The sequence below is a fragment of the Cyanistes caeruleus genome, chromosome 3 (genome assembly GCF_971803275.1).
Source record: "Cyanistes caeruleus chromosome 3, bCyaCae1.hap1.1, whole genome shotgun sequence".
Taxonomy (NCBI): domain Eukaryota; kingdom Metazoa; phylum Chordata; class Aves; order Passeriformes; family Paridae; genus Cyanistes; species Cyanistes caeruleus.
In genome coordinates, this window is record NC_141703.1 from 84716516 (window position 1) to 84777883 (window position 61368).

General features: G+C 44.5%; 2 long non-coding RNA genes across 4 annotated transcripts; one reads left to right on the forward strand and one right to left on the reverse strand.

Moving 5' to 3' along the window:
* Nucleotides 1-10387: 10387 nt before the first annotated feature.
* Nucleotides 10388-59296, reverse strand: LOC111926534 (uncharacterized). Of its 3 annotated transcripts, XR_015284889.1 has the most exons (8): nucleotides 59057-59296; nucleotides 58724-58884; nucleotides 54305-54439; nucleotides 50069-50271; nucleotides 28856-28963; nucleotides 15981-16043; nucleotides 13646-13736; nucleotides 10388-10622 (listed from the first exon to the last, which is right to left on the reverse strand). It is a non-coding gene; the product is annotated as an uncharacterized LOC111926534 (long non-coding RNA). The 3 variants fall into 3 exon arrangements; XR_002863043.2 differs by lacking the exons at nucleotides 50069-50271; nucleotides 54305-54439; nucleotides 58724-58884; nucleotides 59057-59296 and adding an exon at nucleotides 29357-29393; XR_002863042.2 differs by lacking the exons at nucleotides 50069-50271; nucleotides 54305-54439; nucleotides 58724-58884; nucleotides 59057-59296 and adding an exon at nucleotides 29260-29348.
* LOC147654295 (uncharacterized) lies at nucleotides 29459-29930 on the forward strand. Its single transcript, XR_015283970.1, has 3 exons — nucleotides 29459-29509; nucleotides 29601-29704; nucleotides 29793-29930. It is a non-coding gene; the product is annotated as an uncharacterized LOC147654295 (long non-coding RNA).
* Nucleotides 59297-61368: the final 2072 nt, after the last annotated feature.

Here is a 61368-nt window from a genome sequence, read left to right on the forward strand (position 1 = left end):
AAAAGAACCTTGGATATCATCCAGTTCCAACTCCCTGCCATGGGCAGGGACAACTTCCACTAGACCAGGTTGCGCAAAGCCCCATCCAGCCTGGCCTTGAACACTGCCAGGGATGGGGCATCCACAGCTTCTCTGGGCAGCCTGTGCCAGTGCCTCATCATTTTCACAGGAAAGAATTTCTTCCTAATACCTAATCTGCTCTCTCTGTTTGAAGCCATTCCCCTTTGTCCTGTCACTCCATACCTTTTTCCAAAGTCCCACTCCAGCTCTCTTGGAGCCCCTCAGGCACTAGAAGGGTCTCTGAGGACTTCCCAGAGTCTTATCCAGGCTGAACATTCCCAGCTCTCTCAGCCTGTCTCTGTAGCAGAGGTGCTCCAACCCTTGAGTGTCTTAGCAGCCTCCTCTGGGCTTGCTCCAACAGCTCAGCATCTTTCCTGTGTTGGGGCCCCAGAGCTGGATGCAGTGGGATCCCAGTGGGATCTGGTTAGGGCAGAGCAGGGGGGCAGAATCTCCTCCCTCGCCCTGCTGCCCACACTGCTGGTGATGCAGGCCAGGACATGTTGGGCTTTCTGACCTGTGAGTGCACACTGGTGGGTCATGCTGAGCTTCTTGTCCATGGATACACTCAAGTCCTCCTTCCCAGGATTAGTCTCAATCCATTCTCTGCCCAGCCTGTGTTTGGGATTGCCACAGCTGAATTTCATGGGGTTCACACAGGCCCACTATTGAGGCTTGTCAAGGTCCATCTGGATGGTATTTCTTCCCTCCAGCATGTCAACAATTGCTCTAGATGCTGTTTCAGAGGCCTGTTCAAAGGCATGGCAGACAATCTCCTGGGGAAAATGTCCCTGTGATTTAAATCTCAAGTGCTTTAAGGTTTGATTTTGAGAAGTCGTTTTCTTTCTTGACTCCCAAAAAGAAGCCCTCATCAAAAGGAGTTCCCCATCAAAATACAGAGGTGTAACTTCACTTACTTTCAACTCTGGTCTCGTTTTAGTGTAAAGGGTGGTGAGAAGGATCCTGACCAAATCTCACAGCTCAGAGGAGAAAATCCAGTGCTCTGGAGCAGAGAGGCTGCATCTCTCAACGAGAGCAGTAAGGAGCAACAGCTCAAGTCTTCAGTAGCTGGAGCTGGTACTGAAACATGCTCCATTTGAAGGGACAACAGTGATGGGTCCTGCTTGGTGTGGCATACAAACATGAGCAGTGCCATGAGGACTCTGCAGCTGAAAAACATCCTGTGTACTCAGCCCACGGGGAGAGGAGCAAGACTAATTAGGCATCACGAGAAATGTCACGTTTGTTTCCTCTGAGATCTTTATTTTATTTTTTTCCCTTTCAACTGAAGATTGGCACTTGGAAAAATCATTAAGCAGTGGTGACCGGAGGGAATCATGCAGCTCATCATATCTTTGTCATCACAGCTATTGATCAGAGCCACAGTGAAAATGGGCCAACAACGCTAAACAACGCCAGGCGAGAGCTGATGAGATGAAGGTCATTAAGAGCCCGGTGCTTGATTCAGGTTTAGAAGACACAGATGACTGGGAGCAGTCCCTGAGACACCATTTGGCTGTAACTTAGGAACAGTGAGGGATTTCTGTAATATATCTGTAGTTGCTTTATTGAGCGTAGGGACCGGCATGAAATTCTGCTCAGTCTATTATACAGACAGTGTAACCAGAATAAATCAAAATTGTTCAAAAAAATAACAATCTAATAAAGTACTTTTTCAGCTGTGACTTGTAAGTGTCACTGTGATGGATGGCAGCGTAATCCATTATGCAAAGACAAGGCTCTTAACATGAAATTTTAGAATTCAATTTTACGATTTACAGAGAGGGCCCCCCTCGTATTTACGGCACAGCAGTCTGTTTTGATTCAATCCCGGCGTAATTGAAACCAGGGCCAGGGATCATGGTTAGTCCTATGGCTGCCTTTTAAAAGGGGAGGAGGAATGACTGCCTATGACATTAATAATGGAGCTAAGCAGATCACTTTGCTTGTTAAATCTTACTCACTTTATCTCCTCGCCCTGGTGGCACTGCCAAACCTGGTCAATATGAACACTGTGCCTCCATGCCAGGGATGCATTTGATGGGGTAAAATCTGGCTGCCATGTGGCCAGCAGCATCCTCCATCCCATGGTGAGCATGGCCTGGGGCACTTTTGCTCCTGTTGCTACAGTCCTCCACAAGACAGGCTAGTTTTTCAGTACCTCTTTTTATTATAATCACTCATTTTATTATGATCACTAAATAGTCCCCTGTTACACCAAAGAATTTTCATGAGTTTTATAAAAATTAAAAAAACCACACTGCTTTCTTATGTTTGCTTTTTTTTGATTCTTATATTTGTTTGTGTGTTTTGGGTGGTTTTGGTTTTTTTAAATCTCTTAAATATATTTAAATAAAATTACTTGCGACTGTAGAGCAGACTTCAAACAGACACCACGGGGCATGGAGGGCCCTGTCCAGGACCCCCCTTCTTCCTCCTGGATGAAGGGCCATGGCATGTCCTGGAAACCATTTCCTGTGGCAGTTTTCCATCCTCTGCCACCCCAGCCAAAAGCAACCTGGCCCACCCAAGGGAAACCTTTTGTGTTTCTTTCCTACTCTCCTTTAATTACCATAAACCTTTGTGTTCCTGACCAAGTGTTACATAGCTCAGCTGTTAACTCCCATTCCAGAGATCAATGCTTTCTGGGGAGCATAGAAAACCACAAATGAAACTTAACTAAAAATATATACATATATATATAATTTTTTTTTTCCTTAGAGATGGAAACTGTTCAAGAAAACAATAAAACTTTTAAAAATGAAAAATAAAGTGTTTGGACAGTTTGCAGATGTTATTGAAGTAACCAATCAAAGAATCACACTTTTCTATTAAAAAGAAAAATGTTTATTTTGTGAGAGGACTTCTAATGCAGCTCCAGCCGAAAAGAGGACTTTGTATCAAAGCTGCATCTGTAAGCCCAGCACTGAAGACTCTTGTCATTACCCTGTGTAATAATTTTCCTGAAGTCTGGAACTAATTTTTTGAGAAATTTTTTTTCTCGATACTTTGTGTTTCTAATACTGTATTCTTGACTGTGTAAATACAACCAGGCTGTAAATAACTGCAGATGTAGATACCTTCTAGGAAAAAAAAAAAAAAAAGCAAACAGACAGAAATGACCATGTGTAGCCTTCAGTGACAAATAAAAGAATATTTTGTGTTTAAATAGTGTTTTGGGGGTTTTTTTTCTGTGAAAGTGTTGGAATTCTTCATCCCAGCTGTTTGGTCTTTACATGGGAAATGGACCTGGCAAAAGAGCTGGCCCAAATGTCTCCCCCGCTCCTCAAATGCACTGAAGGCGCATTTCCCAGCTGTACATAGGGTATGGGATTGCAAGTGCCCAGTGCTCTGCCAATCCAGGAGGCGATGCTTGGGATTCAGAGCCTCTTTGAGACACTGAGGGAGCCCCCATTCCAGTAGAAAGGTAACTAAGAAGCCATGCTATGAACTCAAAATAATGCTTAACAACTCAAGATGGCATTAGGTTTAGTGATATGTCCAGCAGAAGCCAGTGCATCTGATCCTCATTTATGCAGAGGGAGAAGAGAAGCTGCTGCAGCACATTCCACAATGACCCAGGAAAACCCTCATGTGATCCTTGATACCACCTGGTCCACCCCACTGGCAGCTTGTTCTGATGCTTCAGGAAAAAATGCAGAATAACTTCAGAAAACAGGGGCTGGAAAGATGTGTGCTCAGAAAATGTGTGTTGAGGGAGGTATTCTTGTGTGATCCTTGGGGACAACCTAATGGGAAGATGAAGCATAGGACTGCGTAGTGATCACTGGAGGAGGAGCCAAGAGTTGCTATCCAGCCTTACTGCCTCAGCATCATTCTCCTCTCCAAAACCAGATGAAATTTGGTCTTCTAGAGTAAAGCTTAGTTCTGTGTGGGATCCCTCCCCTCTGGAGGTGGATGGCTGTGAGAGGGGAAATAAACAGCATCTCTCTTTCTCCCTTGACACCAGGCAGAACCACAGGAACCAGCTGCATGCATGCATGTCTTGAGTGAGGTGAGAGGGGAGTCCAGCTGCTGGTGGATATTGATGCCTGCAAGGTTTCCCTAAGGTTTCTACCCTCACATGGCCATTCCTTGTGGGATGTTTTCTTTTCCACCAATGTGACTTTTCTTTCAGGGCCCTGTTCCACAGCCTTCATTACCCAACAACCAGATCTAGTGCAGCTCCTTGAGCCATCCTGCAAAGCAAATGCTCCCTTGACACCAACCAAGTCCCCTCTCTGTTCTTCCTGTGCTATGCTGAGCAGGATGGACTCCTGCAGCCTCATGGCACAAAGTCCATTTTCCAGCTGCTGGATAGTTTTCATTTTTCCATCCTCTGGCATGCTTCTTCAGCAGGACAGCTTCACTTACCTTGTGCACAAGGCAGGGTCTCGCTCCTATGTGAGAATCTATGGAGATTTTTATCTCCAAGAAAGGTGTTGGAGGTTGTCTTCTTTTTTGCCCTAGAAGGTGGCTACTGAGATAATTACACAGTAATCCTGATGTCCTCCCAAGCCCCTGGCTTTTCACAGGTCTGGTCTGGTCTCTTTTCTCCAAATGAGATGCCTTAGTTTGCATCAGGCTGTTACTCATGTGCCTTTTCCTGAGCTGTTCTTAGCCAGGGAATTCAGATCCCCCTGCCACGGTGACCAGCCACCCTCGGTACCTGCCATCCCTCACTTCCTGTGCCACTTGCAGTTTATCATCGAAAAAGAACCAGCCTTAAATCATTGATAATTGTATTGAAATGCACTGCACCAAGGACTAATCCCCAAGAGTAGCCAAGGAAACAGCAACATTTCAAGTTGTGGGCGAACCAAGTTAGCCTCTGCCTCATGTGGCTGATCCAGATAAGCCCAATATTTTAATCAAAATATTGCAGTAGTAAATCAAGTGCTTTTGGGAGGGCCATCCTGCCATGGCAGTCCAATAGGCCAGGGCAGACTTATCACATCATGTCTTTAATAGGGGCCATAGCCTGAGGACTGGCTTATCTTTCAGAACACTACAAGGAGACTCTCCTTGATTTTAAGGTGGGAGCACAGAACAGAATTGTCCTTCATTCCCACGGGAAAGCAAGTATAGCCTCAACCATGGACCACATCTCATATATAGTTGAAAAGTACTAAAACCGAAGAATGGTGATTATATTTGTCTGGGAGAAGTGAGCACAGGTAGAACACAAACAATGTGCCTTCAGGTGGGTCATCCCTCCAGGAGTAAGTGCTCCAGCCTTGTGACCCTTCTAAGGGCCAAAATGGTGCAGCTGGCTGGTGCAGCACATCACATCACATCTCACAGCTCGCCTGAGCAGGGATCCCTCCAGGGCTGTTTAGCCCTGCAGGTGTGTGTTGTGAGATGGTGCATGTGCCCCTGCACCGATAAAACAGCGTGGGCAGGTAAATCCCGGCTGCAGCAGCCTGCCTTCCCTCCCCTGCACAGCATGGGCAGGGCACTGCTGCAGCCCCAGCCTGGGCAAAGTCCAGGGCTGCAATCCAATGCTCCCAATGCCTTTGGCTCCTCCACAAAGGTGTAGGCTACAGATACAGCTGAGCTGCTGCTGAGAGCAGGGACAGAGACTTCTGCAAAAAGCAATTTGGTTTAAAAAATCACCTGGTCATTAATCCATCCCTTTGAAACAACTGAGCTCAGTCTTTGTCAAATCATGGCAGTTCTGGTTTGAAACAGTCATTTTTAGGTGGTGACCCTTTGCAGAGAATTTTCCAGGGCAAAAGAGCTCCTTTGAATGCAGCCTGCTGAAACAATGACAGTCCAGGCAAGGGAACCTCATGAATTATTGTGAGTTGGATGCTTTAAAAGCATTTCTTATGTTCTGTCTAAAAAACTGCTCCAACCACCAACCCACTACATAAACCACAAAATTCAACACCTCCTTCTCTTCCACCATAGTGTTTGCAAAAGCTTGCCTACACCCAGCCAGCACATCCTTGTCAGGATTTACTCAGAAGGAGAAGGAGAAGGATGTGAAGGAATATAGGAACAGGGTAAGCACTGCATCCTTACTGCTAACAGCACAGCATGCTCGGGCCTAAAACCAGCTCATCTCCCCCTCTCTGAATTAAATGAAATAGAACCACAGGCAAAACACAGCTCTAAGCTTGGACTTCAACCTGATGCACCACTCAGTCTGCCTGAGCATCTCCAAGCCTCTCTCTCAAGAAACAATGGAGTTTTTTAACCCAAAGCTCAGAAAACATTTTTTTCACCCCAGGGTTTCTCAGGCAGGAGTCAGTGTGCAGCTAATTACAGCGACTTTGCTCAGCAGAGCCACGCTACCAGTGAGATGCTGCAAACCAGCGAGAATGTGAGATGGCTTTGATTTCTGCCTCCAAGAGCAGGAGATGAGAGGGATATGTTAACTCATTGCTGTGCTGTTATTTACTATCCAGAAGACACTCATGTCCTCCAGGAGCTGTATGCAACCAGACCTCATCATAGAATCACAGAATCTTTTAGGCTGGAAAAACCCTGTAAGACCATTGAGTCCAACCATTAGCTGCCAAGTCCACCACTAAACCATGCCCCCAAGTGCCACACTTTCACATCTTTTGAATCCTTTCAGGGATGGTGACTCCACCACTTCCCTGGGCAGCTGGTTCCATTGCCTGACAAGCCTTTTGATGAAGAATTTTTGGTGAACTTCCTTGCAGCAGTGACAGTTTTGGGCCATTTCTGGTGGTGGCTCAAAAAAAGGAGCCATCAGCCAGCCAGCAGCAGCAGCAAGGAGGGGAGTTCCAGAAACAAAGTGGATAAGGAGGAGCACAAAGAAAAATCCAGTGTTGCACTGGGCACATGTAGAATATTACCTGAAGAATCTCATCATGCCTGGGTTTTGGTCCAGGAGGCTGAAATGGCAGCTGTAAGAGGTTAGAGTGTTCTACCTGTCATTTTGGACATGTGCTGCACTTGATTTAGAGCTCTCTTCAGTACATTCTTGCTTGGGTCAGCTCTGTGTGGGGGCAAAGAGCTGTGCCAAGAGGATTCTGTGGATGGCATTGCTCTGCCTCTCCTCCAGACCCTCCCCAGTGCTCACTTGCCTCTGGATGTTATGCCAAAAAAACCCACCTCCAGCATTTGATAAGGCAGCACCAAGGGAGGTGTCCTGCGTGCCCATGGCCTTGGGAAGCTCAGGGTTTCACACCTACACAGCACACAGGCACACCAAGGTGTGCTGTGCACAGCCTGCAGCTGAAACAGAGCTGTACATTCCCACAGAAATATCTGTGCATATAGAAATAAGTGTGGCTTTTCCAGAGAAGCAGCCTCAAGATGGATTTTCACATATTTATATGCATTTAGAAGATTCTCCCTCCCTTCCTGTGCTCCCCCCCATTGTCACAAAGTCACACTCCCATCCCTGCTCTACTCCCTGCAGGTGCACTTTGAGCAAGCAAAGCACCGTGTGATTGCTCTGTGCCCTACATCCCCAGGTCTTGTCATCTGGCAGCTTTTCTAAACACGGCTTTCTTCCTCTCAGCAATTCTGTGGGGACCTTGAGAAGTGACTGCAGCAAACATGCCCTGGCACTTCAAAGTTGGAGGGCTGACGACTCTCGAAATGCACTTTTCTACTTGTCTCTTTTTTTTTTTTTTGCCTCTATATTCCCCTCACACGTCTAACAACACCATCTGTGCTGGCACAAGCCCTGGCTCTGGCCTTGAACCTGTGCAAGAGAGTGATCTGGGTCCAAGGATGTTTTCAATATTTTCTATGATCAAGCAGGGAAGGGCAGAGACCTCTATGAAAACCCTTGGGAAGACATAAAAAGCAGTCCTGTTTCAACACCTCAACATAAAAATACTCAGAGATGGCCAAATTCCTCCCCCTAAATTTAGTTTTCTATCGCAAACACGTAGAAGAACCCACTGCCACACGCTCCTGTACAACCAACAAAGAACAAGTGATTGAGGTCTTAGGTGAGCTGGTTGTGTCTTCTGGCCATGCCCCTGTCCAAGAAACCAGCATCCTCAGGAAAGTGGATGAACCGGCTCTACAGCAAAATAAAGTCAGTGGAACTTGATGGAGAAAACCCAACCCAACATTTTGAACTCGGGCTTTTCATCTTTTATTTTCCACTCCTGGAATAAGAAATGTAAATTCTCCCCAGCATCCTAGCAGGAAACATGCTGTGAGGAACTCAGCTCCTAAACCAGCCAACAGGATGAAATTACAAAGCCAAAAATATCTTTCATAAAGGTCCTCATTCAGGAATGGGCTGAAGTACTCATTTCAGCTGGGACTGGAATGAGCATCACAGCCCCACTTGTCCTTGCTCAGGCACTTGTATCACAACTTCTTCCTTTTCCTTTTCTCCAGCTCTGGCTGCTGCCTGCCTCCTTCCCTCATCCCAGTGTCTGTGACCTTCAGTGCCGCATTAAAAAAAAATAAAACCTCGTTTTACACCCGTCTGTGGGTTTCTCAGAGACAGGAGCCCACAAAACAGCGTGCCCACCCCACATTTAGAAATGTTTCTTTTCTCTCCTTACAAGACCTCCTTCCTTGTGTGTTCAGACCCCATTGCTGCTTGTGCTCCCTTTGTTTGCAGTGGATTTATGCCTCTCTAGGCACTCAGAGGCCTGGAGTCCAGCTGTGCCAGCGGTGGCCTCACAGTCACAACCAGCACCTGACTCCGCCACAGCAGCTGCACCTGAAACGCCCTCAGGAAGGCTGGCTTGCACACAGCCTGTGCTGCTTTTATTCAGCTCCTCTGCCAGCTGCCATCCAAATCCCCGGACTGATGAAATGTTAATGGCTGGTAATTCCCAAGGTTTACAGCAGAGGAAAGAGGCTGGACCAGGCACCTCCCGTGTCTACGCTGATGAGCTGAATTTCAGCCTCCTGCTTGCAGACCTTTCCTGGTGCAGTTGCTGCTCTACTGAAAGAGGAGAAGAAAAGAGGCCAAGCAGAACTGGAAGGGACAGTTTGGACTCTTTGGCTGAACAATGGTAAAAAGCTCAAAAAAACCATTCAGCTCTCAACAGAATGAGATGGGGATGTTTTAAAAATTTTTATTCTTTTACCACAAGCCAATCTTTGTAATAAAAAGGCTGATATACAATGAGGATTTCTTTAAATAGCACTTAAACGTGTAAAAACACTCATTTCCATTAATCCATAAAGGCAAAAGTCATGTTTTGATATTCCTGGAGTTTTCCTGGAAATTCTTCCTGAATCTATTCAGACATAACTCAAACTCACAAAGCTTGTCCTACACGTCACTTTGACAAACGTGTTCGTGCTGCAAACATCGTGGTTGTTACCTGTCAGTTTGTGTGTAAGGGGATAAAATAAGAGGTTTAGAGCAATCATTTCCCCTTTAACATCTTCTTCTCTTAAAAGAAAATCTGGAGGTGTTTGTCAGCCTAAATTTTGATATTTTCTCTGCCAATGGATCAAACTACCCTGATAGTAAAAAGGAAATAAAATCAAAATATATGACATCTTTGGATAAATCTCCTTTCTTGAAAATAATTTAAATATAAAAAAATAACATAGCTGAAGCCTGTAGAAAATGCCCAGTACTCCAATTATTTGAGATAAATTCTACATAGCCCATTTTTTTTTTTTTTTTTTATAATATGAGTTTCTTTTGACATGATCTATGCATTTCCAGCTGCTGGAAAGGAGAAAAAAAAAAATCATTCCCAAGGCCATTCAAGATAAGCCATAGTTTCCTATCTCTTTTGACTGAAAATACCAATGAAACTTCTTCCAGTTATTCCCCATCTTCCTCTGGTCTCTTCTTATTAGTCTTATCATTTTAGAGCCTCCTTTGATATATAACCCCTTTATGTTGTGCAATGATAAATCAAAATAAAGTGCACCACTGAGTGATTTTATTGTTATTAAAAGGTCAGCGGTAAGAGGGTCGCATCCTATCACATATCCTAGAGAATTAATGGGAGGTGCATTAAAAAAAAAGGAGGCACTGTGCTTCTTGAATATGTTTAAAAGCTACAGCATCCCCACAGCTGGGCTTTGTGGTGGATCTTGCCACACAGTGTGGCCCAGGCTGCAAAGGCTGCAAGAAGCACGTCCCTGTCCTTTGCAGGGGGCTGCAAATGTCATCCCTGGCTAATGAGAACACTGAATTAGTGCCGAGGTCTCTCGTGTAGAAGGTGATGTTTCCCCGGCACCTTTCAAGAGATCAGGGCCCGTCAGGCACCACCAGACCCTGCATTATCCCCACCACAGCCCCCTGCTGCCCTGCCTTGCTGCCTTGGCAGGAAGGGTGGTTTGGGGACATTAAAACCTTCTTCAGGGGGTTTATCACCCCCTCTCTCACACAGCAATGACCCCTGGAAGATTCATTTACTTAGCATTTATTAAGGACCTGTCAATACGCTCTTCCGGAAAGTGATTTAAAATACATCACCGTGCCTTTTCCCATCACTTGCATCAATGCAACAGTCTGATCCTGCTAGAGCTTAGCATGATGCCCAGGGGAACATCCCCCAGAGCATCAGATTTTATTCCTCTCTGTATTTCAGGAGCAGCAATCTGAGCGCTGCCAGGTCAGGGTGGAAGGTGTCCAGCAGCAGCTGAAGACAAAAAAAAAAGACAAGGTAAGAAAATGCACAAGAGGCAACACAGAAGGGAATATGGAAAATGTGTGGTTCCTGACTACCTAAGAAAAAAGCTGATGAAACACTCCCTCATAGAGGGGAAAATAAAGGGTTTATTTATTTTATTATAAAATATTTGGCAAAATAAAGGGTTGGATTTCCCCTCCCTCAAGTTGCAACTTGCTCATTTTGGGGAAAAAAAAAAAAAAGAGCAAAGACAAATTAAGCTGTTCATGATTGTACATTTTCAGGTTTTTACACAGCTCCTTTAAAAAAAAAAAAAAAAAAAAAAAACAAAAACATCCTCTTGTTTGGATGGAAGAACTCACCAGAAATCAATAACCAGACACAAACACTGACAGAATTAACTCTGAAGCACAGGCAGCAACAGGCAAGTCAAAACCCCCAAATCCCTGTGTGCACTGGGGAGCGTGGCACAGGCTCAGACCTCCTGTCCTACCTATCTGGGCAGCAAGAGGTCATCAACCACCCTTACCTCTCCCCTTGCTGTTCCCGATTTCTGGAGCAAACCAGCTGCCAGATGTGCAGACACCCTGCAGATCTCCTGCCCAGGACCGGCCCCCAGAAACCGCCCCATTTTCAGTGACTTTTCCTCATTCTGGTGTGCTCTGCCACCAGACGTGGTGCACAGAGCTCCAGGAGCTCAGCTGTGTGCAGAGAGGTCCACGCTGGCCTGGGAAGGGCGGGGATGTCAGGTGCGAGCAAAGCAAGCAGAGGAAGGAGGAATTACCGGGGAGGTGGCAGATGCCTCGTCCCCACCGGCCCTGAGTTAACAAAGCACAACAGAAACACATCACACGGTGTTTGCTCAAAAATGGCTGGGGTGAGCTATTAACACTTCATTAATACGTGATGAAAGGCAAATTTAGAGAGCTCCCCGAAGTGACTGAGAACTCCGAGAGGCCCATAAATGTAATGATAATGTAATGTAAATAAGGCTTCGGAATACAAAGGTTGGGAATTAGTGTGTGATCTAACAAAAGCAGCTGGATATTACCAGAAATGCATTCCCCCATCTTCCCTCCACCTTCCCCAGTTCCGTGCAAAAGGTGATACTGGAACATTATAAATTGCAAGAACAAAACTTTACATCTTCTGGGAAAAAAATAAAAAAAAAAAATAAAAAAAATGAGGAGCCGAAGTGGAAAAAATACAGGTTTATATAGATACATCAAAATCTCCCACATTTGCCTTTAGTGGGTTTTTCCCTTTCCCCTCCTCCCCACCTCCACCCTGCCCTGCTCCCTGGTTATTTCTGTAGAAAATGCAGGGACAGAAAGCACAGCAGTATGCAGAGGACATAGTCCTAGCATTTCAAAAATTGGAATTGATGTGTTTCTTCGGACTATTTTGAAACAGTATCAGTCCTTATCTCACTAAATATTTTACAGCTGTGCCACCTGAAATCCCTAGAGGAGTGCCTGTGTTGCTCATTAACTCAGACAGAATTAGCTTGGGTGATATCGTCTGACTTTGGCCAATGACACCAAACACATTTTAGGCAGAGAGTGGATAGGAAGAAGTCCATTAACATTAGTATCTTTCTAACCATTAAAGAGGCCATTAGTGTTTGTGCTTATTTTTAGGATATTCAAAAAGGACTGAGTGAATCCACTCTCAGTCCCATAAATCCACCTCTGCCCATTTTTAGGTATTTATTTTGTGTCAGGATTTTGTTCCAGCCTTGAGGTCGCTGTGCCACCAGCCATCCAGGAGAACAGATAGATTTTCATGCAGACTTGAAACCAAAGCTGTCAGCGATCCTTTTCAGGCCTGTCACATGTAGTAGAAGCAGCTTCTCCTCCAACACAAGTGATCAAAGGAGGTGTCCACCCTGTCCACCATTAGGCTCCAAAGCATTGCCATCCATCCCACTAATTGTGATAGTCTCCCATTACAGTGAATCCAGAGCAATAGGGCTGGGATCCATCTCATCCCAAGACAGATGGCTACATTAGGGCAGGTGCTTCCCACTCTGGAATTCACTGTTTCTCTTTGCTGGCTATGAAGGAGGTGAAGCTGAGCTCAGATGGTGGCTGCTTTTTGGCTGCCATGAGTCTCTCCCTCACCGACATCTCCTTGGCCATTATCCCACCCAAGAAAACAGACTGGGAATGTGGCCTGGGAAGAAGCCTGCATGGAAAGGAAAAGCTTGAAATATTCTTCAGCAGTAAATCTATTCCCTAAAAACAGTTTTTTAGCAAGTAGATGGGAGAGATTTTCTTGGAGGCTCTGTGAAGAGTCAAGGAAGCATGGAAAGTTACGTGTCTTTGGGGGGAAGAGAAATTCCTGGCTTTCCAAGGGGATATTAATGACTACCAGATGGTTATGAGGCTAGGAAAAACAGACAGTTCAAGGATGCCATAAAATAGGACTCCTGCATCAGGCTACCCACTGCATTAAAGTATGAGGTATTCCTCCTTTTGTGAATGGAATCCACCAGCACTGATCTGTTCAGGCCAAGACAAGCAGGTTTACATCCCTGCCCCAGCCAAGCCCCCAGCTGCTACTCATGTGAGCCTTCACTGATCAGGTCAGTGAGCCCATTGCTCCCACCACCACATTCCTGGAAGCAATTTTTCACAGAACTGTAATGTGAAGTATGTTTTTCATCACTTCTGGCCCTTTACACTCTTATTCCACATCCCTCTGTGTGTTGGCTAATGTGAGAATGGTAGATTCTCACAACATTTGCCTGTTTCCAAACCTGGGATGAAAGTCTGGGGATTTTTTCATCTTTCCATGAGCCAGTTTGGTTAGCCTTATTATTGCTATTGGCACACAGATCAACAGTCATCAATAGCCAAATGCATAGCATTTGCCACGGCTTCTCTGGGTGGCAGGTCCTAACAACAACAGCCTGCTACTTATTAACTCAAATACATCCAGTTTTATATCAATTGACAGATGTCTGGTTATTTGGCACAAAAGCAGGAATTGAATTCCCAAGTACATGTTATTCAAAAAAATCTAGTTACCTTCACAAAAAATGCAAATGTCTACTTCTTCCATGATGAAGAGCAGCTCTTCACATCCCTGGCTGAATTAAAGCAATTTATTTCCCTGTCTCTGAGGGGAAAAGGAAAAAAGAAAAGGTCCAGAATCACGTCCAAAGCTTAGCAAGGCCAATTGCTGACTAGCAAACATCTGTCCTGTACCCATGCAAACCCCACCAGGGAAGTGCAGGCTTCCCAAGTTCTGGGAAGGAGGACAGCAGCGCTGCTGGGTTCCCGGCTGGAAGCAATCCATGCTGTACACATGGCTTGGACGCAGAGAGCTGCAGGAATGCCACTGCAGTTTAACGCCAACCAGCGGCTCATGTTTTCATCCATTTTCTCTGCACACACTGCAGGGTTTATAAATCTCCACTTTGTATCCAGAATGTTCCTGGGAAACAGATTGCTTATGACAAGTATTTCTTTTTCATTTTTTTTTTTATTTTTTTTTAAATATAAGGTGGTTTGTTTTTGGGTTTTTTTTTAATACAACATGCTTCCATTGTGTTATATATTGCAGAAGACAAATTTCCCAGCTGGTAATTTCCAATCAATTATAACACTGTCGTGAGACCCTGTATTTTTATATCATACCATATATCTGAAATACATTGGAAAATATAAAATTATATGAAACTGATAATAAATATGTCTCAACAGACAGACACACGCATGAGAAAAATTTCTGATTTTCTTCTCTGCCATATTAAGTCTTTATGTATTCTCCACGTATCACTCTCCAAGGCTTTTGCTGGGAGTTTACCACTAGGAAACCCGCAAAAGTGAACAGCCTGTGCTGAACAGCAGCCATTTAATTGCAGAAGCCGTTCTCTCTTAGCCTCAGAAAATCTCAGCCTTTCTTCATGTAACGAGCCATAAAAAATCCCTTCCATGTCCATTACTTGACACAATCCATGACAGAGCAATAGACCCAACCAACCCTGCTTAGAGGGGCAGCAGGTGGAAGAATTGGAGCACCAGACAGCACTGGCAGCTGGGGTGAGTTAACCATGCCCTCGCAGATGGGATTTGTGACCCACTGGTGAGCCTGCAGTCAAAGTTATATGTCTTCTGATGGCTATCTCGGCCTGGAAAACTGGCATCTTTAGAAGCCCATATCTACCAGCTCTTAGAAACCCATTGCAAGCAGAACTTGCTACACAGGAGACATCCCCAGTGAGGAACAGAAGAGAAAGGGAGAGGCGTTTTGCTGAGAGCTGTTTGTAGCACACGTAGGTGCCAAGTCATGTAGCATCCCTCTCCCCTATGCTCCCCTAGCCCCTCCCTGACATTAAGGAATACAGCCTCAAGGTAAGAGAAATCTCAGTATTCTCATGGGAAACTGGAACACTGAGAGCTCAAATAACTGGCCAAGATCATGTAGAAAACACATGTCAGAACACGTCAACTGAAAAGTAAATTCTTGCAGTTTCACACTGGCTATAAAGCCTTCCCCCCCCTTTAAAATAAGAGGGTCAAATGAGAGATTAGGACCCCTCCTCATGTCCCTGGGAGAAGCAACACAGTCCCAGGGTATATCACTGCATCTTCAGTTCAAAGGGGCACTTGCCTGTAGCAGAAATGGTTTGGATACAGAAGGGGGTGACTCTGTATACCAGACCCACCAAAGGGATCCTCCCCACTGCTTCAGGATGTTGTTTACTGTGTGAAATGGCCACAGTCAGGTATTGCCAACAAAAGAGCATCACAGAAACGTGTCCCAGCAATTGGACTCAACAGTAACTACGAACCTGGGGGGTGCTCCCCACTGCCAGTCAGGACACTGCCCCACAGGTGGGAACCAGGGGGTTCCACAGACCGAGCTTTGCTCTTAACCATGTTGTTCCCATTGGAAAAGGCACCAGGATAGCTGGAAACAAGCCCTGTGTGACCCACCACAGAGTCAAGCAGCTGCCCAGGACCAATGGAGCTGCATTCACAGCAGAGTACACTGGTCTCACCATGGGGTAACAGCTGCTGACCAACATCTTGTTTCTTCCACATGCTGCCCCCACAACTCTGAAAATGTCCTAGATGCATTTTCTTTCATCCACTTTTCCCCACTTTTTTTTCTTTTTTTTTTGGTGGTGGGGATGCTGCAAAGCATTCACAGGAGGCACCACCAGTCTCTGCTTGGTGTGGGAAATATTTCCAGATGCTCTTGAGAGCACCTTTGATTCACAGCATGCTTTTTGTTACAGCTGAACAGGGAGAAAAGCATCTCCCTTCCATGAGGGTTTTTGTGGCATGGAAAAACAATTCGGAATCCAGGGCTGGGAGAAAATCTAGCAGAGTTCACCGTTTTCTTGGATTTTACCCTGTTCCAGATGCTCAAATTCCTCTTCCATCAGTTGTCACTGCCTATTCTTCTCCTGTTACTCTAGGGGGAAAAAAAATAACATTTAAGTATGAAGCCCCAAAGAGACACTGTTGTGTGTGGCTTGTTTTAGTTCAAACCTGAAAGCCCCAAAACAGAAGGTGGGAGGTTTTATAATCACGTATGATGTATTTAGTAACAAACTCTTTTTACAGATAGAAGAAGGCAGAAAGTTCTTCCTGTCACTGGAAAGTTTTAGGGGTCTTCATGTGAGCAATCTGACATGTGTCAAACAGGACCACAGCACATCTTTTAGATGCCAGAGGACCACACCAAGTCAGGTGCCCAAAAATAGAAATTTTCCAAATAAGTTCAGAAAATCATGGCTACAGTTTCTGGTGCTTTATTTGACTTGACAGTGAGGAGGCCCTCAAACTGTGTGAGTAAGCATTTCATGTCAAGAAGGTGAGATTCTAGGGATGCAGAAGCAATTTGGGGTGGCTTTTCCTAAAGCAGCCGAATTTTGCTCCCATTTTATGGAACTGGCTCAGGGCTCAGGGAGGATTTCCAGCAGCCACTGACTCTGGGAAGGTGCAGGAGCAGAAGGTGCCTTTGAGCACCACAGCATGCATGGGACACCACACCCTATCAGCAGCTTGTGGTCACATTAAGGAATACAGAGCCAGGTTTTCCCTATAATTGGCTTTCTGATTTACATGTCAAACCCTGCACATGCAATCCAAGCTAACTTGGGTAAGGTTGCATGGGTGGTTTGCCCTCTTTTTTGGTACAGCAGATATCACATGGGTCAGGACATGCACTGGAAGGTGCCATTGGCACCTGCAGGATTAACCATGGCAGCCTGGATTTGCTCCCTGTAGCCCACAATGTGGCACAGGCACAGATGGCATGAACTTGTTTAAGGAGCAGCAGCTTAGGACCAGTGAGGTTCAGAGGAGACGGCGTGCTTGCAAAATTCTTATTCTCCAGTCTGTGACGTGCCAGCATTTCCCTCCAGTTCCTGCCTCTGCACTCACACTGCCAAGTGGCCATGATAACTTGATGTTTGGACAAAAATAATAGTTTCCTAATCTTGGAGCAGAATTAAACACACCATAAAGATGTCAGCAAAAGGTTTTAACCCACATCCACATAAAAGCCAGTACTGCTTACGAATACCTAGCAAGCCTTCATGGCTGGAGATGGCAGGGTCACAGCTGCTTCCATGAAAACTCAGTGCTGTAGCTGCTCATTGCCTGGAAAAAGGCCTCCACATACTCTTTCTACTTAGTGCATTAACCACAAAGTTGACCCACTGTGTGTCCCTGAACAGGGATATCTAGAGCACCCACAGGAACCTGGAGATGGCTCATCATAACTTCCCATACTACTTAGACTCCAACCACTTTAGGATTTTCCAAAAAATGCCATCATTAATCATGTGCTTTTACTGTAATGCAGTTAAAAATGAAAGTATGTTCCTATAAGACATTATTGTTTGCAACTAAAGCACACATTATGGTTGTAATTAGCACACAGAGAAAAAATCTGGTCTATGACAAGTGCAGGTGATCATGGTAATAATACCTGCACAGATGCAGTCCCTGGAACATAGCCCAGTCTCAACTCCATTGGTAATAAACCAAGGCAACTTAATGAATTTGATTGAATTTGTTCTATGTAACAGAAAAAGAAAAAAAAAAATGCCCCAAGGGATATTTTTAAACATATGTGCATGTGTATGTGCATTTCAGATGGCTTGATAAATCCACAGCTATCTGGATTTGGAAGTAATCTTACCCGGTCTGTAGCCAACATGCTGGAAAAATTACTTTATGGGCAACAAGAATAATTCTTCTTAGCCATAAATCAAAGCTTTTCAGGAGGGAAAGATGCATCATGGAATTTTTTTGATTCCTCTTCCCAGAAGGTCTTACATTCAAGGCCACATTAAAAGACATTTTCAAATGAAAACTGAAAATAGTTTCAGAAAATAAGACAGCAGAAAGCACATGGGGCTTGGTTTAATGCTAAGGCAATATAGGCTGAAGGAGAATATTACCAGCAGTGATTCATCTGATGCAAGAGACTTTGCTTTCAAAAATAAAGCTGCACGACAGAAGGGTCAAAATTTTACCTGGGATTTAGGATTATGTTATCTGCAGTTCTGCAACATGGTGGCAGAGAGAAAAGTCTCCCTGATAGTGCTGATAGCGGGAATTGGAGACTGAGGATTAAGCAGCGGCACAGATAGCAACCAGCTTTCTTCTGTTAGCCTTTCATACTTTGCAAAAAAATTAGAAAAGGATGCCTGCCCACGTGAGGCAGACATAAGCTCTGTGCCCTGTTGTTGAGGCTCTGGGAAGGAGACAGATAACTACCGGAAAAAGTTGCATTATTATTTAAACCAGGGGTGAAGGAATGTCTGAGACCTTCCAAGAGGGCTGTGGTTTGGAGGAAAGTTTCCAAAACTCAGGAAGCACAGATGTGAAAAGGAGGGTTGAGCCCTGCTCCAAGCCTCTCAAACCAAGGGCACTCTTCAGCAGCTCCTGTTGCAAGCCAAGGCTTGCAGCTGTGCTGGGGACGTGGCTGAGGTGAACAGACTCCTGGCTATTGGTATGCCCTCCTCCAGCTGCTCACTCCTGCTCTCCTTCTGGGACAGTGGAGCTGCTCAGCATCCATGTGTTCAACCAAGGCTGCTGATAGCCCAGAGTCTTGTGGCAAAGCCAAATGGGTGGCAGCTGCTCCAGTTTAGGAACAGGCCCTCGTATCACTCAAACATTTCTGTGCCTGCAGTGTAATTTCCTTTATGCACCAGAGCCATCAGATATAAACAGAGGATCCCTCTGGGGATCCACGGGATTGAAATCTGCTGTGAATCAGACTGTTTTCCAGGCATTTGTCCATGGTGCAGAGGGAGTGCAAAGGAAAGGCTCCACTCCCCATTTTGGCACCATTCAGCCCAAACAGCTCTTTCAAACTCAGAAGATATGCAGATCAGACAAACAATGGAAGGAATTTTTTTAAGAAACAGTATTAAAAATAAAAAATAAAAATTCACTTGGCCTTGCACAACCAGTAAAGACAGTGCTGGAAGCCAGCAGTACAAGAAGCACTACCCTGCTTTGAATGTGAGGGGTTCGACAGGTGACTGCCGCTCCCTTCCAACCTCAACTACTCCAAGAATAAGGGTCAGAACAATGCTTTGAATTTTCTAAGGCTCCTTTCACCAATAAACCAGCCTCACACTTCTTTCCAAATGCTAAACTGCACCACACCCCATCAAGACCATTTTTGTGCATTTTAACGACTGTGGAAGAGCTTAAGGCTGTGCTGGGTTGAAAAAACAGATCCAAATCTCACAAGTGAGTGACACAGGCCCAGCAGAAGAGCCCAGATCTTGCAACACCCAAACTAATGCCATAACCTCGCTTATTAAAGGCTGCTCCCTCCCCAGCTGCAATCCCAGGCACAACTCTGCGCTGCGGGTGCATGTGCTCCTCACTCGCTAAGATTTGCTCTTCCCACAGCCAGGCAAAAAATCCCAGCCAGACCCCGTGATGGGAGACAGATGCAGAGCCACTCCCAACATCCTGCTCTGCCTCACGCACTGTCTACCACATCACCACCTAAATTGGTTCCAGCATCATCCTCGCCACTGATGAGGTGCAAAGCAGACGAAACGCAGCCAGATCTCGCTGTGCCAGCTGGAAGAGGTGAGCTTTGGTTGTACAGCAATAGACTCAACTCAAACGGGCGCCATCAGACAGATCTAGTGCCAGAAGTTCTAAATACCTCTTTACATCACAGGAATCACTTGCACCTTGAATTTGTCCTCGGTGCCGCACAACATTACCCACTAACGTTACAGAAGCAGATAGGAATGTCCAGGTTGAGCAAGAAACTGCTTGAACAGGTGCCAACACATCCCAGACTAATTGGGTAAGAAAGCCAACGTCCATCCACCCTGTTTGCTGCATTCCAGGTCTAAATTCATCCCCCATTTATTTGCTCCGCTGCACCAGGGCCAACATGAAGGTGTGTTCTGGCCATCAGAGCCAAAAAAATTATTAGATTGGGTCATGCATTCAAAAAGAGAAGCTGAAGAAAGAAGGCTGGGGGACTCCTACAGAATGGCAACAGGAGGTGCATTGTGACAGGTGTGAGTTGGAGCACAGGGCTGGCATTGGCTCCTGGATTAGTGGTGGGATCGCACAGAGGCAGCCTGTAAAGCTTTGCTCTGGGGAAGAACATCACATGAAGAGAGTAGATAGGAAACAGGGATGGGAGACAGCAGGGAACCTGATAGGAAGATTTTGGCTGCTTGCAACAGGATTGCAGTGCAGAAGAGAGGCTGGGCTTGGGCCAGAGCTTCTCAGCAACCTTTGGTCCCTGAGGCAAATGTGGTTGACAACCTCCCTGGTTTAGCTGTGCAACAGGGTACTGTTAGATTAATGGCTGGACTCAATGAGCTTAGGGATTTTTTCCAACTTTAATGATGCTGTGATTCTGTCACTGAATTTCCTAATTCTTCTGGCACTGAGCTGCAACAAGAGGAAGCTGAGCTGCAGGAAAACACCACAGGCTAGCACGTGCTCAGCACCAGCAGGAGTCAGAAGTGGCTTAGTGCAGTGGTGGACTCTGCAAGTCCAGTCCTGGGCACAGGACCTTATGGGAGAGCCTCTCTCATGTTGAGACCAGCCAACAGGAATCTGAAGGCAGAAAGTACAGCAGCTGCACTGGACTGGACAACTGGATGAAGTTGGATGAGGTTTTCCAAAAGGAGATGGTAGAGCAGAGCTCACAGGACATGATTCCAGTGCTGTTTGTAAGGAGTTGGCCCCTTGTGCAGAGGCTGGGTTTCTGTTCCTGTCCCATGCTGCCACGTGTCTTCTCCAAACTAGGCACTGTACATCATCTGCTCAAGCATCAGCTTCCTCAGCTGCTGCCCCTCTGGATCCAGCTGTGCCCTCTGAAATTGGGCTTGGCTGACCAAGGCTGTGCAGAGGCAGAAAGGGGTTCACAAACAGTGAAGTGCACACGTCAGTTCTGGTATGCTCAGGAACGGGACAATAGCGTGAGTGAGCGTGCACTGCACCAAGAGCCAGCGTGTACCTCTGGACTGTTTCTCCTGTGCCATTCTCATGGCCAGTCACCCAGTGCTGCACTGAAAACCATAAAGTCTTACCTCTGGCTTAGCTGGGAGCCAATGCAGAACAAAACAAATACCCACGTGCCTACTTATTTATTGTGTTCTCTGACTTCCTGAACGCCTCCCCTTCTTCTCCCAAGCAATAATGCAAGGTACAAATTATCTACCATCCCCTGGCAGCTATTGATTCACGATGCTATCAACAAACAGAATGACACATACGTCTTATTCAATGAGCAAACGCTCACCCATGATAGCACTGACAGCAAGAAGACCCAGATAAATTCCATGAATAACAAAAAATTCATGAGTACTAGAGAATTATTAAGAGTTCTAAAGTACATGGAGTACATAAAGCACTAAAGAAGACATACAGATTCTTCCTATACATCCTTAAACCGAATTGCTGAGGAACAAGGTATTTTCTCTGTAAATTACTTGCTGTTCTAAGTCATGAATAAAGAAAAAAAGAAATCTGCTGTTTGAAAGCAATAATGGACCAGTTCTTTCCTCTGACATGTCCCCAGATGAAGTCCTCCAGAGCATCAGCAGAGCAGTTCTGCTGCTAAGCAACAGGCAGATGCCCAGGCAGCTGATCATTTTACCAAATAGACAAGTGCCAAAGATAAAACATGGGCAAAAGCAGCAGTAGCTTTCTTCTCCCCACTTTTTCTTCCCACCCCCAGCAACTTCATTCAGATTTGACAATCAGCACGTGTTGTTTCAGATTTTCATCCACTTCTCCAGACAAATGGAAACAGATACCCAAGGTATTCAGACTTGTGCCACTGACACCTAGACCTAAAGAGAGCTTCTTTACTTGCCAGGAATGAGATGTGCAGTTGCACACCAAGATCCAAAATTAGAGGGCAGCCTTGGACAGCTTCCCTGGTATGCTCCAAGGAGGCATCTGTGTCTTCATGTCGGGTTAGATTTCTCTTCCCTTGGCAGGTGACTTTTCCTACGCTCAGATAGTCTGGTGTGTGAAGGCAGAGTGGACTGTGGTGAGACAGCACCAAGATGAGTTGGCAGAGATTGTGCATTCCCACGTGCCCTGTGTGTCCCTGTGCAGCCAGCTCGCCAGCCAAGGAAGAAGGCTTTAATCCAGGAGATAAAGCATGGCCATAATCTATACAAGTCCAGAAACATGAGCTGCATGACTGAATTTTCTTACAGCAGCTTTAATCCAGGGCTTTTCCTCTACGTAGTGCACAAGTGCAACTTTGTGGAGCGTGGTACAAAATCAATATTCACCCAGAGCTGTATCACAGAAAACTCACATTCCATGAATATAAAATGTCTGTGAGGAGTTTAAAACATTCCTAGAGTATAAAATCAGGTATAGGGCTAAGCATCCAGAGCTTCCTTCAGTACTTTTGGAAAACAGGATCTTTCCAGACTCTTTTTGGAAGTGAAGGTGCAAGCCAGAGCATATCTCCTTGTGTAATTCAGAGAAAAGCCCACCCTCTGGGAAATCAGTTCAAATAAATGGGTAATCTAGAGGTCCAAGGCTGATTCCTTTGTAACAGCTCAACAAATCTCCCCACTTCTTCTGTTGCTTGGTTTGAAGACTCATTGCAATGCAAAAGAACTCCATTTTTCTGAGGCCAGCAAATATTTTTAACAACTTTAGAATCCACCTGAAACACAAAAGCTGGCTTCTCTCTGTTTTCTTCAAGTTCGACAAAAATCCTTTTGCCTGATGGCTTAAACAAATGCTCAGGTATAGTGTAAAATAAATGCCACACAGAATCCTTCATTATCTTGTTGCCCAAAGAGTTTGGGACTACCTTAGTAGAGCCTTCTTAAACATAGAAATGGTACAGATAGATTACTGTCAGACAGAATGTACATGAGAGAAAAGGTGAAGACCTTCTAAGGGCCTCAAACAGAATTCCCATTGAAATAGCAAACCAGGCAATGTCATTGCATGCTGGTTTTCAGCATTATGCTATACCCAACACATGGTTGGTTTGGTGACTGTCACCACTTGAGGAGAAGAAAATACATCACAGATTTTTGGTCATGTGGCCTTAATTTGTATGAGATGGAAGTTCATTATCACATATAAAAGAAAACATCAAGATGTTGAAATACTTTTGTCCTGATCTCAGAGCTCCTACACTCAACAAGGAAAGAGAAAACTCTACATTTACTATCCACCTCTAAACAATTAAGGAGCTCAATGCAACCATCAAACACCTTCTGAATCAGGACAGAAATTGTCCCCTAATCATAGGGCTCATCACATTCCCAACTTTGCACCCTCTTCTTTTGCTAAAGAAAGAAGTGTCAATTCTTGAGAATGAAGGCATGGGAATAATGCTCCCATCTCGGACTGTGATAACTCACATAAAAAGCCTGAAGAAACAGTTAATTAAATTTTGGCATAACTGAAGTCACAGCCAGTAGTGAGAAGATTTGAATTTTGTCATTTAAAGAATCTGACAGGAAGGCCATTAGGTCCTCAAATGAGTCAGTTTCAGACCTCAAACAACTCAAATCTGTATCGAGCTTCCTGCCTGACAGCACAGGTCTGGAAAAAGTGCCACTTGCTGGTGAAATTTCTCTTTGTTCAAATTTATTAGCATAAATGAACAGCATTCCATAGGGCTACTCAGACACACTGTTGATATCTTTGCTTTCAGCAGCACTTTCTTCTTTCTTTGAAAAAAACACTATACTTGATCCCCTCAGCTCAAGGCTTCTGGCTAGGAACGCTTTCTCCACAGTACATGGGTTATTTTCTTCCTATTAGGTCTCTGTTTCACCTACCCCAAAATATTACTGAGATTTTCTAACTGGGATTTGCAAAACTTCCTGGTGAACATGCCCTGGATTCTCTCCTCCTGTTTAACTGCTTAGCTCCTACAGTCTGTATTTTTTTATTTTCCTGGAGGTAAGTATGATGTAATCTCTGCCAAGCTCTCACAGCTTTTCAGAAAGCAGCACTGAAAGCCTTGAAACTCCCAGAATCTCCTTTGTAAGCTCATACCATTGCAGAGTCCATGTCTTAAATGTAAGTGGGACATGGCGGAATCTAATTATGCAAAATCTTGCTATCCTGAGCTGAAATTTTGCCTGAATGAGGGACCTGATGTTATTCAAAAAATGGTCAATCAGCCTGGAAAAATGCCCCTCAATTTCTGAATCTGCAATTTCCCATCCTTACCAAACCCACCACCACCTTGCCCACGAGATGTACGCAGAGGACCAGAGGGTGCTTAGAAATCACATCTCCTGCTGAGCCACTGGGAAACAAAGACGACAGAGAAAGAGCAAAGTAAAGGACCCATGCTCTTCATGTGCCATCAAAAGCCTTTCATTTCCCAGGGTAGGAAACCTTCCCCATCTGCAATGCTGCAGAAAAGAAAGCAGCTGAGAAGGTGTCAAGCTGCAGTGTGGAAATCAGGGGCGAGAAGAGGTTTTGCTTTGCAGAGGAATGGCTACATCTCAGCTAGAGACCCGAGCATGTAATCCATGACCTTGTCTTGGATACTCTGCAGTTACCCAGAGGAACAAAGCTATGGAGAAGTCACAAAACATTCAGAAATTCCTGGGCATTGGTATGAGGGAAAGTAAAGGAAATGGGAGTTTATTTTCACTGCAAGAGGCAGGGGGGAGGCAGCGATCTAGTTGCCAACTTTGGAAATCATGGAAAGCCTTGAAATTCCTCCTAACAAACCTCTGCACATTAGGAAAACATGGCAGTGTAGAAGTGTGCAATGTGAATGCTGGCATTGCTTTCCCTGGAAGGAGAATAAACATATGGACCATATTACCAGGGAGATCTAAGAATAGGGGGAAAAAAATAAAAATAAAAAGAAGGTATGAACGAGATCAAGAGGGAATAAGTGAAAAAAACCCCAATCGTGGTGGGCCACCAGCAGTTCTCTTTCTCCCTTCTTCAGGGATAGGTTACACAGCCATACATAAATGTTTTGCTCAGCCTTTTAAAGGCATTTCAAAGCTTTTCTGCCCAGCTTGAATTTTAAGCACGATTTGCAACAGTGCTTCCCCCACGTGCATCCGAGGGAAGAAATCTCTTGCCAGTGGATTTTGTGCCTAGTGCCAGATGAAAAGAGCAGCTCTTTGCAGACTAAGGCTGGAGCTGTCCAGAAGAAGATCTGAAGACCAGGTTAGACCCTGTTGACTCTGACTTAGCATTGAAAATTTGGCTCAAGAGATGAAAGGGTAGCCAGCTCTTTAGATGTTTGCTTCACAGAGGAGAGCACCATCCAACACAACACACAGGGTTACAGACAGCTCTCTGGGAACCAAGCAATCAAGAAAAGCTTTTTCTGGATCAAGACACCCAGGAATCTGGAGAGCAGGGAAGAGATGAAAAGTAGCTGGTGGAAAAATATTTTCTGAGGAGCCTGGGTCTACAGCAGAGTCTGTCTTGGAAGTTCTGGCACCATCAACTACAAAACTTCATTCAAGAGGGATCCCCTGAAAGAAGAAGAACTGGGGCCAGTGTCATGGGATGCATGCAAAATGCATCTCTCCAGCAGCAGCAGTGCCTGCTGCGGGGACTGAGCCCGAGTTGCTGCAGGTTGGCTCTTCTCCAGAAACCAGCTGGCCAATTCAGAGCCTGCTAACAGCCTGCTGACATGGGAATAAGAAACTAATGAGGCTTTAACTCCTGTATGACTGCAGGCCAGGGTTTGGCTCAGAGCATAGCTTGGAGCCTGGCCAGGCTACATGGGAAATTGTCACCCACGTTCAGAGGAGGAGGAGGATGAGGGTGGCAGTGACCGTGTGCCAGGATGACACTGCTCTGATGCTCTGGCATGGTGGCACTGCCCTGTTTAACAGGGCCCCATCACCAGCTCCAGGCATGGGCACCAGTATCACCCCCTTGAGAACCTTTTTACTGTGCCTGCATTAAAGCTGCAAGAGCAGCAGTGACATTTCCTATGTTTGCTCTTCATTTCTTTCTGGTTGTCCCAATTTACAGCATAGCAATGAAGTATGAAAGCGACAAAGGAAAAGCAACTACCATAGAGAGACCAGAAAAGTCCAACTTTTTCTCCACAGAAAGCAAAGCAAAATTTTGCTCATGAAGCAGCTCTTGGGTTTTTCTGCTGAGTGCAAAGAAAGAACTGGTGCAGTGTGACTGTTATGTGCTGTATCTTTACCATCAATCACGTTTTAATGAGAGTAAATTGAAATTCCAGGCACACATTAATAATGAATGGATGAATTAACTCTGAGGAACCCTCTGATGATGCTTTCATCGGGCTGTGATGTCTATAGGCTAACATCACATTAGGTTACTTTCTGTACATTTATAGGGAAAAGTTTGAACTAAAACATTTGCTCCGAGGCCCAGATCTGCAAAGGGACTTATGTGCCTGCATTTTGGTTTAACTGGAATTTTGGAAGTCACAAAATATGGTGACTCACACGAGCCACACATAGGCACCCAGGCATTTCAGCATTCAGAGGGACCAGAGTCATTGGAACAGGATGCCCAGGGCACTGGTGAAGTTACCATCCCTGAAGGTATTCAAAAGGCATGAAAATGTGGTGCTTAGGGACATGGTCCTGGCTTTTCTGGGTTAATGGTTGGACTCACTCATCATGGAGTCTTTTCCAGCCTAAGCAATTCTACAATTCCATGATTGCCATAAATGTTCCTGCAATGCCTCAATTTTCACCCCCAATTCTCAACAGGCACATTGCCCCTCAGGTCACACTGTTCCATTGGTAGCTATCAGACTTGAAATAGCATCCCAAAACTTTTGTCTGAAATCTCAGAAAGGCCTGTTACAGCCCAGCTGGTGAGGGAAGTCCCAGCTCAAAATCCAGAACAGATGCTCTGTCACCTTTACAGGACAGATGGATTCAGTGTTCACTTGGGTAGCAGAAGAGTTTGATCTTCAAAGAAAGCAACTCAAGGGCTCTAATGTCTCCCTCCTGTTGTGAATGATGCCAGGCTCCAGTAAGTCAGAGCAGACATCAGGAGCTTTGTTGTCAGGATAAAATGCCTAAAACCCATCAGCTGCATTGCCTGGAAGTGCAACCCACCATTAACATCACTTAAAAATCCAGTTTATCAAACCTTGGCTTCTCACTCTGGAAATTCCCAGCTCATTTCCCACCTTGGCAGCCAAAAAAGTGGCTGCTATAGCTGGTATAATCAGTTTGGTTGGATCTGCAAGTACCACAGCATAGGATGTTTACTCTGTTTGGCCAGGGGATGCTTGTTCATTTGAGGATTTTAGAAATACCTTCCTTTGCAAAGCCTGGGACACATTTTCTGTTTAAGTGCTGGGATTTTCCAGTGCAAAGTTTTTAAAGAGGTCTGTTACATAGAAAATAAGAGATTTTATGTAATCTTGGAGCTGGATGGCTTTGGTGGACTTGGGTCACATTTTAATTCCTAAAGAGCTGCTTGGCCAAGGCAACCAAAAACCATCCACTACACCCAAGTAGTTTACTTGAATACTCCTTTCTCCCAGTGTCTGTTGATGACACTGAGAAATTAATGTTATTGGGGGCTGAGGCAGGAGTAGGTTCTGATCTTTCTCAGCAGTGTTGGACCTCCATGTCTCCACCAGCCCCAGACACCATTGCAGAGTATCTCCTCTCTCTCAATGACAACATGACCGCTTCATGCTTCATTGCAGAGGAGGCTTTACAGAGGGGTCTCTGCACTTTGCCACTGCTCCTTGGTGAGGTGCTCTGCAGAGCTGAGGTCCCTCCCCCGTACCCTCACCCTATCCCCTCTCAGCAAGATTCTGTCTGGAGACATCCCCCCTCCAGATGTATTTCTGATCAATACAAGGCTCCAAACCCACACATCCACCCTTCAGAGCACCTCCAGAACCAGAGGCACGTAACACCCAATTTCTTACACCATGCTGCCGACTCTCTTCAGCACTCTCTAGTTTTATGGGCAAAACCCTCCTTATGCTGGACAGACCAGTCACAGCATGTGGATCAGAAACAGCTCTTTCCTCCAACTCACAGCACAGCTGGAAGAAGAAGAGACCAGACTACTTCTCCATCTTATTTTCCCTTTATCATAAGCTTATCTTTTGGGTCCCTTCACCCCCATCCCAATATCTGCAATCCCTTCCTCCCCACCATATGGCTTTTTTCCAGCAGCCTGCCGACATGCCTCCTGAACTTATTTATAGCATGGCTTCAGCCACCTCACACGTTAACCTGTTCCATATGTTTATTCTCCTTTGAGTAAAAAGGGGCTCCGCCAGCTCTCCTTCATCCCTGTGGCCTTTTATTTTCAGGTGGTGGCCCCAGCTGCTCAGCCCCTCACATGAGAGCTGGTTCTTTGCTCCAGTGAACAAAAGAGCAGCTCAGGAAGGGTCCGGGGTGATGACAGACATGCCAGCTCTGGACCAGCCCTAACAAAGACAGATACCCAGCAGAAGGCTGGCACACCCTCCACAAACTGCACAGCCACTGTTACATTCCAATAGGGTGGAAGTGGACTAGGTCACCTGTATCCAGAGGGATAGAGACTGTAAAACAGCACTCACCAAGGATTCATCCTTGGATTTTCCTTCACTGAATTCCCAGCACTGTTTGCAAACTCTGTTCTTAACTTTTCTCATCATCTGTTGGCTCATCCCTGTGGCTACTATGATCCAACCTCCCAAGCTGCTTTGAAGCCACTGCTCATTTCTGGTGCCCCACAGCTGGCCAGTGCCCCCAGCACACTTTCTGCCACCCCAAATCTCAGGGACCAGCTTACCAAAAGCAGTCAGGTTTGGGTGGCACTTCCTGCAGCTCCAAGCGCCTTAACCTTCAGATCCATCCAAAGTGAAACACGAGCAACACCCAGGCACCACCACTCAAATGCCTGGAAGAAAATTATGCAATGAGCTGAGCCACTGCTTTAAGGGAGATATTTTCCATGATGTGGGTGATAAAACATTGGCATAGATCCCCAAGAGATGTGGTGGACACCCCGTGCCTGGAAGTGTTCAACACTGGGCTGGACAGGGCTTTGAGAAGCCTGATCTAATGGAAGCTGTCCCTGCTCATTGCAGGGCAGTTGGGCAAGTTGACCTTTAAAGGCCTTTTCCAGCCCAAACCATTCTATGATTAGCCTAGCTCCCCATCTCACTTAACTTGCTAAGAGAGTTGGTTGCTCACATTTATCCCTCAGAGCTGGAGTGGCTGTGTGACAGGTGTAATTTGCACACAGGGCCCCATAAAAGAGCCACTGTAGTGGCACATCTGCCCTTCTCACCTTGTCTGCCAGCCCAGCTGCAGCCAGCCAGAGCTCTGCTCTGCAGAGCAGCCCCCAACGTGTCATAAATGTGTGGAATAATGGCTTTCCTGGGGGACCATCAGAGATTGCAGCCGGCAGTGAGAGCCTAAGGGGCAACACCAGACACAATAGGTCCATGTTCAGCATCAGGGCAGTTTTAGAGCTGCTAAAAGCAAGCTGAAACAGCAATGGATCTCTCCTTACTGACTCTCTTTCTTAGCAGCTTTTTCCAGGGCTCTGCATGGAGCACTCTGGTTTTCCTCCTCCTGACTTGCAAGGAACATGTTGGTGGAACTCCTTGGCATTTGCATTCCTCATGCCCTAAAGGTAGCCTGTTGTAAACCCCACATCTCATAGCCAGATTCTCCCCCCTGACTGCTCCAGCAGCTGCTCTCTCTTTTTTTTACTGTGACAGCTTATGATCCTTTCAATGGACAACAGTGAAACACCCTGTGTTTTTTCAGCCTCATAGCATCCCTTCCCCATCGATTGCAGAGACCTTGAGAGCACACTGTGACCAATACCCTACTCTTCTCATTTTACAAAGAGAAATGTTTTCAGTAGTAAACTCCCTAAACTTGGTGTTTCTTATGTAAAATGAATGAAAAAACAAACTTCCCCCCCCCCAAAAAAAAAAACCCAAAAAAACAAGAAAAAAAATTATAAAAGTAATTTTTGGCAACCAGAAAGGATCAAAAGAGGGTTATGTTTCCCCTGCTTTCTTCTTTGCTCCTTTTTTCAGGTCAGCTTTAGACAGAAAAAAACACAGGTTGACAGTGATATCTCCAAGGCAATTTAAGGGTTCCCCCTAGGAAGCAGCAGGAGTCTCATTATTTTATATTCTCCCGGACAGAATACTAAATTTGGGGAAAAGCCTGCCCCAGCCATAGCAATAAGAAAAGAAACTTTCCAAATTGCTCTCCAGAGCCCTCGGATTCCTGTTTCATTACCTCGGCACGAGCAGTCCCAGGTGTCCTTTCTTAATCCCTGTTGATCAACAGGGGCAAGGCTCGGCACGTCTCTGGCCAAAGGCTCATTCAATATTATGAGCAAGCTTTCATATGAGCACGGGGAAGGGAAAAATACACACTCTGCAAATTCATTTCACCTTTTCTGCTGTAAAACATGCTGGATTTTAATGATTTCTATGTACCAGAAACCTTGGATTACCTTTAAAGCCTTTAGCTGTAATTTTGTTTAGTTTTTTTCCACTATGCAACAAATAAAACAAAAAAAAAACCAAAATAAACAAACAAAAAACCCCAACCAAATAAAAAACACAAACAAACAAAACAAAAAAAAAATCCACAAAAACACAACCCTGCTTAAGACCAAACATAGACAGGATTGCCAAATCTCATTTCTCTGGAAAACTGCCGTGCCGGCAAGGGCAGAAGGAGATCGTTCAGATACAAAGAGGTGGTGGTGGGGAATCAGTTCCAAATACATCTGCAGATAAATATTTTACGCCCTTTGCGAATAGCTGGGTGGGCTCAGGCGAGCGTACAAGAACCCAGCGTTGTGTGAGGCTGCCACCTCCTGGAGTGGGCAGCCCTGACGCCAGGGCATCCTCCAGAGAATGCGCTGGATTCGGTATTTTAACCCAGAAATAATCACTTCGCAGGGAACGTGAACTGATGTCACCATCTGCAGCTTTACAGTGAGTGGGGAGGTTTGCTAAGAAGTTGGTTTGGAGTTTAAACATGCGGGTGGATGTGCCTGTTAGCACCTGAAAAAGTGGTACAGAGAGCTGGGGAGGCAGCATTTTATCGGGAAAGCCACATATTTCCCCATTTATTGCAGCTCCTGTTCTTTTATTGCAACGATGTTTCCTCCTGTTCTGGCTCCACCAGCCCACAATCAGTGACATCTGCTGTGTCCCATCTCCTGGAACCACCCGATGGCACTGCAGAGGTGGACACAGAGTCTGATGGATTTTGCTGGGTGAGCAGTGGTCTGTGAGAGGGGAGAGATGTGAGAGCTGCCCCACCACCCACTGTGACTGCACAGCTCATGGCATCTTCTGGGGGCTCATACCCCATCTACATGCATGAGAACAGCTCTGTGTGTGAGCAGGGATCGACTGCAATTATTGTTTATGGGGATGGGACAGGTCTGGGTGCTCTTGACATGGTCTTGGTCAATGGACAAGTTTTGGGTCTGGGGATGGTGGTGTTACCCTTGGCAGAGGGCAGGCTGGATGCTGATGGGTTCTAGGAGCATAATGGTATTGGTTTACTGCAGGAGAAAAAGTCCCCTGCTCTGCACAAGAACAAATATTAAAGGGAAGCAGCACAAGCTCAAAACCAGAAGAGGAAGGTTTTCTCAAGTAGACTCCCTCCTGTTTGTCACAGCACGTTGCCTTACCACACACTGGACACAAAGGTGGCAAAAGCCTATGTCAGGACATAAAAGCAACCAGATACCTTAATGCTAAAGCTAGAAAAACTCACAGGCCCCAGGTGTCCTAATAAAGTGGGGAAAAGCCCAAGTTCCTCACTCATAGGCTGATGGCTGATGCCAGGCTCTCTTGCACAGAGAGAACCTGAATGGGATGCTGCAAGGAGTCAACCTGGAAGTGACAGCATGAAATGCCCCCCACACCCTGCAAAGTTTCTGCCTTCTTCCAAGGAGTTTTACTTACCAGGAGCAAACCCCCATAATCACTCTGCAACTGCTAGCAGCTCTCTGGGTTTCAGAGACAGGAATTAAAAACAAATTAGAGGTAATGATCTCTTAAATTGCTTCTGAATCTACTCCGTGGCTGAGAATTTTGGTAGATTTGGACAATCAAATCAAGCAGGACACAGAATATGCAGAAGGGTGACATGGAGTTTAGGAATATTTTCAAGCTTCCCATTAAATATTAGATGTGATGCAACAGCCCCTTCTTATTGAAGACAGTTGTAAGAAACTCAATGAAAGCCAAAGCCAAGAACCTGACTCATCCCGGAGAAAGGCTGTTTCCCCCATGTGAACTGTGTCAGCAGAGCATTAATTGGCTTCTGTTGTTAGTTATTTCTTCTGTTCTTCTAGAACAGCTATATCTAGCTATTCTTCTATTTTTAGTTACTCCAGACCTAAACGGGGACAGAGGATCTGCAGATAGAGAGACGGGGCAATGGGAACCAAGGGACTCTTCAGTACTCTCCATCTTTTTCTGCACTGTAATGCCATGTTGGTTGTCAAGGCTCAGAAGAATGAGTACTTATAGGACATAGGACTGATTTTAGGAAGGGTTAAATGTGCTGCACACTGTCATAGCATGGATGGGGCTGTGTTTGGCAGTTCAGATAAATGGACACCCTGCACAAAAACACCATGATCCCAGTTTTGAATGTCAAAGACAAGGTGGTGGGGCACATCTTGCTGTTAACAAATGGCTGAAGCTTATCTGTATAAATTCATTTACTAATCAAAATCAACACAGTTTATGTGTTTTGGAAGGTGAAAGCAACAGAAGTCAGTATTTAGAAGCAGGACAGGATGAACCCTAAGCCACTTAGCACAAACTTGTTTGCAATGTCCTACTAATCCCCTCCTATCCTGTCTTCATTACCCTCGTGTACACTGCACCTGTACAACTGATAACGCAGCAGTGTTTGGGAAGCAGATTTCAGACAGCCCCCTTCCCCACCAAGGGACCCCATCCAGCACTGTTTTAAAGCAGGTTTTGTATTTCATTGGAAGGTTTTTTTAATCCAAGCTTTTAGGGGAATAAAGAAAGCCAACCCCTGGGAAATGTGGTCTTTGCCAACAGCAGTCACCTCTGCTTGGAGCCTGGAATGTCCTGGTCTCAGCCAAGCACTGTCCCCATGCACAGAAAACAGTTTTTCCAGGTCATCCCCAATGGCAGCACTTCTGGACACTTCTGTGAGTGGATTTACCCTTCTGAAAATCATACCACAAGCAGAGAAGCTTGTGAACAGGGCTGGGAGCAGGGATGGGATGCTTCATATGTTAAGGTATCCTACAGATGTTCCCCTCAGCATTTGAGAGGTCTTTGAACAATGTCCTTAATAGGATGTTTTAACTTGGCCAGCCTTAAGCAGTCAGATAGATGGACTTAGAGCATTCCTGTATGTAGGTCCCTTTCCAACTGAAATATTCTATTTTATTCTGTGTCACCCTGCAGCACCCAGGAATGCCTGGGGAATACAGCTCCAGGGTTGTGCCCAAAAATGCCCTGTGAAGCCCATGGCCATCTTGGATATAATCTGGCCACACACCTGTAAAATTCAGATGTGTTTCTGTGCAAGGTCAGCCCTATGGATGAGCCCCAGGGCTTGTGAAGGGTAACAATGATCTCACACTGCTCCTTGCTTTGCTAGTCCCTTTTGCCCAGTCGAGGTGGGAACAAAGATTCCTAACAGTTTCTCATGTGGAAAAGAGGGCTGTAGCATCCTGTTATAATCTCACCAGTCTCCTTTATTTTCACTAACAAAAACAGTGATTTTAAGGCTTACTTTTAATGGAGAATAAGCAACATGTTTCTTCTTTTTGCTAGGCAAATAATCTGGGAAAAACACCACTTGACTTAAGCCCCTCCAACCTGCCTTGTTAAGCATTCAGACCTGATTTAAAGTATCTTGTTTTAACAAGGAAAAGCAACATGATTTGGTTATCAGACTCCCTGTCTCCCAGGCACACCTTGAGGCATTCTTAGGCCAAAAGCTGCACCAGACCTTGCTCCAGACAGGTGACTCAATTCCTGCTGTAGCCCACGAGGTTAAGGTGCCCTCTCAACAAAACTGCACATAAACTGCCACATAAGCAAGGCCAGAGTAAAGAAAAGCAGATTATCTCCAGGAGTTAATCTTCCCATTTTCCTCTATGAAAATTAATCTTTCCACTCAATGGAACTGGGGCATGAGGCCTCTGTGCTCCCCACAGTCTGGGCAAAGATCTTGTGCATCCCATCCTCTGGCAGGAGTGTGACACTTTCCCTGGGCAGGCCAGGATTAATATAAAGCAGTTAACTTAACTAGCAACATATGTCTGCCTCTTTTTTCCCACTGCCATTTAATCTCTCTTATCCACTGACCATGCAAGCCTCCTATAATCACTGCAGAGTAATTATGTGATTATTCCAGCCCTCTAAATTACAGCTGCAGCCTGGACCCCAGCAATTGTGGGTGATGCAGCAAGACTGACTTTCTCAACTGTTAGTTAATTACAATTAGACAGAACAACAAAAAAAAAGCAACAACCCCCAAAAATGAATCACACAATAATAAAAACTAACCTACACAATAATAATAATAATAATAAAACAACCTGCCAGAAAATGCAACTTCTGCTGAGACTTTTCACCCCAATCTTTCTCATCACAAGGAAGATTAGAGTGGGAGCCATTAATAAGATGGCAATTTATGCTAATTTATCAGCACCTAAGCCCAAGAGCTTTAATAAAACTAGCTAAAAGAACCTTTATGATGAACAAAGGCAATTATGTTGTTGCTGTTATTACAGTGGCATTTCAAATCCTGTTATGCTGCGGTTTATTGTCAAACTGGCTTGGGCAAATTCTAGTCTCTTGGAAGATGTCCCTGCCTGTGGTAATGGGGCTGGAACAAGATGGTCTTTAAGGTCCCTTCCAATCCAAAGTGTGCTATGATCCTTTGAATGAGGCTTTTACAAAAGAAGAGATGAAAACTAAAAAAAGATCAAGCTGCTGTCCCTCTTCTTGCCTTAATGACCCTTTCCTAAGTATGACTTTCCTCCAGTGTCAAGGTCTTTTCAATGGCATTAAACTGGTGCTGAGATTTTTCTTCAAGGTAGGGATGGGAACACAGAACCCAAGGGAACTGGAGGTACTGAAGGAGGAGAACATCTCCAAATGCTGCAGTATTTTTGTTTGGTTTTGGTTTGTTTGGTTGTTTTTGTTTGTTTGTTTTGAGTTTTATGGTGGAGGGGTTTTTTTTCATTTTTTCATAGCATTTGAAATGTCTGATGAGAATTCCCAAAGTGTAAGTGACTTTCCAACTGGTTAAAAAATAGTAAAGTATAAGAAATCAGAGGGGATTTTTATTCATTTCACTGTTTGTGGCATGAGTGAGAAATATCCATGAATGTTCTTTCTGAATCTGGAAAGTTTCAGTCAATTCAGCTGAAGCGTCCCAAGGTGTCCTTCTCCTGCACACTGACATTCCCAGGCTGGGGTAAAGGAGTTGGGCAGAAAGCTGGAAAGGGCATGAATGAAAAGAGAAGGGGAAGGAAGATACCTTCCCCAAGGAGCATGTTAAGAGTCCACAGGCGAGCTCTATCAGAAATGAGAAATATGAAGTTTTAAATCCATGATGATCTAAACCCCACTGAAATGAGTGAAGAAACACCCAAGGAGCACAGATTATGTCTTGACTCTGATGCAGAACCACACACTACTGCACCTGGGCTGAGCTGTGCCCACAGTGGATGTAAATCCTCTGGGGGTGTAAATCCTCATCACCTGCAGGATTTGATCCAGCATTTCTGTCTGCACGTGGCATTCCTCCTTTCTGTTCAAGCTTATCCCTCTGTGCTGTAATATAACTTGAGTGCAGGTCTTCCATCACCCTTAAATTCATCTACCAGGGAACATCACGCTGTCTGGATACTCCTGGTTCATTCAGGGCTCACAAAGGGACAATGAACTGGAAGTGTGACCCAACCTGTAATTGATGCCAGTGGCAAGTTCAGAGCTATGTTTGGGACAGAAACACTGTAAGAGGCCATTTTAAGAAATAAATCATGTTGGGTCAAAGGCCTCATGGTGGTAACGAGCAGAGCCCTGAAGAATGGGAAACAAGTTTCTGTGTACAAATACCCATGGGCCACTGAGATTCTCCCCACAGTGCCTCCAAGAGACAATGTTTGTTTTGGGTTTTTTTGCAATGTGACATCACAGGGTGATACAAATAAAAGGATGAGCAAAAAAAACTCAAAACTGGTGATAAATTGTAAAATAAACCGGTTTCCCAGCAAACCAATGGAGGGAGAAGAATATCCTCCATCTCCAGAGGGAAGATGGAGTATGGCAAAGATGCACTTTACAACCCATTCTGCTGGTAGAGACTAGGGGTCTGCTGACATTAATTTTACACATTCCCTTCTCTTCCCTCAAAAGAAAATCGAGCAAACCACTATGATTTAAGAAATGATAGCCCAGCAGACTTGCACTGCAGGCAACCTCCATCAAACATTAGCCTCTTGGCTGCACTGCAGAGCAGTCAGTTTTCAGTCTGGTTTAGAAGATCCTTATTTTATCACTTGCTGTTTATGATCAGAATATTTCATCTATCTTCACAAAAACCTTCTGTAAAACTCCCCGTTTAACTGAAAATAGCAGGAGTTTTCCAGTCATATTTGGGAAATAGTCATTAAAGTTCAGAAAGACTTTGCTACTGGCATCATTTTTTAAAAGAGATTAGAATTGATTTTGCTAAACCACACTTCAAAAAAATAGGAGAGGAAAAGCTTCAGCAATTCTTCTAATCTGGCTTTGTTTGCTCTGTACTAATTTGTGAAGTGCTAGTGTCTGAATTCACGTGAAGGAGAAGCAACCGCAGCAGTTAATAATTTCATGTATATACTACATTTGGGCTACAGAGTTCAAGGACCTGAGGAAACGGAGGAACATCAATGAACCAGCCAGCCAAAGATAACATGAACCACTGGTACAAACGGTAATGAAAAGCAAATCTTCTGGTTTGCCAAGACTCCTGTGAGCCATTGGCAGTGCCTCCACTGGAGGTTACAGCCAAAGGAAAGTCTTATATATTCATGAGATGAGCAAGTGGCTCAAAAATGCTCCTGGCCTTATAACAGGATGAGAAGGGAGTAAAAAACCACCAAACACCTTTAATGGATTACCTACACCAGGGAGTTAAGCATTCTCAGGACCACTGCCAAGCCCTGCTTGCATTTACAGCCTGGGCTGCTGCTGTGTCCCTCGCACAGCTGTGACACAGCTGCGGTAGCGTTCATCCAAGCTGTGGGCAGCCCAGCTTCTGCCCTGCCTCGGTCCAAATCTGCACACCCCCATGGCTATTCCAGACACCTGTGCTTTGGATGACATCTAGCTGGGGATAATCTCACTTCTCCTGATTTTACCTGGTGAAAAAAAATGACTGCAGCAGCTGAAACACAGAAGCCAGAAGTCACGAAGGATCCAGAATCATATCAAGAGGCATGACCTGGTTGGGGTCTTGGCTGTAAAGACCAAGGTGCAAAAGAGAAATGTTTGCTGAAACAGAACCCAGAGTTCTGAGCTCCTTCTCTCACTGGGAACTCCCTCAGTGCAGGACTACATAATAGACAACATTTTTGCTTGGGCCATATGATACAATGCCCCTCACCAAACAAGCTCAGCAAGACACCTGGGACAATGGATGATGACAGCCATGAATCCAAATGCAAAACCTGCTGCAAGAGGAATCAAATGAGTCTCTCTCCTTCTGGAAAGATGTTCCAGAAGGAGACCTTCTTGGTGGAGGTAGGGATCCTCTATTCCTCCAGCCCTGTGTGGAACCCACTGTGGAGCAAATCCAGCACAAGCCAGATATACAAGGTTCCACATCATCACTGAGCCTCAGCTCATGCTCATTACCCATAATACTGGAGACCTTTAGGCCAGGGACAGATATGGGGCTTTAGGGAAGGTTAAGTGGCAAAAAAATAAGTTTGTGAAGAACACAGCTACCTGCAGAAAGAGAAGCAGCCAAGCAGGACAAGAGAGGGATCTCCATTTTGCATCCAGTAGCTGTAGGGCAGTTATGTCCTTCAGTGAACATATCCTGTGGTATTTTAGGCATCTCCAGAGAATACCACTTGCACCTAAATGACTTTTTAATCAGGCCCAAACACTGCTACCCTTGTCCTAAGAGCAGGGCCAAGGATGCTATTGGGAGCTCCATTATCTTTTCGTGCTCAGCTCACACTATTCTGTTTAAAAGATTAATGAGACACAAATTCTCAACGAGACACAAATTCTCAATCATGAAGCTGTTTCAGAAGCTCTTACTTCCAATGGTCTGTACAGTCCAGCTAGGAGCATCATCTGCCCTTCTTTTGGTTGGGAGTCTCAGCAAAACATGTTATGGATATTTATTTCCCCGAGTAGGATTTGCACATTGATGGATTGAATATTGATAGTGCTGAAGCCAGGTAACCCATGCAGATCTAACAGTGCAGGGAGTGTGCCAAACTGTCCAACAGGAATTTGGGGTAGGAAGGTGCAGAGATGAGGATACTCAGGCTTTTTCCTTGAATGATGTGATGTGTTTTGCATTTGAAGAACACAGTGTCCAGGGGTGGATAGCAAGGAGGTGAATAACACCTGGCTGTAGATACGTGAAGATCCACAGATGGTGGATCTCAGACAGGCTGAGCTCCCCCGGCTGAGCGTAAGAGGACTTCTTCCATTAAACAAGGTATTACCCTGTTTCAAGAATTCATAATTTGTGTCTTGTGGGCCTCACCTTGTCCATCTCATTCTGCCAACTTATGTCTGCCTCAAACATGAATTCCTGGGAACTTTTCTTGTCCCCATGTAGCTCAGCATCAAGCCATGGCAGAAAGATGCAAGGGGAGACCACAGGAGCAGCCTATTTCTGTCCTCTGATTGTTTTAAAGGTAAAACAACTGGCCAGACTTCAACTTGAGACACTCTAAGTTGGGTTACATGACTTGCAAACAGAAGACAGGAAGCCAGAGGCCGTGTCCTGCTCTGTCACCAGCCTGGGATGTTCAGAGGGAAAGGTTTTGGCCATGGTTTTCATGGAGGGAGAATCAAGACACTGGCTCAGGCTCCCATCAGGACAGCAGCCTGAGCTGAACTTGCAGTAGAAAAGTCAAGTTGTAATAATGACATTTAACCGACTCCAGAAGCCTGCTGGTGCCTTTTTGGGTATCTCTGGTCAGTATCACCTTGTTTCTTGTCCTGAAAATCAATATCCTCATAACACAACTCCCTGTTTTTCAGCTGTAAATTAGCTCACATTGCCATTTGTATTATGGCACTTAGAAAAAAAATACACATTCAGCTCCACTTTAACTGTTTTAACAGCACTCAGTCAGTCTCTCAGGAGCTCCCAGAAGCACTGTGTGTGCTGGCTGCTCTTCTAAGAGGCCCATCCATCTCTGTCCCTCTGCTCATTCTTTTACAGCGCTGCAATGTTCTCGTTTTTTCCTTTACTTTTAGGGCTATTTTGACAGGTTTCATAACCCTATTCCTCTTACTCAGAATAGCTTGCAAGTGCACTCTGATTCTTCCACAAATCTTCCTCCGGAGTTTGTATCTCCCTGATCCTCTGTGGTAACAATGTGTACACCAGCTGCAGGGTCTTGAACCCCTGGGTCCTCCTCACCAGATTTTGGGTTCACTGTGCAGACATTTACCTTTGCTCACATCTTCCACCATGTTTTTTGTATGGCTTGGGACAAGGAGAAACTCAAACTCATGAACAACTACAAATCATCTGAAGTCTTGTCTATTGAACCAGAGGGTTATTTTTGCTTCTAATTATTGCTGGGATCCTACATCTGGCAAATATCAGAGTAACATGACTGATGATGGATTTGGTGCTAGTTTTTCGACTGAAGCAATTAGTGTTAGGATGAGTATGCTAAAGCTGAGAAACAGCCACTCTTGTGTCATGTACATGTGCTCCATGGCTTCAAGTCCTGATTTATTAGCACAAATAAAAAGGTAAAGCCTCAGCAGCTACAAAGAGAGATCTATCCATGGGCATCACTGAATGTCTCCTGTTGCTTGTGTCTTCTGCACCTCCCATTTGCTTCTTTTGCAGCCCAGTGCAGTTTGTATTTTAGTCCAAGCTCTAAAGCCCCTTTTTCTCTTAGCTATAACCTATACTTACCTCCTGGTGCTTTCCATCACCTTGTGGCAAATCGCTGCTCTTTTTTTTTTTAGCCTGTGCAGCAGGAAATTTGATTTCAACAAGGTAAGTAACACCACAGATCTATTTATCTGAAATTTCAATGGAATGTTTAAGAAAGAAATTAATGGATATCTGGAATTTAAAATCTTTTAAAATCTTTTTAATATCTAATAAACAATATATTCTTTATCATTATATGCTACATAAATATTTTGTGGTTCTATTAAAGTCTTTACTTCCCAATAGTGACAAATACACTCCACACATACAATAGTGCTGCATACAAAAGTGCCTGCATATGTTTTATCTTTATAAATACTGATAAAATAGGTAGGGAAATTACAGACTTGAAAATAAAAAGCATCAATATTGTTGACTTGCAAAAAAAAAGGAACGTTACATCCTCTTATATTGTCTTGCAGACAGAGAAGAAAATCTTCATCATTCAGGAGGAAAGATTGGGGGAAAAGGCATTGTTATATATATATTCACTATAATTCAGTATAACAAAGCACTGTGAACTACAAGTAGTAAAGTCTAAAAACTGTGGAAATCATTGCTATTAATATTATACCATTTGATATATATTGATATCATTGAGAATATTTAAGTAACAGGTAGAAGTGCAGAAGCAATAATATAATACTTACTCTAAAAATGTCCAGGTTTTATTCTGAATGCTGTATTTCACATGAAGTGCATTTTCTGCACTTCCCCAATTTTTTAAGTTTTCTACATGAGACCTCAGAAGGAAAATAAATAAATAAATAAATAAATAAATAAATAAAAATTAAAAAAAAAAAAAAAAAAACAGGCAGAGGAGAAACTCAAAAACTGAGGGTTTTTTTAAAAGGTTTTCCTACCTCTACTGGAAACACAGAACAGAGTTGGGGCATCAAGCCAGACTCCTGGGCTTGTTGAGTCCTGGCTTTCCAAGGACAAACTGACTTATACAAGTTTTGCTGGTTTTATGTGTAGAATGCCACTTTGGCTTTGCCCACCTTGAGTTTGCCTTCAGTCAAGCTTGGTCATGAGTATCCTCATGAGGGCATCTCGTGCAGCTTCCAGCACAGCAGAGAGATGTCCTTTGAGCACAGAAGCAAATCCAGAAGAGCCAAGGTGTGCATCATTTCAAGACAGGCAAGACAGTGCTTTGCAATAGTATCACATGCAGTTTGGCACTGGTTTTACAGTGCCCAGCTCACTGCAGAAGGCTGAAGCATGCACTGTGCTTTCACACAGACAGAAAAGACTTGCTGACCCAAAATGGTGACCAGCAAATGAGGCCCTCCACAGTACTGCATAAAAATCTCCACTCGTCCCCATGCAATAATAATATATATTTAAAGCAGTTTTACTTTCACAGCGCAGTTAATTTATCATCTTGAGCCAACTGTGCAAGGTTTCATGGCAAGTCAGCAAGTTTAACCTTATTTGAAGCAATTCCTCAGAATAATTTACCAAGTTGACTGATTTTTGATTGCATATCCTTTAGGCCTCCATTATTTTTTTATTAACACATCTTAAGTTAAATATATAATTAATTACAGGTAAAACTATGGCTCTTTGTAACTGGTTTATTGCAAATCAAATTTAAATGTCATACATCCTTAGATTGTTTCAAAAAAGGACTTGAAAAGCTTTTAATTAACTTTATGCTTTCTTAAAACTCATTTAATAAGTATTCCCTTTACTGCCCAATGTGTAGAATCATTTCTTGATTTTCTTCTACCAAGACTAAATGTCTTTCAGGAAAATATGTTGTGGTGGACTCAAGGGTTTGGGCACAAAGGAGGAGCAATGGGTTGGAATTCACCAGTCTGTTATACAGCTGGTCACATCTAATGGTCCTTTTAGCCTTCAAATCTACAAAGGTAAAATTACCCCTTCTCTTTCCCCTCCCTTCTCCAAACCAGTAGTTAAAAGATGGCAATCCACATGAGTTAAGTCTTGTACTTTAATTACTAGTCTTGTGCTTACATAGGAACCAAATAGTTCAAAGTTGAATGTGCAGTAATTAAAGTATTTCCAGATGTGTTCAGTGATCCTACCCTGTTTTTACAGTCTCCAGCTGTCAAATATTTTCCTTCAGTGGCTGTATTAGATACAAAAGTGAGTAATTTTATTTTAAACAGTGTTTTTGAACAAGAAATATTCCCGGATGTCAGGGCTGGTGTGACCAGTATCTTGATAATGAAATCTCTGATCCAGCAAAACACTTCAAGATGATCCTGGCTTTCCATATTTGACTCAATCCCTATTGACCAAAATCTCTGAAAATGCAACAAACAGAGCAAAGAATTCCAGAGATAATGTGAACCACATTGTGGAATTAGAAACGGGTGGAAAAAACCTTTTCCACTAAAATCTGCTGAAGAAAATGTTCTAATTTTAAGATTGTGCTGGTTTCCCCTTTTTTCCCTAGTAGGCTATATAATATGATAATTTATCATGCTTATGTTTTACATCACTAGTGAATACTGAGGATCCTTGAGTTCCAAACTTACTTTGCAAATGAAACAGAAATAATGGCCTTATCAACACACAAGGAAAATGTTTTTAGCACTAGGGAAAAAAATAACAAAGTGCAAAGTGAAAATCTAATCTCTACCTTGGCAATGCCTGAGTGCTCCTGCCCATCCCAGCAGGAAAATTACCAATGGAGCTAGCAGCAAAGATGATAGAAGAGGTTTCTCATGCAGAGAGATGTGCTGTAAGCAAGAGAGCAGAGCTGTAAAATTGTTAGGATGAATAAATTTGTGCACAAGGCAAAAAAAAACCCCATCCTACAAACTCTAAAAAGCTTAGCGGCTGCTAACAACTTGACAAACCTTCTTCTTTTCCTGATTGGTTTTGATAGATCCTAATTAAAATGCTATCTGGCAACTTTCCGTGAAATCAGAAAAGCTTAAAGGAGTCATCTCTCATGTTTTCAGGCTCTGAGCTGTTCCCCTCCACACAAACCAACCCCACCCACTCAGGAGATTAAATATAACAGTTCAGACAAGATGAAATGCAGTGCTCCTACAGTTTTATTTGATTTATTAAAAGGAGAGAAGTAACCAAGTGGGAGGATATGCTAGTTTTGGCTGGGGTGGAGTTAATTTTCTTTGTAGTAGCTGGTATGGGGCTGTGTTTTGAATTTGTGCTGGAAACAGCGTTGATAACACAGGGGTGGTTTCACTACTGCTGAGCAGTGCTCACCCAGAGCCAAGGCCTTTGCTGCTCCTCACCGACCCCAGCAGCGAGGGGGCTGGGGGTGCACAGGGAGCTGGGAGGGGACACAGCTGGACAGCTGACCCCAGATGACCACAGGGATACCCCAGAGCACAGGGTGTTGTGCTGGGGAAAGGAGGAAGTGGGGGACATTCATAGTGATGGATTTGTCTCCACAGGTCACCATTACACGGGATGCAGCCCTGCTCTCCTGGGGATTCCTGAAGACTTGTCTGCCCATGGGAAGTGGTGAATGATTCCTTGTTTTGCTCTGTTTGCATGCACAGATTTTGCTTTTCCTATGTAGCTGTCTTTATCTCAACCCATGAGTTGTCTCACTTTCACCCTTCTGATTCTCTCCCCCACCCCACCTGGGGGGAGTGAAGAAGCAGCTGAGTTCCTGGCTGGGTTAAACCATGACAGAGGAAAATAGGTCAAACATTCTAGATTCTTATGAGAAGCCAAAAGCATGATTTCAATTTTCAACATTGCTTTTAAATTGCTACTGTGCACTTTCAAGCACACATTAAGGTACTGGAGGGGCTGGAGTGAGGAAAGAAGCCTGGGTCACCTAAGGATGCTGATGAGTGGAGGAAAACCCAAAAATATTAATTTTCAATTTCCAAGCCAGCATCCCACAGCCCAAAGACACAGCAATGGTACCACACGCTTGGACAAGAGCTGGGACAGGACAATGAGGCATTTCTAGCATCAGCCATGCCCACACCTATAATCCAAAGCTCTGGCCATCTCAGGCTTGTCCATGAAGTTGTGTAAAATATTTTTCCATGAGGAACATATTCTCTCAGGTATTAAAAGGGAACTGGGGAACTACTAAACAAGAAAAAAATACCTCACCTCTAATCTGCCTCTCTGGTTTTTAGGAGTCTCAGCCCCACCTATCTGATTAATTACCATATCCTCTAATTCTACTTTTCTCCATAAAAAACATCCAACTGCCTCATAACCTTCTCTTCCATCTTTACTTCAATGCCCTTATTGGTTTTATTGCTCCACCTCTTATGTCACGCAGGTGCTCAAAGGAGTACAAAATTTTTATTCCAAATAAATTAGAATTTTATTGCTGTTACCAGTGCTGGGATGTCCTGCAGGTAATATTGTCTTCCACCTAACTATTAGTGAAAAATAGGTCAGGATCACAAACACAGTATTTGTGTAAGCAGATACTTTGTGTAACCTGCATAAGTAGATTTGTCTCTGTTAGACCACATTCATGCCTTGGAAAAAGGAACAATAACATATTGTCAGGCACTGCAAAAGCCAGGTGTTCATTCATACAGGATCAGCCAATTAGTCACCAGTGGCATCACAAGTGGCTCTGCAAGACAGCGGTGGTTGTGCCCTTCACCTAATCAGTCACCTGTGACCTCGCCATCCAGCCAGTTTTTCACCCAGTGAAGAACACAGGACACAATTTAATACACTCTGGATGGCCTGTAGCCCTCGTGCTTTCATGCAGACAAAGGCCAGAGTCATCACACCACAGCAAGTGAATTCATCCATCCTCATCTGGTCACGAGTACTGAACGCTTACGGACTGGCCACAACTAATGACTGCATTGCCTCTCAAGCGTTGTTGCAGTAACTCCCAGAATAAACTTCTCCATGAATTTACCAGGCACAGAAGAGAGACTGTTATCACCAGGCTCTTCCTTCTTGAACACAGGTCACCCTCCCACGGCCTGGGACCTCCCCAGCCTCCCACAAAACAGTTCAGGCAGGCACTGCTCATGTTAATGGTCATGTCAATCAAGTAACTTGGGGTCTTTAATGCACATCTACACTTTACCCCTGGTTCTGTTTGGCTACCGGTCTGCCACCTCTCTCCTCAGCAATGATCAGCCAGATGCTCTTTCCATGAGTCAGAGAGAGCCATGGCTCCTTGCCTTGAAGAGAGGATGGAAAAGCAACCTGAGTGCAGGGAATACAAGAAAACTCCCTCACTGTCAGCACCAAGAGAGAGCACTCACAGGAGCTCTTCTTGGCTAGTGATGATCCTGCTGTGCGTGGTGTGTGGGTGACTTCAGGTAGCTCACCAGCAGTAGACACAAAAATTATATCCTGCAAAAAAGTGTAAATCCCCTCACATCTTTTTTGGTCTAGATTCAAGCTAGTCCTGGCTGTGGGTCAGATATTTTAGCACAGCTCTTTCATCTCAGTCTTCCTTCCAGGCATAATACTCTGCATTCAGACTCCACACCTTCTCCCTGGCTGCCACCTCACTAAGCCTATCTGCTCTCAGTTTCACTCTTTCGAGGACACAATGATCAGCAGGTGAGAGAAAAACCACAAACATTTGGCATGGGAATTTTTAAATTGTGTCATGTCACTTTTAGAAAGAACAAGAGATCTACAGTCTTCATTAACTGAAGACTTTTGAGGATGCTGCACCCCTGGGCTAGACCTTCTTGGCATTTTAGAGGTCAACCAGCACCTCAGTCTTTAGATTATCTTATTTGCATGTGACAAAGGATAAACTTCTCTTCTGAGCCCTAAATCTTCTCACAGATAGTCAGAGGTTCATTTTCTCCATGTATCCCATCAGGAAACACATCCCTTCCTCCCATGTTGAGTAGGGGAGAAAAATGTCCTCAAATTTATGACAGTGATCCCACATTCAAGAGCATAAGAAAAATAAGTTTGGCTGCATTAGCTCTTGCAAGGCAATGATTTTGCAAGAGCAAAATCCTGTGATGGAGGACAAGAAACTCAGTACTGCCTGTCATATCACCAAACAACAAAACTGAACCTCCTTTGAAATACAGCAGGTTAAACTGATTTCTCAAAATAATTAGGTTCTTCACCATATGAAAACCATTTTAATTGAAGAGAATTGAATTCAGTTCTTTCACCAAGTGTATTCTTTTGTTTGTTAAGCTGGACTCACAGGCATGTCAGCATACCTCTCCTGCAAATTTCATTTTGATCCATCCCTATGCATGCCTAGAAAGAAACCCCAGTCACAATTATGCTAATTCATTAGGACATCACACAGAGATTATCTTCACTTTCTTGGAAAAAAATGAAAAATAAAACCTTTGTCCTTGGTAATTTTGTACATGAACATAAAGCAAATGATGAATTAGAAGGGCTACACAGACAGACCCACCCAGCTGCAAAGAGTTCCTTCTGCCATTCACAGCCCAAGGATGATAATTTTCTGCCATATCTCTTAGCTGGTGAAAGGAACATACTTGGTTTTATACCACAATTTCTCAGTGATGATCTCTCAAGGATGTGGCAGATTCTTTCTTTGATCAGGGCACTGTCAGGCTGACATTATTGCAATCTTGCAGTGAAAGGGGGGTAAGTATAAAATCAACAGAGAGCACAAAACGGAGACTCTCCTCCTAAGCTGAATTTATCAACAGAAAATACATCGCTGTGTGTAAGTTAGCATAGAAAATGGGGTTCATAACTTGGAACACATACTTTCAGATTGGCCACATGAATGTCTTTCTAAGAAATGTGCTACAAACTCAAAATTATGAACTCAACACAGACATTCATGGCTGATGTGCTTTGAGCTTTGTTATGCAGGAGGCAGGACTACAAAATCATAACGGTGTCTTTAAAATCTATAAATACAGAGCTCACCTTGTGATTAAATCATCACACACCTCCATGAGGAAAGGGAGTTATTGTCTCCCCTTTATGGAGTGGGAAATTAGGCACAGCTTTACACCAGTCATAATTATCTTCTCCACCTATGGGCTCATAATGGCTCACTGTGTGGAAAAACTCTGCTTTGCAAGTCATTCGTGAAAAAGACCATGACTCATTTTTAACCTATCCCCATGACAAAACAGCCCTAAATGTGTAGTTGTACACATGCCCTTTCTGATGTCAGCAGGAAAGCTCCAGAGATAGGGATGGAAGGACAAATGCAGCCCCAGTGTGTTTCTAGGGGGCTGGAGAAAGCAAGAGGGTGGCTCTGTCTGTGGACCCTCCACTGTGCTCTGAAGGATGTAGGAGATGTGCTCTCCCCTGAGCTGGGATGACCCCAGGAAGGGCAGGTAGCTCCTGGGCTACAAGGCTTGCAGGCCTTCAGCCCAAGGCATGCTGAGAGGAGCGGTCTGAACATAAGGAGCTGCTTCTCATCATGAGTGTGAATTGCAGAGGGATTTTGTGCTTCACACAGTCACTTCTAAAGAGGGGAATGCTAGCTATATAATTTGTATTTCATATGCCAGGCCTCTGCAGAGACTCTGGATTCTCTCAGAAATGCCTCATAGAAAGAAAGCCTGCAGGGAAGGGCTATTTTACTTGCTTTTGAATTTTAATAGCAGACTATTTTGTACTGTTACCAGGCGCCTTGAAAGCATCTGGATTCTCTAGAGAAAAAGATCCCCAGAAGACATGTTCCATTTGTTTCTTGTGCAATGCTCTGTGGGGGGATGGTGGTCTATAAACTTCAACATGTTCTAAGCCAGGACCGGCCAAAAGTAATTTTAACTGGGTTTCACTTTATCCATGTTAAATGACATTGAAGACTATTGTCTATTTATTGTGGGTCAGGCACAATGAACAGTGTGCTAGGGCAAGGAATATCAAAGAGTTGGTGTGGGACAAGAGGTTTGGGATATTTGGTAGAGGCCTTGAGTTTCTGAATTAGATTTATGATGGAGAGGACTACAGGCAGGAAGAGATCTAGGGAGTTACAGTACACAGGGCTCTGAGCAGGAGATATCTGGCATTCTCCTGACCTGGAAAGTCTCAAATAGAATCCATCTCGACTCAAGAACAAACCCCTTGAGAACCTTGCTCTTATCTCCTTCCACTATAGGAGGTATGGTCATCCTCCGGAGTGGATCCCTCCTTTCTACATCTCATCATTGCTACTGGAGGATCTGATTTAGGAGGAAGCCAGAGATTGGTTTAATCCCTACATGTCGATGTCTATGTGCAGTGTTCACATGAGCCACACATGTGAGTTTCTGCCAAAGTATGTGAAGTATCAGGGCACTTGTGGAGTTGGGAAAGCAACTGAGCCATGCAGGTCTAGGTGTCTGCTTCCCTACAGGCTGAGCAATACACCCCATGTTATCCATGGGGTGTATTGACTTGCAGTTCTATCTGCCTGCCCACACAGATCTGGTCAGTGCATTTGAATTGTTCTGGTGTTCTGCCCATCCTCCAGGACTGTATAGGTGTCTCACAGATTCTGTACTGAACTTACCAGCCTTCTTCCAGATGTCCCAGGACCCCCATAGCCTCTGTACTGCACTAAGTGCTGCCACCTGGGCAATGCAATGAGCCTTACGCCTCCACTGACTGAATTCAAATCATGTTGAAGTGGGCATCCAGTCTAAGGCAGTCCCTGGGCCCCCATCATCATCAGTGCAGGCAGTGGTGACATGTTCACCCCATCACTCAGCCACACCAGCTTCTGCGCTGCATCTTCTCCAGCACAGCCACCACAGCATCCTCTCCCCTACAGCCCATGGAGGCCTATACGAAGCCTTCAAGCAGTCTGTCCACCCTTGTCACCCATCAGACCCAAATGAGTGACCTGACCCCGGGATTTCTCCCTCAGTGTGTGCCATGGAATGACAGCTCTTGTGTTGGAATGTGACCTCAGGGAGTGAGAACAGCTGCTGAGCTTGTGAAGTGACCATTTCCTTTTTCTACCAACACCTGCGAAGCAGCAAAAGGCATCAGTTCTTTTATGACTGGGAGAACAAATAAGGAATATTAACAGTAACATTGTAGACAAATTCTGCACTACAACTGGAGCAGCAGGAACTCCAACAAGAAGGGTAAACCTGAATCTTTAACAATTGCAAAGCTTTCTCAACTCCACTAAACAGCGTTATCTAATTAATCCTCATCTTCCCCATGGAAGATGAGGGAAAATATATGGGCCCAGAAATAGAAACACAAAAAGGTTAGGTTTAATGTCTCAATCCACCTGGAATATTACAATCAAGTTCAGGACTAGACCTTTGGACCAATTGACTCCAGGCCAGTTCCTAATCCAACCTCAGCTGCAAGCCATTTGCCTGGTGGTGCAGGAAAAACTGCACTGCTTCTGGGTTTATGTGAGTTCTGCTGCTAGCTAGGGGACTGCAGCCTCCAGGGTTGTCTAAGCACCTTTTGCCAAAACTGAATGTAGAGTGGCTTATGCAGTTTTGCTTGATTTACTCGTTCCTTTGATGTGCAAGGATTTAGTGACATGCTTAGCAATACGGTACCAAGAGACTCGTTGCATAAAATCAAATCACTGCTGGGGCAGATGCTTCCAGATTTAAAAGTTTGATTGGTACCACACACACGTAGCTGACTAGCTGCAGGCTGTTTCTCCTGAGGCTCAGCCTGTGGGGGCTTTTCAGGGCCCCTTTTAGTCCCAAAACCGCAGTAACAAGGCTTAGAAGTCATCCTTTGAACCTCAAGGTGAATGTTTTAGGTCAGTAGTAGCTGATCTATAACATTCAGTCTGTACCAGTGTCTCTAAAGGGCTGCTTTCAGCTCTGATTCATCAGTAAGTGCCACCCTTCTCCCCTCCCTTCTCCACCCTGCCAGCTGTGGACATAGCCAGGATGACCTAGATACTTGTCACCTCCAGGCTGGATTTTACCTTGATTCACGGTTTTTAAAACAGGACATGAAACAGATGGACAGATCCTAGCTGGTTCACACAGGAACTGCTTTGTGCTCTGGGACATGTCAAGTGCTGTTCAAGGTCTTCTGCTGGTGATGGGCATGCTCCCAAACATTGTTAGACTCTCCCAGTGCCACATCAGTCACCACCTGAGCCTGGGGACAGGGCAGCTTCCAAATCTGTGGATGAAGCATGTGACATCAGTAACATCAGTGGAAATGAGGTATTTGCATGGTTGTTTATGAATATTCCACCTATAGCTGCAGAAGCTTAAATATCTTTCTCAGATTGCCCCTGCCAACCTTCCCCCTAACCTCCCTCCTGTCCTCCCCTCCCCTCCAAGCTACAATGAACTGGGAAGCATCATTCCCAAAAAACCTCTATGAGGAACAATTAGAGCATGACACCAAAGAAATAATATCCTCTTCTGTCCTTTGTCCAGCTGTGGGACAGAGACTGAGTAACCAGAAATGAAAATGCTGGCTGTTTTAGTTTTTCCATCATGATACACTACAACAGTTCCTCAGGACTGTGATCCTGCATGGTTCAAGTCAATGGGAGCAGAGGGCCCAGGACTGCTTACAAAGGACTCCCCGTATCTGGAGGTTATCAGTGCCTTTGAGATTATAAATTACACTGCAGGTAAAACAAAGGCAACAACCACAACCTCGGTAAGAAACAATGTGTAAGCTTCTAGCCGCTGACAAGAAGCTTGAGATACATTTTCTAGTTTTGCAATATCTGAAAGATTCAAGTGGTCTCGGTATCTCCTCTGCTCTCTTTTTGACAAGAACAAAGTCCTGGACCATGCCCAAGAGCTGCAGGCACTGAAGATTGCTGTTGGGGTTGTAGGTTTGAGAATTTTTTAATGAAAATCCTCCTTGTGAAATATTGTCGTGGAATCTCCTATGAAACTATGAATAAATCAAGCAGAATGTCTCCTAAAGTGTCCTGGCCTTTCCTAGGAACATAGATCATACCTTCCCCACAGAATACCTTTGTACAGATCAGAGACCTGGTTCAGTTAATCATCAGACAAGGCCCATGTGCTCATGCAGAGCTCTCTGCTAGACCACAGCCTGAATCTGCCTCCTTCACAGCACCCCAGTACAGAAATCACCCATTTGGCTGACTCATGTCAAAACCCCATGCCTTTTCTTTCTTGTTACCTGCTAAGGGTATTCCTGATAACAGAATAATTTATAATTAAGTATCTTTCTTTTTAAAATCACCTATTTTACCCTTTAGTTAACTATGTCACTTATCTGACCCATATTCCACCAAGAACTACTGTGCATTCTAAAACCCATCCATCCATCCATGCTTTTTTCCATCCTGTCTAAAGTATTTATGCTCATATTTAGGTGCCAGTTTCCAGTTATCACAGAAATCCTCCCTCCAGGAACCACCTATCTCTTGGGAGCTCAGTTCTATATCTGAGAGTGTTGTACAGAGCAAGTTGTTGGAGTGTGCTCCAGTTGCTTATATCCGTGAGGGCTCCTGTTGGATTTAATAAGATGGATTTGGAGAGCCAAGTATAAAACAAAAGGCATCAAGTAAATGTGAGAGAAGAAGTATTAAAAATAGGATGGGGATGATGGAGGCGATGAAGCAGGAAAATGCACTCAAGTAGCTCCACACAAAAAGCCGAAGATTTGACTTAAATACAGCATTTGTACATAATCTGCCGGATAAACAAGTAAGTAAAGAGTTATTAAAAGTCATCAGGATGCCTTGGGGCACCCACCCATGAACTGCCTGGTACAGAAGTGGTGCCTGCCCTGGATTCAGAGCAGTCCTTGGCATGTCCTCTGCTGTCATCTAGTGACAAAAGGGAAGAAGTAACCGAAAAAGAAGGAAAATCGAGGTGAAAGAGTGCAATTTGTGCCTTGGAATAAAAAAACTGGGCATTTTGTACACCTGAAGGTCACTATCAGCAGTGAGGTCTCACCTGTACATGAAAAGACACTAGAGATATTTTTAAGATCTCTCCCTCACATTCCAGGGTGGCTCTAACTCCTCAAGGATCGCCTGCAGCCAACAAAGCTCTAATGGGTACATCCAACCATGGAGGATTCAACATCCAAGCGTGCCATCACAGCCATTCCTGTGGGCATGCACCTAGGCTAATTTAGATGTCTATTTCAGGATGGGGAATCATGGTCCCTAGAGGAATTTATTTGTCTCCCATAGCTATGAAGGGACTGGAACACCTGCATGGCAGCACTCTAGAGTTAGGCAAGTTGACTGCTGCCACTAACTGGGAGGTGACTCTCACCTGGAGAACAGGTCAGAACTTCTCCTGAAACCTTCTTGTTCCTATCCTCATCTTTCTTGATTTTGCAGGGGAAAAAACTCCAGTTAGCCAGCTCACAAAGCAACTGACTTTGAGAAGAGACCATGACCTGGTCTCTTCCTTCACACATAGCGATGAGTTCCTCCAACCTTTTGGAAAAATGTCCTACATGGGCACATGTCCCCTGTATGGACATGCTGGAGGCAGCAAAGAGCATCATCGGCAGCTGGGAGACGTTGAAGGCAGGAGAAGCTATGTGGAGTGAAATGAGGCATGAGAAAAACAAGAGTTGATGGTGCGTACACAGAAGGAGACATCAGAAGGTCAGAGTTCAAATCCCATGTGTGACCTTGACCTTTTGTGTGATTTAGGGCAAGTTGTTTCACCAGTGCAGCCCAGTAAAACAACAGGATACTGGTTTCCTGTGGGAACACTCCAAAGGCATTAAAGTTTGCTGGTACAGAACACCACAGTGATGCTGGGCACAGTAATTGCCTGCAGACACTCCAATTTGAAAGAAAATTCATGTTTCACCAACAAAGAGCTGATTTTCTCTCTCTGCTTTTTAAATATTATGGATGTACAGTGGTTAGAAAACCCTAGGTTTTCTCTTGTCACCAGGCCTGAAGCAACTGAACCTGAATTTTGCCTTTGTTTGCCTTTTCCCCACAGTATTTTCCAGCCATGTTGCAAAAGTGTGTAGGAAACACAACCAACACTGTCCCGCTCTGCTGGTAACAAGCCCTCTGTTCCTTCTGTATCTCTATGAATCACTCCATTAGGTTCACAGACCTGCCAAAGGATATTTCAGAGATTTCCTTTCAAATCTTGAAAATAAAATATTAAGTACAATCAATCATTCCTCATGACAGCTTCTTTGTCCATGATTTATTTCAATTTATTAGGAACCCTTTCTTTAAAGGCCTCAGTGCATGGGAGAGGACAGATATTAAGGAAAACAAACGACACCACTTCTTGATCCTAACACAAAAACATGGTGTACTTTTCTTTGTTTTCCTGTTAGAGTCACATATTTGAGCCACAGCCATGCCTTGAACAAAGCAGGAGCATTACTGATGCTCAACAAGGATCCAGCATTTAGGGCACCATTCTAAGGGCAGACCAGGATCTCACAGTGGGCAATTTTTCACTCACACAATCAGCAAGCAAAGCTTGACAAGAAGCCATGAAATGATTGAGAAATGCCTTTCTGTGCCAGATGAGGTCCCAATGTGAGCTCTGAAAGAATGAGCTCATGCCAGGAGCTTACACCTCAGGGGGTCTGAAGAGCATGAAGCTCCTTGGGACCAGACAACACTGGAGACCATACTGGGCATCAGGAGGGACACAGATTCATGCATCCAAATTCCTCCTGCCATCCCGTAAAGTAGAAGAGAATCAGCTGCCCTGTCTTTTCAGGCAAAGTGGGATATTTCTGAGCAGGATTACGGGCTTTTATGCTGTCCCACTGGTAGAAGCAAGATGAGGGTGAGGGCAGGGCCAAGGTCTCAGCTTGACCTACTCTTTACCCTTCCTCCACAGCACAAAGCCACATCTTTTTGCTGAGATGGGGTTTTCTTACTGCCAAAGTGATGCTGAAAAGAGTTGGCAATGCACATCATCTTGGAAGGTGCTGCAGGGCTCCCCCCGCCCCAAATGGTAAGTATCTGCTTGGAGAAGACACAGCATACAGCAGCAAAAACAAAAGCAACATTTCACAGCAGCATACGGTACAGGCAGCTCACCTCAGGTAAATATGCCACAGATGAATAATAAAAAGCACCCCGTTTGCTTGGAGCAGAGGCTGTCATGGAAACCCTGGCTGCGAGTGGCATCATTGAGGGGATTCAGTTAGAAATGACAGAAGAAAAGTCGAAGTTTCTTGGGAAGCATCAGAATTCAGAGATTAAACACACCTAGCAGTGCTGAAGTCTGGGCTCAGGAGCTCTTCAGCAGGTTGTGCCCATCCAGCCAGGATGTACTGCTAACGTTCAGTGCCTTTCCTGCTGGAGTGGATTCTCCCTGTCAGACTTGTTGAAAGGGTGCAATCCCTGCAGGACAAGAAACATTTCTGTGTGCTAGTACTTAGGCTACCATGGGAGAGATTGTAACTGTGAAAAAGTGGTTGTTGTGAATATCCACCATCAGGTTTGGCAACAGAACCTGAAGAAAAAGAGATAAAAGGGCTCTGTGTGCCCTCCCTCCAAAATGTGATCAAGAAGGTCACGGCCAGTGATGCACTCTGTCCAGACCAGCATCCTTCAGTGCTGAAGGCTCAGGGAATGCTTTCCATTTGATCTGAATTAACACTATTTTTTAAAACAGTTATCTTTTTAAATCTTTTTGCAAATCTGGATTTATCCTTTCCTCACTGAAAGATCACAAATCACAATGCACAATTTGCTCTGTTGCCTAACAGATATGCAAGCACCCTCCTCCTGGCAGTCACTGATGAGTTTTACGTCTTAATTGGCATCCCCCAAACCACTCCAGCATGAGGACAGACAACCTGATAAATGTAAGAAACTGCCCTTCCTTCGGTGCCTTTTCCAGCGTGTTTCCCCTTCCAGACAGCCAGAGCTGTTTTATCACTTTCTCCAAAGGAAAGCGCTGCCGAGTCCCCAAACCTCACAGCAGCAGGGCTCTGTAGATAAGGCAGGGAAAATATTTCACTCGCAAGGAAACTGTGCTCATCTTGCGCTAACGTCCCTGTCCTCTGGAATCCAAGGCAATAATTACAGCAATTTGTAGATAATTATTTGTTAATTAAAAACAGGCTTGCTGGGTACAGTTACCAATTTCCTTCGCTGGCTGTGTAGGGCTGCACAAGGAGACACTGGGGGATTGTCAGTCTCATAAAATCATTTCCTTGTTCTGTTCAGAAAAAAAGTCCCCAGTGGGTCATCTCCCCCCTCTCCCCATATCCTGGCAGGTCTGATTCATTCTCCTAAAACATCCCTAATACAGATTTGTGCCTAGCTTTCCCTTGGTGATTTCCAAGGAAGGTGACTGCTGCATTCCCCCACTGCAGCCTGTTTTCTCAGCTAATTTAATGACCCTTTGCGCACACAGACTCATTTCCAGACACTTTTAAGTGAGTAGCTCCTAAAGGAATCGTGACTCCAAGCTGAGGTTGTGAACCTGAAAGAAGCTCACTTCCATCCCACATTTATGTGAGTAGTAATAAGTAAACAGTGTGGAGATGGAGCTACAGCTGAGAACTAACTGAAGCTGCTGGTTTAAATAGTGCTGTTGGGGCAATTATTCTCCCCTTGACTAGGCAACGTGGGGTTCATGATCACCTCCCAGGCCAGATGTGAGAAGAAGCAATGACAGGTTTTCAGATGTCCCCCACTAAATACTGCATCCACAAGGAGCGTATCTTGGGATGATGGTCCTCATGCCTTGGAATGATGGCCCTCATGAGTATGAGGATTTTTCAATCTTCTAAGTCATCTGTCTCTGCTTCTGCTGTGAAACACACCATCTCCTGGTTCCACCACATCCTCCAGCCTCCAGGGTCTCCCACAGCTCCAGAACCAGGAGAATTATTTAGCCCTGGAAGCAGGAAAGTCACATTGTTCCTGATCTACTTCTGGATTGAGCTGGGCATTCATTTCAGATGCCCCTTCTTCTGTGGCACTGAGGAAACAGCTCATGGAGATCTGAGAGTTGGCTCTGTGGGTTCTGCACAAAAATAGTACCAGTAGCATCAGTATAAACTCTCATGGAAAGACAAGCCCACAGGGAAGTATCATGAGAGGTGAAAGCAAGCAGTGTCCTCCTCCTGGTTGCAGCAGAGCAGCTTGGAGCCACAGTGACAAGGATGGGACAAAGGAACAACAAGAACGTTTTGTCTTCATGTGGCCAGAGCAGAATGTTTCCATCTCCCTTAGCAAAACAGCAGCATCCATAAGAACAAACCAGTGATAATGGGTAGGGGAAACAAATTAGGCTGTCAATATCCTCTTCATGGAAAAAATCTCAAGACTGTTAGTCACACAGGGCTGCTTCGCCCCTCTAATTTTCTCCTGTACGTGGGCTTTCGTGCTCCTCTCATCACCTTAGCGGCTCAGTGCCTGCACCATGTGCAGAGGAATCACAATTAAGCAAAGTGGCTGGATGTCATGATATATGGGACTACATCTCTGCTTCAGCAGCACAGAAAGCTAACGAAGAGCTGAGATTAAACACTAGGTTAATTAGTACGTTTAATTAGTTCACAGTTATTAAATCCTTTCAGACCCTTAGATAAATTGTTCATAGAACAAAACATTCCTTGGAAATGCTACTGTGTACTCCCCCTTCTCCCTCTCTAGGTAGGTGCAGGGCTGGGAAGCTGTAGCCTTCCTCTTGCTGCTTAATGCAGAAGTAGAGTCTCCATCCAAGCCTCAGTGGCTCAGCATCAGTCCCCAAGACTACCCTTGAATCTTCAAGTCTGCCAATTTGCAAATTCACGGTTCTTCTGAGCGGGCACGAGGCAGTACCCATGCTAACATGGACAACAGTTAGTAGGGAAAGGAATAGCATTAGGAAAAAAGCAGGGAGCAACAGTTTCTTTTAACTCTGAGAGACACACACAGATTCAGAGGTTTGCTGTGGACTTAGTCACCCAGCAGTGTCTCCCTTTCCATGTCAACTTCCTCTGTGGTTGCAGTAGACAAGCAGAGCAGCCCTGCAGGAAGAAACAGCAGGCATGAGTGGAGGAACTTCTCACACAGGCTTTGGAGCATTGCCAGTCACTGTGCCAGTTAGGCTGAGGGACAAGAAAGGCTCCTCCAGGCTGCTGTTATCAGTCTCCCATATTCACAACACTGAATGATTGCCCTGTGATTTCCATGTTCATCCCAACAATCCATGCTACTCCAGAGCAGAGTGGTGCTGAAGTCCAGCTGACCTTCAGAGAGCCCATGGCAGCGCTGCCAGACGCTGTGCTCATAAAGGATTTATTTATGGCAAAGGAATCCAGTTTCTGAGGTCACCGTGGAGACTTACCCAAAGCATTTATCACTTGGATAATGCAGGCCTCCGAACAACACAGGTGCAATGAGCTCAGACTCTGGGAAGGCTGGAAAACTGATACCTATGGAATAAAATCTGTATGCTGTTTTCATCATAGTTCTCTGGGAAACTGATGTTTGGGTCCAACAAAGGGGTTTACAACATTTTAAGCACCAAATCTTTTTTTCCCTAGTTACCAAAAGCTGTGGTGGTGGGCAGGAAATTCAGGTTCTCCAGATGCTAGAGACCTAAATCCATAGGCTCAGAATTAATAGGGGCAAAGGGCTACATTAGATGTGGCTCGCTTAAGGGAGTTTGCTAAGGAAAAAACTAACAGTAGAGGATTATGCTGAGGGATATTCCTCATTGCACCAGGAAAGATATCCCTGAACAATGACTTACCCAGCTTGTAATTCTAGTAATTATAAACTATTATAAATTATAAATATAAATTATAAATTATAAGTTATTAGAAAGCAGGAAGCAAAGGCTGGGATAAGGTACTATTGGCAAACCTACTTTTTGAGAACAATAATACAGCTTTTTGGAAGATAATGTCTCTCTTTTTTCCCCTGTGCAGTTGCAAAAGAAAGGTATTTAATCCTTCTAAAAACAAGTATGAATGTGTTTTGCTTCCAGAGGCTCCAAAATATGTCTGCATCAAAGCAATGTGGAGACATTTGGGAATGAAGTCTCCTTTGAGAGACTTCATTCAAAGAGCTACTTTGATACTCATAAGAAACCATAGCCTTGGACTTTGTCTCAGAGAACTAGACTGACCTTTTAGCAACTGATGATAGCTCTGAAATGACTTCTCATCAGTGAAAGCCCAATCTAGCATCACTTAAAATAAATTAAAAGCTATTGCTGGCTGCTGCAGATATTGGATTTAGACCATATAAAACCCAGTTGAATGCTGGGAACCCAAGGAAATTATCATGGTAAATCTAAATTCTAGTGAAGCTTCACAGGCTTCAAAATATCTCTCTGTAGCCCCATTAAGAATGGGTTTCCACTTAGCTCATGTATAATTCACTTTTTTTCTTCTTTTGATAGTACCCCATGAACTAAGCCAGCACAAAGCCCAGCATTCCAGCCTCCTTTTTGCTCACAGCAGATCCAGAGCATGTTTCTGTTGAAAGAACAGTCCAGAGAGTAAACACCTGAGAATAGACACTGCTTCCCTTCAAAATATCTCTTCTGATTTCCTGCTGTCCCCACAGAGCTAGGAACAGCTCCTCCCAACATTTTTTCATCTCCCCATTTCCAGTCACCCTGGGCCACGGCAACAGTGTGACTTCTAAAATGACCAGGATCTGGAAAGACTGACTTACCTTTAGGAGTTGGTCCTCATACACAACTTTGTCTATATCCTCCTGCTAATTTTTTAAGCACTTGATCTTCATTTCAGAAGGACAAAAGCTTGTTGCAGAACAAACCAGCTAGCTGGGATAGCCCCACTGCTGTTTCCATGGGAGAAATTTTTGCTGTTAAACTAAAAAAGAGATGAAGAGTGGTGGCCAGTTCTCCTCAGGAATCTCTGCTAGCCACAAGAGGAATGGATATCATACAGATTACTCCTTCAAACCACTTATCATTGCATCCTTTGTTCCAAATGCACTGCCTTTAACGTGACCTCACATTACACATCTCCCAGCCACATTCACCTTCAATCCTCTCTCTTTCTTCCCTCAGTGAAGGACCATCTTAGAAGACAAATTCTGCTTCTACCAGAAACATCTACTGGGAACATTTCATGTCTCCTAAACCCAGATGTAACTACAGAAGAACCATTATTTCCCATCATCCTTTTAAACCTCCCTCCCTGCAGACACCCTGACAACCAACATCCAGCTTCCCAGCCCAGACTGACATTACTACTCCGATCCTGCTGGTTCCCCAAGTTTTTTTCATCCTGGTTCAGCCCCAATTCACCGTATTTGTAAACTCTCTAGAATGTTCTCCCTTTCATCAATCGCCATTGGCCCCAGTTTGCTGCAATCCTACACCCCTGTTTTCCTATTGGTTGTTCCTGTCCCTAACCCTGCCTCTGCACCATTTTTCCCTGCTCCCATTGGCCCTTGACCCTCAAAGCTGCCCCTGTTTCCTGATATATAATCCTGGACCCTCAAACCAAGTTTATGTTGGTCCCTGGACCGCTTCAAAGAATAAACCCTTTCAGATTACCAAAGAAAGACCTGTCCCTCGTCTGTCTAAAGATTTTCCTCTGCACTCCAGGCTGAAGAAGCACTGGTTGCTCTCAGGCCATGTTGTTGCACAATGCAACAGTTCTGATGTTGCCAAACTGCTGGCCAGTGAAGACAGCATCCAGCAGTGAAGAGAAGATGGGCAGCTATAGGAACTGAAGCCTACAACCCTGAGATTATGCTGTGAGATGTGTGGCTAAGGGATTCCTGAGGGCGTGAAGACTGTGGGGGGATAGTTTATCAGATGAAGGCCAGGTGACCCTCACCACTGCAAGAGGTGGAAGGGGAGTGATGCTAAGGTGTCATGGTTCTGTTCCACCCTTGTGCAAGATCCACAGCCTTTGTGATCGCCCTCTTTGTTACTCTTGATAGCCCTCATTTACAGACAAAGTGGCTGCCCCACCACTTATGACAGCAGGAAGAGAAGATTTCACTATGGTCTCACCTTCCCCCAAAAGTATAGTGATACCATTTGGTCTTTACAGAGAAGGATATTCAGCTGGATGGGAAAAGTTCAAGTCCAGTCCAAAAATATGTGAGGCCAGGCTTTCCTGTGTTATGCCCCTGCCTTCAATTACCCACAGGTGGTCCTGGATCAAATGGGTCTGAGGGGAAGGACCTTACCCATTTCTTGATGTGTTTAGATATTGTCTAGTGCTACCCCTAATACTTCCTTAAATTAATTTTTTAGTTGGCCTGAAGAGGCTTTTATAAGTCAAATAACCCTGGAAAAAATATGGGCAGTATGGCAGAACAGGAGAAAAAAATCCATAGTTGAGAGCAGTAATAAATGCACCATCTGTGACCAGGCACAGAGAACGTGTAGGATGCACTGAGCAGTCATTACATACATGTTTAATTCTCACATAAAGACAGGAGTTCCCTGAACGACAAAGCCCTAATTTCCTACCAATTTACATCCCCTGTCTCTGCCTGATACTGCAGTAGTACCAGCTCCTTCCTGCACTGTGATTCTCTAAGAAACCACATCACAGCAGTGTAGCAATGTACAACACAACTCAATGCTGGCCCTTACAGGAGGGTATGGTGATTGGCATTAAAATAAAACTAATTTTGCTCACTCAGGAGTACAATGAAATGTATCAGTATTTTGTGGAAGAGGCAGAACCTCTCCCAGACAGAGGGAGATGTCTTAAAACATGATTTATTATTCTTCTTCTACAGTCTCATGAAGTTGTAAGAACATCTTCACCATATTCACCAGATGTTCTTGGTCAGTGGTCACAAGAACAGGTTACAGGGATTTTTAAAGGTTAATTAGCCAATAAACATCTGTCACAAAAGAATGTTTCTACTTTCACACCAATAGCTAATTATTTTGTTTTATACATCTTTGCCGCAGTGTGGACTTTCCTAACCAATCGCATAACGGCACACAAAACCATTTTTTATACCTCAAACTTCTTATTACCTTTTTAACTGCTTCTATATCTTAATTTTAAAACCTTAAAACTTTCCACTACCTAGCTTAATGTCTTTTCTACCTAAATTCACATTCTTACTTATGATTCTAAATCTGGAAGCCTTCTCCAAGGTCTTAAATAAAACCCTGTGTTCATGTCTGTGAGCTTGCATACACGAGATTTTGAGAGCTTTCTGTGCTTGGAATTCCCACAACGAGTGCCCCTGTGTTTCCATTCAGCACTGAGGCAGTAACCCATGTGTGTCCAGGCAGTCTGCATGATTCCATGCAGCGGCACAGAGGAGAGATACTGGAAAAGCTGTCCTCGCTGCCTGAGCATGCATTTCTA